The 70,547-nt window shown below is 38.8% G+C and overlaps 6 protein-coding genes across 9 annotated transcripts; 5 read left to right on the top strand and 1 right to left on the bottom strand.

Annotated features, from left to right (window-relative positions):
* Window positions 1-1,185: 1,185 nt before the first annotated feature.
* LOC140950856 (uncharacterized) lies at window positions 1,186-5,149 on the top strand. The gene is made up of 4 exons (XM_073400076.1): window positions 1,186-1,277; window positions 3,275-3,812; window positions 4,237-4,331; window positions 4,999-5,149. The coding sequence occupies exons 1-4, from the start codon at window positions 1,186-1,188 to the stop codon at window positions 5,147-5,149; spliced, it is 876 nt and encodes a 291-aa protein (XP_073256177.1).
* A 5,160-nt stretch (window positions 5,150-10,309) lies between these two features.
* Window positions 10,310-12,476, bottom strand: LOC140950857 (uncharacterized). The gene is made up of 4 exons (XM_073400077.1): window positions 12,247-12,476; window positions 11,584-11,764; window positions 10,822-11,045; window positions 10,310-10,487 (listed from the first exon to the last, which is right to left on the bottom strand). Exons 1-4 carry the CDS (start codon window positions 12,399-12,401, stop codon window positions 10,310-10,312), a joined length of 738 nt encoding a protein of 245 aa, XP_073256178.1. The 5' UTR covers window positions 12,402-12,476.
* A 5,379-nt stretch (window positions 12,477-17,855) lies between these two features.
* Window positions 17,856-36,411, top strand: LOC140950394 (uncharacterized). Of its 4 annotated transcripts, XM_073399612.1 has the most exons (13): window positions 17,856-17,955; window positions 18,700-18,741; window positions 19,385-19,503; window positions 28,484-28,578; window positions 28,972-29,051; window positions 29,290-29,388; window positions 30,138-30,216; window positions 30,860-31,007; window positions 31,492-31,617; window positions 32,240-32,368; window positions 32,732-32,767; window positions 34,192-34,249; window positions 35,070-36,411. In XM_073399612.1, exons 3-13 carry the CDS (start codon window positions 19,471-19,473, stop codon window positions 35,210-35,212), a joined length of 1,026 nt encoding a protein of 341 aa, XP_073255713.1. In that variant the 5' UTR covers window positions 17,856-17,955; window positions 18,700-18,741; window positions 19,385-19,470; the 3' UTR covers window positions 35,213-36,411. The 4 variants fall into 4 exon arrangements, with proteins under 4 accessions (XP_073255713.1, XP_073255711.1, XP_073255712.1 ...); XM_073399610.1 differs by lacking the exons at window positions 17,856-17,955; window positions 18,700-18,741 and having other exon boundaries at window positions 19,324-19,503; XM_073399611.1 differs by lacking the exons at window positions 17,856-17,955; window positions 18,700-18,741 and having other exon boundaries at window positions 19,324-19,503; window positions 31,495-31,617.
* Window positions 36,412-42,705: 6,294 nt separating this feature from the next.
* Window positions 42,706-48,761, top strand: LOC140951254 (uncharacterized). The gene is made up of 7 exons (XM_073400488.1): window positions 42,706-43,241; window positions 44,471-44,565; window positions 45,578-45,737; window positions 46,102-46,165; window positions 46,875-47,128; window positions 48,090-48,264; window positions 48,558-48,761. Exons 1-7 carry the CDS (start codon window positions 42,729-42,731, stop codon window positions 48,710-48,712), a joined length of 1,416 nt encoding a protein of 471 aa, XP_073256589.1. The 5' UTR covers window positions 42,706-42,728; the 3' UTR covers window positions 48,713-48,761.
* A 4,142-nt stretch (window positions 48,762-52,903) lies between these two features.
* On the top strand, window positions 52,904-58,360 carry LOC140949855 (uncharacterized). The gene is made up of 7 exons (XM_073399001.1): window positions 52,904-52,992; window positions 53,469-53,563; window positions 54,218-54,377; window positions 54,768-54,831; window positions 56,460-56,716; window positions 57,127-57,298; window positions 58,149-58,360. Exons 1-7 carry the CDS (start codon window positions 52,951-52,953, stop codon window positions 58,307-58,309), a joined length of 951 nt encoding a protein of 316 aa, XP_073255102.1. The 5' UTR covers window positions 52,904-52,950; the 3' UTR covers window positions 58,310-58,360.
* Window positions 58,361-64,406: 6,046 nt separating this feature from the next.
* Window positions 64,407-65,381, top strand: LOC140950860 (neuromedin-U receptor 2-like). The gene has a single exon (XM_073400079.1). The coding sequence runs from the start codon at window positions 64,407-64,409 to the stop codon at window positions 65,379-65,381; it is 975 nt and encodes a 324-aa protein (XP_073256180.1).
* The last annotated feature ends 5,166 nt before the right edge of the window (window positions 65,382-70,547 follow it).

Raw genomic sequence — 70,547 nt, forward strand, 5'->3', positions numbered from 1 at the left:
TTTTAACTATGGACCATAAAAGAAGATAATAAGATTTGTAAATAGATCTAAATATGCTGTATTATCACTTCCAAGCTCCTACAATGACAAGGGATACGTAAGAAAGGGCTTAAAAAACCAAACGGAAACTCCTCCAGTAACGTGAATGGTTAAAAATGTTAACTTGCTGTCAAATATAATGTTTTCTATTGTTCTTGGCAGATCTTTCTACTCATAACAGAAACCTGTCTAACGACTTTTACATTAGAGTGTTAAAAGAACGCAAAATGTTTGTAGCTCTACTGAATGGCAGTGTCTTTTCTCCCTAAAATGCTGTACAGCAGTCATTTGTTTACTGTTTTACAAAAAAGCGGCCGATAGTACCGCTTGTCTCATTTTTCCTTTATTGTAACGTTGCTTTATTCTTTATGTTATGTGAGTCAGGATTTTTGACGAAGTACTCAAGTGTCCGCTATAGCGAGAGAAAAAACAAGTGAGATGTCGCGCTTGGGGGCAGGAAAGTGTCCGCATTTCCGTAATAACGAGAGTCCATAATAGCGGGAATTTGTTTCAGTCATTTCGGGGTGTCCGTAATGGCGAGGTGCCCGCAAGGCGAGAGGCGACTGTATTTATATCGGGTTTTGTTTGTTGCACGCCTTGACTTCATCTAGAGTGACGTCAAAGTGCATTTTGGGTTTCCAGGCAACCGATTTGCGTGCGATAACAGTGGTTTTTTATGACTGAATGCAGGAGCCGATTGTGCAGCGGGTGGTAACAATAATAATAATCATAATCATAATCATAATCATAATAGTAATAATAATAATAATAATAATAATAATAACAATACTAAAATTATTCTCTCTTCTTGTCGGGCTTTTCAGGGATAATGACACAAAAAATATAAATGAAACGTAACAAGGTTAAGAATCCCAACTGGTAGGAGGCCAACCAGTTGGTTATTTACAAGCGTGGCCGAGAATTTGAACTCAGGGCTACCGAGAACAAATCCAGTTAGCGGTCAGGGCGGGACTTGAACTTGGGGCGTCCGAATTGCAAGTCCAGCGCTCTAACCACTCGGCTACGCTACCTCCACTATGGAGGTGCACTATCACAGTTTATTCGGGAAGCGTGACGTCTTTATTCATCGTCTGTGAAACAATGTCAACTATCGCTGAATCACGACCAATATAATATCTCAGGCAGATGAAAGAGAACAGCAAACACAACTATGGTGGATTCAACAAGTGGCTGGAAATCCTCGCCGGAGAAGATTTACCACAGCAAAAGCGAGAACGGTGAGTTATAATCGTCAGCGTCGCCTTCGGAAGACTCCGTGAGAATCTATTGGAGAGGAGAGGCATCAGCCTCGCCACTAAGCTGAGGTTCGACCGACTGACCTCTCTCCTCTACGTCGGCAAGACCTGGACTGTCTACAGCAGACACGCCAAGTACCACACTCATTTCCAGCTGCCTCCGTAGAGTTCTCCACATCAGATGGCAGGACAAAATTCCTGACACGGGGGTCTTTGAAAGAGCGGGCATCCTAGCGTTTACACCCTCCTACAGAAAGCCCAGGTTAAAGGGAAAGGCCATGTCACCAGACTACATGACAGCTGACTGCCAAAGTAGCTACTGTATGGTCACGGTTTCAAAGACTGCCTTAAAGACCTGGACATCAACTCCAGTACTTATGAGTAGCTTTCTCAGGATTTTCCAACTTGGCGCAACAAAGGCACCCCTGAGGCCTAAACCAACTCACCTCTGCTGTCCAGAGGAAACGTGCCGTGCGCAAAGCCAGAGAAACCTCCACTTGACTGTAGCACCTAGCAGCACCCACACACTCATCAGTGTTCCATCCTCGGATTGGCCTCACTAGCCATCTTCGGACCCACTGCCGCTAGTCGTCAGTTTGAAGTCATAGTCGTCTTCGCCTTTTTTCGAAGGACGAACAACAACAATCATTACCGACATTTCTCATAACGGCGTACCTTTTCCGCTTTCAGTCTGTATATGTGTGTCATGTCAATACACTATTATTCCAATTTAACAAATAAATAATGTCACTCAATCAAATAAAATTTATTCACATGAAGGGGTTCCTGGTAAATTATTTTCATGATTAACAATTATTGAGTCCCACGAGTGGCCAACATCAATTTTCTCCTAACAGTATCCAGACACTATTTTGTTACTTGTAAATTGAGGTTAAAAGTCTACCTACCTCATTCAGTTTCTTCATCGCGGTCAACGTGAAAAATTACGACTCTCTCTTTCCAACCCTGGAGTATCTTTGCCTATCTTGTTAATGTTTGCACATTCTTCATACGGCTAGCCTGTGCCAGGCTCTCAGATAGTATAGTGCGGACGTATTACAACGAGCAAAGCGAAAATAAGACGCGCGCGACTTTGGAGAGGGGGCAGTGGCCAGCCCCCGCGCGTCTTTCGCATTTCTTTTTACTGAACGACTTTTCACCACTATCTCGGAGCCTGGAACAGGCTACATCCGGCAGGCCAAGAATTTTTTCGTTTCTGGGATGTTCGGCCTGGTGCATTCTTGACTAGTCATTGTGAGTGTCAAGGCCCGAGTGGCCTCGGCTTTTACCTCCCCTTATTTTTTCGGCGTTTTCGTTCGGCCAGGCTTAGGCGCTGTTTTCATCGACAGTGGTGTGCAAATGGTATTATCGTTTCGGTTAATGATGATAGTCTTAATATCACCCTTCGTTAGGCCATATCAAATCTTTTCTTTTTCTTTTCTCTGTTTCCTATGTTCGCCTAAGTTTGTTGTACTGTGGTCCCTTCTTTGTGATTCTTTTGGTCGCCTTTGTTGGTTGCATTGGGGTACATGGTCCTTTTGATTGAGTGTGTATGCTTGTATGGTGAGTGCATGGGGTGTTTTTAAACTGTTTTCTTTTTGGACTGAGCGTGTTTGGTTTTTGTTTTCCTTCAGGGATTTTAGTGAGCGAGTGTGTTTTAAGTTTTAGCTCAGTTAGTCTAATGCCCGCGTCTTTTAACGTTGTCCTTCGTCCTGTATATGTTTGCAGTACAGATGTTTTGTCCTGTACTGTGTCCACAGGGGTGAGGGTTCGATTCCCCCGGCTAGTTTCTGTACTGGTGTACTGCCCCGTTTATGTGTGAACAGAACTAGAGTAAAAGTCTGGCGGCACTGCACCTCCCTACTGGGGGCCGGCCATTCAGCTAGTACCAGTGAATGCTGGAAAGTAATACGATTCAATTTTTTAAAAAAGAATTTTTGTTACCATTCTGTGAGTGATTTAGAATTTTAATTTTTCAGACCTACAAAAATGGGATCGTTGAAAGTGTTTTTAATCTTCATCTTTGGGACAGAGATTGGTAACCTTAGCTTCTGGTATAGCGCAGCTGAAAAAGAGCATATAGAAGTACCTTTGGTGTTTGGCTGGATTGAAAAGCCGCCGTATGCAGTACCACCAACCAATGAATCTATAGATAATGAAGCCCATGGATTAATCCGCGACGCCGTGTTACGGTATATTCTAGTGGAGTGCGGATATGCTTTCAAGCTGGAATATCAAGTGTCCACCAGGAAATTCGAAAGCGAATTTGAACTGTTGCAACAATTGCGGCAGAACATAGTACACATTGCCTTACCAATATTCAAGGATGCCAATAATCGTAAATACAGTGAATTTACCTTCTTCAAACTTGACGATTATCCAGGAACTGAATTTATCATTACCGAGGATGACACCACAGCTCTTACAGTTGTGATGGATTCTGTTTTGAAGTCTTGGCCATTGCTTGCTGTCACTCTTGTCCTCACAGCTATTGCTGGAATTATCATGTGGGCTCTGGTGAGTGACTGTGCAGGAAAGTAGACGCCTTGAACCTGCAGTAAACGCATTGTAATAATAAAAAAGAAAAACGTAAATCTTGCTCCTTAGGACTCCTTTAGTCTGCCTATTCCTGACGTATTTTTTCTTCATTAAAAAAAATATATTAAAATATATAAGCTACTGGATTGCATTGCAAAAAGACCATTTCCTAATTTATGAGCGCTGCAATCGTTTCCTTTAGTCTACAGCCAGCCTGTTTTAATAGGCGAAAGATGGATTTTTTGGAACAGTATTAAATTGTCAAAAGTTAAAATGCGCGCAAGGGTTTTATAAAATTGTCACTGCATCGTAAGAGACCTGCAGCTACTAAAAAGAAAGCGTCAATTCGAAGTACTTTTTACGTTTTTTCTATCTCTTTTCTTTTGTTTTTGTTTTTGTGCAGGACACTTACTGGAATAGTGAAGAGTTTCCTCGCTCATTTATCAAAGGATCAAGGGATGGATTCTGGTGGTCTTTTATTTCCATGACCACAGTAGGGTAGGAAAATGAGTAATCTTAAAAGACTCGAAGCAAAAATTTTATTTATGGTAACTGGTTTGTAATACAGCTATCTCTAGGAGATGCGATGAATCAGCCGAGGATACTACGAGTTACGGAAGCCAATCAAAACGGGCGAAAATTGCCATTTACTGATTTGTTTAAATACTAAACTGATTATTCGTTATTGATGAAAGGTTTTATTTGCGTTAGAGTAACAGAAACTCCATAAAAAACAAATGGAATTATACAGAGTATGTTAAAGAACTAAATAAACACAGTTCAGGAACAAACATTTGATACTTGTTTCAGTAATTTTAAAGCTAATTTGTAGCATAGTCTCCTTTAATTGGCCCATGAAACCATTAAATGTTTCAGGGATGTTATAATTAATTTATACCTAAAGAATTTAGACTGTCTTGTTGATATCATCCATTTTACAAGACGTACGTTGTGCTGATGTCACATTTTGGCCCATTGCGTCCTCATGGTTCACTGACATGGAAATTATTTAGGGCGGGGCGATAACGGCCTCCCTTTTTAGTCCTGTCGATCATGATCCAGAAGTTCAAAAACTCTAAGCTGATGATCATTCAAGGCAGGCCTTTCTGGGTAGCTGCACCATTCCACCTATTTAAACACATTGTTTTATCAATCCATGTAACAGCTATGGCGACAAATCTCCCAAGTCGATCGTTGGGCGGCTTTTTTCCATCATCTGGATCATGTTAGGACTTATTGCCATGGCAATATTCACGGCTAGTGTAACCTCAGCTTTGACCGCTGCTTCACTGGAAATGAAACCAAGTAGCATTTGAAGGGTACAAGGTATTTTAAGTGCATTATTTATTAGCATATCACGAAATTATATAGTCTACAAAGACTTGCCTAAGTCGCAAGTCACACAAAAGGTTTTCATATCATCTAGGACGATCGGCGATCGGTCTCAGCACATCACATTTATTTTACAATCGCTAACACGACAAGTTTGTATGACTCAAGTTTGGTGCAAAAATCGCTGTCAGTAGAAGGGGTGGGGTCAAGGTGTAGGGGTCGACTCCCACATGAAAGATACGAGTAAATTAAAACTAAATCGCAGATCTGACCTGGGTATGGCTCGCAAAACAGACTCCACTGAAACAAGTAAATGATTACCAGAACCAGTTAAGGGGTATGGAGATTTGAATTGTGCAGACGATGTTAAAAATGGAATGCTGTTTCTACCCAGTATGACGACGGTTAATTCAACCCTAAGACTGCTAAACCTAAGTACAAAGTCTGGGCGGGTTGTCGAGGATTGTCTAAATAATTCAGACGCAAACCGCTCCCGATATTGTTGCAGAAATTCGTAACTGAGATTTAATATAACCACTAACTGGCAAAACTGGCAGTAATGGAATTTAACATCGGACACAATGGCTATTGTTCTCGGGACAATGTACTTACAGTCGAGCTAGAAGCGTAGGTCTGTATTATTACAGTCGAAGCTTGAACTGAATGGCTCTCATTGGTCGAAGTCTGCGCGGTCTTTCCTATGTAGCGATTTAATACCGCCTTGCAAAGAAACAAAGGCCTTGTGAGCTTTTGTTTATTCTTTTGTTTCCAAATGTCACACCTTTAGAAGGGCGTGTTTATGAGCGTGACCGCGCAAACGTAGAAGTTTTTAAAGGCCAGTAAATATTTTTTCTATTAATTACAAGAAGACGCATGTCTTTTACAACTGGGGTCAAACAACAATCTCCTGTAAACTGCTTTGAGTTTTGTCGAAAAAGCTTGTCGCACGCGAGCTGTTAGAAGTTTGTCGCTGTTACGCTGTTAGTGGAAAACAGTTTGGAGCTAATATGTTATTGACTAAGTCATTTTTCACTGAAACTTAAATGAGACAGTTATGTTTGATATGCGACCCAAGGTACTAGATAGTGTATTTGCAGCCCGTCCCAAGCCCGTCCCAAGGTCCTTGGTACCAAGACCTTGACTCTCCCCACCCAGGACAATAGGTGACTTTCTGCGCCTCTCACTGGCCTCTGCAATTATCATGATAATCATTCTCAGCAGAGGCCTGGTTCAGCTGGCCTGGGCAAAGTAAGAACAAAGAGCTGTGTCAAATAGCCCCCTCCCTACCCCATTAATTTTGCCCCCAGGCTTGATCCACCCACCCACTGTTAGGGCAGTCCCTGGGCTATCCAGCTGTACCGGCCAAGACGGCAAGGCCCCTACTTTTTTGGACACAGCACTGGCCTGGAGTCGGGCTGCGTCGGGCGCCAGGCGAAAACCTAGAGGCCACGTTTCAACGAAATCAAACAGACATTTAATTATATATAAATGTGCATTTAGCGGCACTATTATCAGTAGTAGTTCTTTGTAGACTGAAGTGGATGTTCATCGGTACTCGAGGAACATACGGAAGTACAGACGTGCAGTTGGGGCGCCATCGTGAAAAATCTGTAATATCTTTGTCGAAATTATGAGCGACCGTGAGAGTACTTTTGGGTTTTGTGCGAGCAGCATCAGCAGCTTTAAACATAGACTATATTTCAGTTGAGTGAATAAATGTTTTAAGCAATTTGTCCGCGACACCATGACACAACTTGAAAAGTAATAAGCCTGACTGTTACAGTACTTTTTCAAGTTATAAAAATACTTTATGTTTCTGTGACTCTCTTCATGGCGGAAAACTACCGTGAATAATTTTACCTTGCGCTTACAAATAAGTACTTCTTAATTTTAACTTAACATGCATGAATAAACAATTTTTTAATTTCTAGCATACCGAAGAATAGAGGACATCCGACAAGCACTGGGTGCTAAAGAGGTCGATGGAATGATGTTGGACCACTACACAGCCGCCTATTATCAGAAAAGAGACAAACTTAAATCACTTACAATTGTAAAGAAGTTTGATCTTCCCAGGGAAGTAGGAGTGCTCTTTTCTAAGAAAAGAGAGTTAATTGCGGGCTGCTTATCGATGCACCGTTCAAACATTTGGAGACTGGTACAAACGATTACAGCAACTTTTCAGGTACTCAATATAATTCATTGTTACTCATAAGTAGCGAACTTAAATAGAACAAAGGTATTATACGTTTATAAACAAAACCCTCTTAAGCATGAATTCAGGCTACAATCCTTAGGATTTAGTGGAAGGAAAATAACTAGATTTAATTCTTAGTATTCAAACGACGCTTGGAGGACTAGTTGCGTTTCAAAGACCTTGAAACCATTTGGGATAATATCCGATAATGCCGACAAATTTATAGTCTGCTACACAGCCGTTTATAGTGTCGACACGCAACGCTCCTCCCCACTAACGGCTGCTGAAAGCCGAACTACATTCCCTTCCCGTGATTAGCCAATTATGATTCAGCTCCCATTTTCTGGAAGGTGTTCGCGCCACGTTTGCGGTACTGTGACTCCTCCACTCACAGCTTTGCTTTTATCGGTGCCCCATGAGTGAATGACAGAATAATCAAAACGTCGCGTGAAAACAAGCAATTAACTAGAGCAGTGTTGTCGTAGTCGAGTCCTATTTAAAATTTAGGAGATTTGCAGCAGCAGCAAGCAAGTCGAGCAAATTGCGATGCTCAACATGGATGTGCTCATAAAGTTGCCAGGTATAGTTCGGGAAATCGCTCATCGATAATTTAAAAGATTGCTTTTTGAATCGGTACCCTTGAGAGTTTAGTCTTCACCGGAACACAATAAGCACATCCGGCACATTTAAACCAACCGATCCTGGTAAAAGTCTTCTAGGCCTATCAAACCTTTTTTTCACTTGGAACTTTCTTGACCGCTTAAAACAAACTTTTTTTGCAAATTAACCTTTTCGTTGCTTGAAAACACAGAGCCCGTCTAAATTCAGCGACGATTGATTAATTTGTCGAAAACTGAGAAGCATGCTCGCTTCCTAGCGCCCCGCGGCTCACGTATTGTCAAAATTCTTGTACATGATTGGCTTGTTCGTTAGACCACAAACACAAAGGGAAAGGAATGTAGTTCGGTTTTCAGCAGCCGTTTGTGGGGAGGAGCATTGCGTGACGACACTAAAAACGGCTGTGTAGCAGAGTAACAAATTTACAAATCAAGTTAAATTTTGTTAAACACTTAAGAATAAAAAAAAGCGAAAAAAGTTTAGCACAACGTTTCGATGTCGCCATGACGTCATTATCAAGTGACAAACTAACATAAAACGAAAAAAACTAAAACTAAAAGTAAAACACTGACTAATATATACGAAACTAGAAGACCGTCTCAGGTCTAGTCGGATCAATTATAAAGAGAGCAAAATCCCTGACAATAAAAGCATTATATTTTACGCCGGTTATATATCGAGCAAACAAATTTGGATCACTCATCGTTTCTGGGCAACGCATCGTAAAGTACTGGATAAAAATCGTCTCGATTTTATGGCCTCTCGATTACGTTTCCGGCAGTCGAATCAAAAACGTGAAATCGAGGCTCGTTGCCACCTGTCTCGATGACTCGTTTCAGAAACGAGACACGTTCTCGAAAACGTAGGGCAAAAAACGAGACTCGATTTTTCTCCAAAACGTAGGCCCCAAAACGAGACTCGATTTTTCGTTTTCGTAGGGACTCGTTCAAAAACTACAAAAGGTATTTGCCTGGAGAAGGTTAAGTCCAAAAAAATCAGAAAAATATCCCCTCAAAAAAATAGCCATGCGCTGGCTTCAAAATATCAGAGAAGGGAAATAATGTGATGCGGTTTTTCACTTTTAAGGGCAATGGCAACGAACGGATTGAGCGTAGATAATTTCTGGGGTCGTCTGGGGTAAATACTTTATTTATAATTGGGTAAGCCGAAAATCAAATGGTTCGCACCATTCCGCTTGGGAATCGTCAGATTATAAACCATTGTGAGGTGATTCAAATTTTCAGAGAACTCTGCAGCAGCAGCAACAGGAGGTCGTTCTTTTTTATGTGAAAGTTAATAGTCATAATTATATTTGCAAGATTTTTTAAATTTTTTTTGTCTTTTGTAAAAGGTAGGCACCCCTAGAAAAGAAAACTCCGGCTTTGAATAGTCTTAACTTTGAAAAACTCAGATTAAGGACCATCAACTTCATATATTGTTTTTGCTGTATTTGTTGATGTCAATGTAGGCAGGGGGCAATGAATACTTCTTTCATTTGGTGTGGAATGATTTATTTCAAATGTTTTCTTTTTTTCAGCATCTAACTAACAAATTGATTGGCCAATTATTACTAACGTAAATAATAAATAGTATTGATGTCATTATTCTCGAGGTGTACCTTTTGTGTACTTAAAAATCAGTTTAATTTCTACCACCACTATCTGTTTCTTCCACAGAAATTTTTTTATCAACTATAACCAACAAATATGTTGCCCATAAGGTATAATAAAGTGCTTCTACCATTCCATCATTCTATCTAGAATACACAACACGATCTATAATTGATGAAGAACACGATGTCAATGATTAGAATAAATGCGAAAATTGCCAATCGAAATATTGAGTCTGAAAATAACACAAACGTCTAAAAGGTAGATAGCGCCACTGAAAACAACATTATTCACGGCTAGAAATGATACTATCTATTAACAATGATTTGTTCCACCATTTGCGCTCGACGGTATATATTTTGTCTATTCCAAAAATGCAGGGTTAAATTTTTTTAAAAAAAAATTATTCACAATACACTACAATCTGCGACAAAAATCGTTGAGTCGCTTCTTTCTGCTGCACTTAAAAATGAACTTAAAAAATCTACCACACCTCGAAACACAATACCACTATAACCCTATACCCTTTCCCGCATTCAGACTCATTTATCACGGGGGGGGGGGGGGGGGGCAGTTGGTCAAAGTAAGGGAATCGAGGCTAAAAATATTCAGAAATGTACTCTTAATGACAATGCTTTGGCTACTGTGTCGCAGAGTGTAGGCCGATTTTTAGTTCAGACAATATTCCGTTCTACGTTATCCTCAGGAAAATTCACTCGTTATTCTATTCTAACGCATAAATTATAAATGATTAAAAACTTGATTTCAATTTCCCCCTCCACATCGACCCAACGGTTTACTTGTGAAAGGTTACACCCCCACATAGATCCCTCTCTCATTCTTGTGGGTGGTAGCTTTCTGATGGTTTCGTTTTCCTTTCCTGGAGAAATCACCATCCTATGAAGATGAAAACCAAAAGGTTATGACTTGCCATTAATCTTCTATGTGTTATATCGCATGTAAACCTGTATACTTTATATCAGTAATCTCCGTTCTTGCAAAGTCGTGTCAAACGAGCTATTGCACTCGCGTCATTTTAAATGGATTTTAACTGATCATTAATGGTATAAGCTCATCATTAGAGCAAAACCCTCCCTCGACAATTTTCATTTAATTACCTGACTCCAATCGACTTTCTGACTTTTTGGGGGGGGCCTAAGAGGTCTGTCAGGTGCTGTCCATTCCCATGAAAAAAATTTACACGCCAATATTTCGCACCAGCTCCTCTCACCTTATCTCTACTGAAACGGGGAATGCGGCAGAAACCAGCTGTAAAAACAAATCCAAGTTTTTTGTGAATACTGCCCTCCAAGTGTATCCGTGGGATTTAATCTCGCCACTCGTGAGGGGTCGTTCTTCTGTCACAGTGGCGAGAGAGGCAGGGAGGTCGTGAATTCTCCAGGAGAATGACACAACCATATCTTCCTTTTCTTCCACTTGTTCCATCACAGTTTCCTGTAGGAGAATTTACAGTACAACTCAGTGTCTTCTCTCCTCTTTTGTTTTTGTTGTTGTTGTTGTTGTTGTTGTTGTCATTGCTTTAAACATTGCAGTGGAATCCCGCTCTACGGACGCCCGCTTAACACGGACACCCCGATATTAGAGACCATTTCGTTTGTCCCGTCGAAAAGTTCATGTGGTCTCCATAAAAGTAACCCTCTTATAAGTTACTGTAATTTTAGTCCGTGAACACTGAGTTATTAGATGAACGTACGATTTCCATAGATTCAACGCTTCAGTTGCAGTTACAATTAGATATAAAGTTATCCTAGAGTATGATAAATAGCCGTCAGGCTTCCATAGCCTAAAATTGTCACAGCCAAAGTACAGTTTTTAAACGATTTGTTGCCGTTAAAATGTCATCCCTACCCTTTTTCATTTGAGAGCCTTCTGACCACCCCGATATTACGGACACTTCGGTATGTCCCCTTGGTGTCAGTATTAACGGAGTTCCATTGTATTTTTTTTTATCGATATCAGTTGAGATACTTACCTTTCTTTGTATTAGGCCCAATAACCGCTGTATCTCACCATGCTGTAAGTCATGGTGTGATCTGGCCGCATCGTATACGTGAGCACCCATGTCCCTCCTGTGTTTTATTTGTTTACAGCCTCTCACTTTGCACCGTAAGGCCTTCAATGGGCAATTGTGCTGGTGCAAACACAGATGGGCTCTGAAAAACATTATCAACAGTCACTAATTATTTTGGGTTATACGAACTTTAAAACTATTTAATTAAACCATTCCGAGCTTCGCAGCCCGTATTACTTATTGTTACTGGTCCAAGAAAGTATGACCTTACTTCTCTCTCGCTTCAGCCGGTTCACTGCCTGCCAGTGTGCTGTATGTTGCATTATTGTACTTTTGTCCTTGTACGTCATGCCCGAAAAATCCCATCGGAGAGGTGTTAATGGGTTTGTTTCTCAGTATTGAGTCACAAATTCTATTACCTCAGACGTTGTAATCAATGTACAAAGATTCGAGTAACAGATGCATCTCATTCTCGCCAGGAAATTCTAAAAGGAATTCTTTGAATTTTTTTTGACTAGTTTTTTGAAAAAGACCACGGTGATGTGAATTGTCAAGATGTGCAGATCGTGCAAAAGTTAAGTTCAAGTTTTACCATGGTTATTTGGTTCATTGTAAGGGTCTTACCTCGGCAATTTCAGGCCACATCCGAGCGGGCAGTCTATTTTTGAATAGAAACACTCCTTCCTTTCGTGTTGGGCTAAACGACTTCTCGCAACTTCCTTCCTGCAGCCAGGGCAATCTACCAAAGCTTTTTCGCAGGTACTGCTGTGCTCGTCCATGTCCTCGCGCAAGGAAGAGTGGTGGCATCCAACGTTATGGCATTTTACGACAGCTTTGGGACAACCCTTGCCATGGTCCCTTGCATGTTCCAGAGTGCCTTTCCATATGCAACCAGTATTGCCACAATGCATACCCAGATTTCTTGTTAGTGCGTCAAGGCTGACGTTCAGGTGCAATCGATCGCGATGGAAAGTTTCGCGGCAAACGGGGCACGGAGCTGTGTTTGATGCGGCGTTGCCGGAGAGAGAGACGATAGAGTGCAAGCACTTCATGCACCCAGAATGTCCACATGCCAGACTAACTGGTTTTATCATCACTTCCAAGCTACAATTAATACAGATTGAGCGATTATTAGTATCCCGGCGGGTAGTGTATCCGTTTTACGATAAAATAAGACTTCTCGCCGAAATTATTATCTTTTACTGGCGTCCACGGCCATTTTTTCTTCGTTTCAGCTGCAGATTGTATTCCTATAATCGCAAAAACAAATTTTGTAATCAACTTGCGTCGGAAGATAAATTTGGTAAATGAACCTAATTGTTGGGTGGGCGGCGCGCAACGAACGACACAAAGAACGGCTGTGAAGCTGACTAAGTATTGCCGACGGAGCATGATTATTGTTCGGAGCATGAAAATGAAACGCTCTAGATAGTTGGAAAACACTTCCATGATGTGAAACCGTTTATTTCGTATGACATCTTGCTTTTGTCGGTCTTTTTTCGTCTTTGCAGTAATACTGTAACACGATAAGTCTACGCAGATTTATAATCAATGCCACTCACCCCCACCCCCTAACATTTAACAGCTCTGAAATCGATCAGATTAATTAGCATCCTACTATTTTCTCAATTATTTCTATATTTTACTTCATATATATATTTTTTTCTTTTAAAAAAAGTTCATTAAAAAAGGGGTAAAATTGCATCCACGACCCTCTACCTGAAACCCTCGCCCTCGACATGGAACCCTCGACCCTCGACGAAAAAGGATTCGTTCTTCGATTATTTAAGGCTTATTGTCAGGATCAAGCTCTCCTTGGTTTAGCATGAAAGTAGAGGCAATGAAAAGAATATGACAAAACACCTTCAGAGGGCGACTTTCGTTAATTTTTTTCCAGTGAACGGAAGGTCAGCAGAAAAAATCACTCATGTCTCCAAAAGTAAAAGCAAAATATTGGAACGGGCGCATGTTATTTTGTTGTTAGTTATTTTGTATAAAATTTTTCCCTTAATGAAAGTTGATTTGACAGTTACGTGTCATAATCCTCGCTGCGTATGTACTCCCCAGTAAACTATTCCCGAGAAAGGGACTCATCCGGAAGCTCTCATTCTGTCTTCCTCATTAGCATTTTTTTCTACATGTGATTTCGCTTCGACATCTCGTATCCTTGTTGTCGTGTGTCACTAGTCACGTTTAAATCACGAAACGCTTTCAAAAAGCAGAGAAACGTCCATAAACGGTAAAAACGTCATAGTCAGGGCCCAAGAAGAAGACCAAAGGCAACTTTTCTGATAACGAATATCGTACTGCTCGCTATGAGCGTTCGAGGTGCCGTCATTTCCTTGGCTGGCGGCATAGTACTTTTAAAGTGGCGGTTGCCTTTGATACCTGATTAATTCAGTGGAATATTGCTCGGTCTTTTTCTGTTTACCGACTTTTAAGATTTTTAAAACTTCTTAATCTTTCTATAGATATGTAGTTAGTGGTAGATAACTTTGAAACAACGCGTGCACGAATTTTGTTCGAAGGACAACCGCAACATTACGCAACATTACGCAAGCTTGATTGTTTCTGTCAGGCTAATAGCAGCGCTTACATTCACTCGATTAATTTCGTGAAGTCTCTCAAGGTTAAACGCGCACAGACTAATTGGCTTTAAGGCTCTTTTAATGCGAGCGTTTTACTTAAGTCAAACCTGTTACTAGAGAACAAATGACTGAGAGGTACTTGGTAATCGATGAAACCGATGCGCACTACAAGGATTTCAAAACGCGTGTCACTATATTGCTGTAGCTACCAGAAACAGTACTTACGTACCAGACAACGCATTCAAAGCCATCCTTGATTGATTCAGAGAAGACGCAGTTGTAGAAGTTGTTACCGTTTGTTTCTTGCGCCATACTCGCTGGCTAGTGTACTTCTTTCAACTTCGTGGAGATGGAATATCAAAGTATGATTGTTTCAGAACGCAAACGTCTCGTGCAAAAGCGTTTCCCAATTGTTAAAAATAATTTATTAATTTCAGTTATGATTTGTTGTCATTGTGACGTCAAACTTCCCGGGGATCGCTGGAATCAATCCTCTACCCAGGCTCCATCTCCTCTACCTATTTTTCGATTTTAATCAGCCTGAAGGCGTGCGCAGAAGAAAGAGAACCTAAGAATGCGGCTGTGAGTTGGTGGTATAAATTGACAGGCTCTTTAGGAGGAAAAAAACCGGAAAATTATTCGTTCACGGCTTTTGCACCATTCCGCTTGGGAATCGTCAGATTATAAACCATTGTGAGGTGATTCAAATTTTCAGAGAACTCTGCAGCAGCAGCAACAGCAGGTCGTTCTTTTTTGTGTGAAAGTTAATAGTCATAATTATATTTGCAAGATTTTTTAAATTTTTTTTGTCTTTTGTAAAAGGTAGGCACCCCTAGGAAAGACACCGGCAAATAATTACGACATCAACATTTTCGATAAGAAAGAGAAAAATTCTAGTTGCATTTCAACTGAGGATAACATTAAAGGCTCTCACAGAAATCAACTTAGCCAGCGGCCATACAAAAAGAGGATAAAAATAAGGAACAATTGATAATACTAACAAAAAAATCATTTGTTGAAGCTTTTTTCTTAACTATTGTATAGCGGCTCAGTCATTATGGGACGGTAAGATAAGCCCCTCCAAAAATAAGTCCCTTAAAAAGGGCCTTTAAAAAATATAAGCCCCGGGGCTTCTTTTCGGAATTTTACGGTACTCTGTAGCTATGCTTGGAACCAATTAACCTAATCATTTAGAATAAACAGAACCCTTGAAACTAAGTACTTCGTCTTAGAATTGATCCAGCTAGGAGAAGGTGTTGCTGTACGCATCGGGGAAGATTAAACCGATTTTTGTAACGAGGTTCTAGTTGTCTCTTAGCCTACAGCAAAAGTATTTACCGTTGAAGACACCCATGCCGCTTTGTTCTCTCTTTTGTATGATGAAATTCTGACGTGAATTTAATAAAACATTTGCAATTGTAATTTACAGTAGCCACTGTTTTAGAGTCTGAAAACAGTAGCTACAATTGAAAGTTAGACTTTTACAAGTTTAATTTAATCACCCCAGCATCAGATCAACTCGGAATATAAGAGCAGCCTGTGTTAATTTAGAAGTAGTTGACACAGGAACCGCAACCTTTTTGTTTAAGATATGCAGCGAACAGACACTTTAGAAGTGAAGAAATAGAACGGGTTTCCCTGACGTAATTCGTTCTAATGTTCTAAAAGCCGTCTTTCAGAAAAAAATAACACAACAATCGTTTTCAGTACAGATATTGAGAATAACTATTGCATGCAAATTTTATTTCAATGAGAGTCTTAAAAGCGTTCCAAACGGCTAGACACTTCTTTACACTCACAGATGGATAGCCTAAAAAAAAATAGAGGGTGTCTTAACAAGAGAGAATGAGATAATTCTCTCTTGCTCTTAAATAATGTACTACGTGCGCCCTTAAGTGAGCCCGAGTTATAAACGCCCCTCCCTCTACGCTTTTAAGTTTGTATTAACCGCCCTCCATGTCTGATAACCGCCCCCAGTCTAATAAACGCCCTTTGAAAATTGTTCCCAAAATATTAGGAAATAGCGAAATAGAGCAAAATCAATCATTTTCATAGCTTGCTTAGTATCGGTTTCTGTATTATGTCATGTACAATTTCTTGTTTAAAGTAAGGATAAACCGTCAGCCCGCAGTCGACACTCTGTTAACAAAAAAAACGTTTTCGACCGAAAGCATACTGTATACATTTTAGTTGAGTTCGTTAAAATAACGTCTCCTATCTAATAAACGCCCCCTCTTAGACCCTTAAAATTTAAAAAACGCCGCGGGTGTTTATTAGATCATTTACAGTGTGCAACCTCCTATCTTTTCTATAGCAAAGCAATCGAACGGATTATAGTATATAATGTATAAATTTATATAATGTACATTTGATGCATAAAAGGATGAAAACGGTGAAAATGGATCTATTATACCCGTATAGACCTTGTGGTAGCCTTTGTTTTGGAAAATACAGCTTCTGAAGACACAGTCTTTTAATTTAAAATCGTACGGGTTCCGGCCATTTTCCCATGTGCCCCTCAGCTTTGGAATGCCCTTCCACGGGAGCTAAGAGTAAGCGGTTCTGTAGGTAGTTTTAAGAAAGCCCTGAAGACTTTTCTTTTCAAAAAGGCTTCTTGTTGCGATAAATAAAGACAAACCTTTTTTATGAACTTATATAAGAGATTGGTCTTAAGATTTTGAGATTATTATTTTTATTTTTTAAGGCAAATTTTTTATCAATGTGAAGCGCTTGTGGACTCATAACAAAATAAGCGCTATAAATAAATAGAATAGATTATTATTATTATTATTATTATTATTATTATTATTATTATTACCAAAAGGTCTTGTGACATTTTTTAATGAAAATGAAAGTTAATTTGCCTTCAAAAAACCATTAGTGGGTCACACCTTAAACAAAATCATAGCGATTGGTTTTTCAAACCCATCATTTTCTTAAAATGAATAAGTTCATAGCCGGTCACGTATCAAACATTAAATATTTTAACATTTAACAAGATATAAGCTAAAAGTAGTTTTTGGCCACCATGTCATCCCATATGGTGGCCAATACAAATTATACTGTTTTGTTGAAAAATCAACATGCCTTAAAATATCTCAGTTGTATGCATTTCCTCTCCAATTTCGGGTGTAAGATAATTTTTATGTGCTCTATCAATTTTTAGCATCAGCAAGATTCCAACTCATTGTTTAAAGAAAGGATTGGTCACATCACCTCTTAGTACGAATTGTAGTGGCCTGTTAGATCACAATCACAACAGAAGGAGAATGAAGACTTTCATATGTACAACTGTAAACATGTAGTCAACAACTACAAGACACCACACCACCATTGTAGAATTCTAAATCCTATACTGAGGACGCTATCTATTAAAGCTCGAATAAGTACCTGCCCCCTCACTCGTGTATTTTTATTAAGTTCTCTTGGATTAATTTTTTTGCTGTGAAAGCTAGGCACTGGATATTTCAGTGCCATGAACTGTTATCAGCCTTTTAATGTCAAAATAAAATCTCGTTAAGATTTTAAAAAAGCTTCATTTCTCTTCATCACCCCATTAACCTAAGAAGGCATTAAACACCATTGTATTAGAAACAGGGTAACAGGGTTGTTCAAAAGCAAGTTTTGTATATAAACCCTCCCTTGATATGTAAACCTTATCAATAGGACTTTCCTTATTTAAGAATGTAACTGCTGCTCTCTTTAGGTATCTCTGGTACACCCTTCTATGGTGAAGGCACCAAAGGTAAAATAATATTACTATTTATCACAAAATGAACATCTAGTGCAATTGTTATGTTTTGATATTTTCTTGGCACAGGTAAAACACCAATTTTGTCTGTGTTGGACAATAACTATCATGCATTAATGTATCCATATAGTTACTATAAAACTTCACCAATACATAAGGTCTTCAAAGAAATTTTACCAGGACTTGTGATGTACAGGATACTACATGGCCATGCACAAAAAAAAAAAAATAAATAAAAACAATAATAATAAATAGAATAATACGAGTGAGCGCAACAATCTAGGGAAATATTTCTTCAACAAGAGAAGAGAAATTCCGTTTCTCCAAGGGGCCATGTAATGCCCACTTTTTTATATCTAAACACCAGAGATAACCAAACAAAAACGCTTAACAGTCTTTTGCCTCGAAAGGCGCCAATTTTTATGTAGCCATAGCAATGGTGATATCAATTCACATGAGAAGTTTTTTCATGTTTTTGTGCGAAGGCTCACCTGGTATTTTTAATTGGTGTTTATATAATAAAAATGAAATATGGACATGGTTAGTTAGACACCCATCATCCAAAACATGCTGATGTGTATAACGTCAGTTACATTAAAAGTTTATTGATCAGGGTAAACATGAGTATATATATAATCAAACAAGCATTGCTTGCAAAACAAGAAAAAAGTAAATGACTGCCAGTTAATGAGATTTTTACCTCGTATTCAAATTCTGTTTCATTATTTGTTTAATTAGTGGGCACAGTAGTTGAAGACCATTCCCCACATGGCCTGGGAGGTAAGTCTAACTATTACCAAATTATCACCAAAAAAATTTCAACCTATGTTCTTAAAAGTAAAAATATTTTGAGGAAACAAATAAAATATATCTTCAAGGTTTCAGCTGTACACATGGGTCCAAATATAATTATTATTCATTCAAAATAACCAGTTTCTGATTGGTTAAAACCACACACATAACATAAATTCACCATAACCAGCTACTGTGGACCAAATTTGGCAAGAATTTTGTCATATTGAAACAATGTTGTCAAATGATCTCAAAAGTGTAGCCAGGTTGCAGATTATTTAACTGTTGTCCAAGAAAACCTGAGGACAAGGTTCATTTGTTTAAGTCGTGAGAAAAAAATGACCGAACAGTCGATGGCTGAACAGTCGGCGGAACATTTTACTTATTTCATGGCGAAATAAAGACATCTGCCATTTAGAGTACCAGTATATCTGCAAACTTGGAATTTTTTTGGAATGAATAATATAACAATTATTGAATTTGGCTTTCACAGTAAAATGAAGAATTCTGCAGATCTCGGATGGTTTTATCGGACAAGGTGGATAACACCCTCCGAGATCTGCATATGTGGATTCTATTCATAGTGCTCCTAGGCAATACTTAATGTCCAAACGAAAATTTTCTTTTGCAGAGAAAACCAACGTGACCTCCAGAACCATTGAGTTGGTACGCTGTGAACAGCGTTTATTGGACGCCTGCCAAGGAGAGGACACCTCCATGCCATGCTTTCTTCTTCACTCATTTGAAGAGGTAATTCATAACTACAACAAAACCCCATTTACATGCACTAAAAAAATCGCCACGGCATGCCAAATTTTGGGCAGTGTGCCTCATTTACCCGTGCCGAGACAACCTCCAGGAGGTAGTCTCGGCACCCCTAAATTTTTGAGCACTGTTGCCACATTACATTTGAGACCGATACATTTACACGTTGAAAATTGGGAGTGCTGTGTCTTAAAAATCATCAGCACGGTGCCAAAAATTTGGCGTGCCGTGCCGATTTTTTTAGTGTGTGTAAATTGGGTTCAAGATATAGGTGGAGCATTTTTTAGCCTTGAAGCAAGTTATGAATCCAAGCTTTACGTGATAAAAATTCCAAACAATAATGTTGTGGATGCTCAGGCCTGCATTGCTGAACTCACTGAGTTAGAAAGCATGACAGAAGACCAGGTGAAGAGTTTAATCAACTCCTGCCTCCCCAAGACCTGTATTTGAGACCCTCGTCCAGCATCGATACTGGAAGAGTGCATGGACGTCTTGTTGCCTGTTTTAACTGAGATGACCAACATATCAATTGGAAACTGCTAATGTGCCGGTGCAACTTAAGGAAGCTATGATAAGGCCTAAGCTAAAGAAAGAGTCCCTTGACCATGAAGTGTATTCCAATTTTATACCCATCTCTAACTTAAAATTTATGTCCAGGATGATAGAGATCACAGATGACGTCAAAATATGGTAAAACAAAGAAGTGTACACGAGCCGCAAATGATGTACAGACCAACAGCAACATTGAATCTATTTGTTTTATATACTGTACACATACCTGCCTCGTACCGCTTCACTGTTCGAATTTGTGCTGGTTTAGGCCCAATCGCTACTTTTCGTCTCTGCTTCCTCTTTTTTCCTTATCTTACTTGTAAGCTTATACGGTTTCTTCGGAAAGTTTTTTGTTACTACAGCAGCGCTGTAGTAAGGAGTTTTCAGTATTTATGGTCAGCGGTTGTTACCATTTTGCTTAGGACTCGTGCTAGTTGCCGCCATGTTCTTGTTTATCACATGTGTGATTTAGGTTTACAATCCATGTAATCCTTCGCTCATCTGTATCGTGTAAGGCAGACTAAGTTGTTATCTGAAGAACTATTATCTGAAGAACTGAAGAGTTAAAGATTATTTGGAGATAAAGGAAAGATCTGACGATTCAAGTTTTTCTCTGTTTTCTTGTGAATAACAACGAAACTCCTTCGGATGCCAAGTACGACTTTCGAGGGCAGCCACAATAACAACTTAATGGTCCTTGGTGAAGCCTTTAACCACTGTAAAGTCATCGCTGTCACAACCAGAAGTTCATAACGAAAGCCGGACGACCTGTGGAGGATTTCAATGGATACCAAGTGGTGTAAGCCTTTGTAGAAAGCTAGTTCTGATCGCCTTTGGTTTGGACTTAGTACTCGTCATGTCTCGAGAGTTGAGTGATATTCCTGAGGATCCAATGTCGGATGTTTGTGGTGAGGTGGTAAGTTCCGCTTCAAATAATTGTTTGGATGATGTTTGCGAGAAGTCTTCGCCTTTAATTGTTGATCTATCGGAGAATGCCGAAAACAAAGGATTTTTCCATGTGGAAAATGAACAGCATTTGTCGGAAGTTCGTATCAGGAAGCTAACCGAAAAGGGTCAATCCTATCAAAACGATATAAAGTTGAACTCTTTCAAGAATAAAAGGTCAAGTTTTACGGGAACACTGAGAAAAACACTGTTGCTTCGGGGACATTGTAATGAATTATCAAAGTGGAAGCAAGAGCTTAGTAAGGCACAGGTTCTGTGGAATGAATTTGTGGATGCATATAATGACATTTTGGAAACTGTTCAAGACGATGAGTTAGCAAAGGTCAGGAACATCTGGGAGCAAGTTTGTGGTGAGTGGTCTGATTTTGAAAGAGATGTGAGGGATGAGATAAAGTATTTGGAACAAACAGTTTTGGAGTCTAATTCTGTCATTTCTAAGGGTTCAAAGAGGAGTAAAACAACCAAAAGTGTCAAGTCAAAGTCAAGTTCAGACAGTGTACTTTCAACTAAAGTAGATAAATATAAGCTTCTACAGGAAGAAGCTGCTTTGAAGGTGAAGCTAGCCTATGTGGAACAAGAAAAGGCCTTAGAAATAGAAAGGTTAAAACAGAAACAGAAACTGGAAGAATTCAAACTTAAGAGGGAACTTGAACTTAGTAGAGCCAAGTTAAGTGTATGCAAAGAGATTGATAATGAGCAAACACCCTCCCTTGAAGAAGATCTAGTCAATCTTCCTAGTGAGAGTAAAGGCGAAGGAGTGAAAAGATTCTTGCAATCTCTAACAGTAACTACCCATGCAAATGAGACTAATACATCAGTTCAGTCCCAAGTACATGTATCCCAAACACCTGTTTTGACAACAACATCCACACCAAAGACTACAACATGTGGTCTGCGGGCTTCTGCTCCATCATTCTCCCCGGGAGCCGTAACACAGTCAGTATTTGCTGTTCGTCATTTTGAACCTGAACTCGGTCTTCCCATTCAAACAGAAGCAGCTTGTACACAAGCTTTCTCGTCGGCAAAAACTGATCCTGTTGTAACTAACTCCATAAGTGGCCCATCACCAATTATGTCAACAGTTATGAATTCCCCTTCAAGTTACCAGTTTGTTCATCCTCAAGGTCAAGTTAACTCCTTCTGTGAAGGGTGGGAAAAGGTTGCTTCATCATTAGAAAGGTGTATGGACAAGTTAACAGAAGCTAACTTAGAACAAAGTACTGTGAGCAAAGAACTGTTTGTTTCTGGACAACTTCCAAAACTGACCATTCCAGTATTTGAAGGAGACCCCCTGCAATATCCTGTGTGGAAGAGTGCCTTTAATGCTCTAGTTGACTCTAGACCACTGGCAGCAGACATCAAGCTGAATATGTTGAATCAGTATGTAACTGGAAAGCCAAAGCAAGTTGTGGAACATTATCTTCTGATTGGGACAGAAGATGCTTATCAGAAAGCTAGGTCTGTATTGCAGGAAAGGTATGGAAACTGTAATGTTGTGAGTACAGCATTTATTAACAAGTTGGAGAAGTGGCCTAAGATAGGACCCAAGGATGCCAGTGCCTTAAGGGAGTTCTCAGACATGTTAGACAAGGTATTAGCAGCAAAGAACACCATTCCAGGTCTTTCTGTACTGGACTATGCAAAGGAGAATGTAAAATTACTATCAAAGTTACCCTACTACCTTGAAACCAAGTGGAGAGATGCAATTAAACAATGGAGACATACCCATGGTGAAGCCAGTTACCCTACCTTTGTTAAGTTTGCAGATTTCATCAGAGAAGCCGCAGAAAAGGCAAATATCCCAGAGTTAGAAGGTCTCGCCACATCAAGTAGTCCAAGATTTAACAGAAATCCGAAGCTGAAACCAGATAATGAGAAGGGTAGTTCTCTTTCTACATCAGCTAAGGGTGGTGGTAACAGTAAATCAGACCCCACTAATTCTAGTAAATCAAAGGATCCTGGTCCAAATGGTTTGACGAAGTGCCTCTTTTGTGGTGCAAAACACAAGTTAGATGACTGCGCTGATTTCTGTAGAAAGCCTTTCAGTGAAAGGAGAGACTTCTTCTTCCGCGAACGTTTGTGTATGGGTTGTGCAGCCAGTAAGAGTCATCAGGTAGCGAACTGCAAGGAGAGGTTGAAATGCAAAATGAAAACATGCTCAGGAACACATCCCACATGCCTTCACAAGGAACTAACACAAGACAATGCTGCCATCTCAAATTGTATGAGTGTATGTCTAATTCCTGAACAAAGCGGTGGATTTGATCACACCATGATAGTACCAGTGTGGGTCAGACCAGTGGGAGAGCCAGAGAAGGAAATCTTGCAGTATGCAGTCCTCGACGATCATTCAAATGTCAGTTTTGTGTCTGAGACTCTTTGTGAACGGTTTAACCTGCAAGGCCCATCAACCGAGCTTCTGTTGACAACAATGCAGCAGCAAAATGCCCGTGTTAAAACTAAAAAGATATCTGGGCTAGAGATTCTTGACTACCATAGAGAATGTGTAGTGAAGATGCCAGTGGCCTTCACCCGAGAACTTGTTTCAGCTAACCGGTCGCAGATTCCAAAACCTGCAGTGGCTAGGGAATGGCAACATCTGAAGCCCATCGCCGATAAGTTGACACCGTACCACCCAGATGCAGAAATTTCTATCCTGATTGGAAACAATTGCCCAAGAGCTATCCGACCCAGGGAAATAGTTGCCGGTGAAGATGACGAGCCGTACGCTCAGAGGACTATACTTGGTTGGGGAGTTATTGGAAGAGTCTGCAAGTCTAATGATGTTGAAAACACAGACAAGGGTGTGTGCAATAGAGTTGCAGCTTCAGAAATTCGTAGCCAGTTTGCATTCGCCACGAAGGCTAAAGAGATTATTGGCCCAGAGAAAGTTCTCCATGTGTTAGAAACTGACTTTGTTGAGACAAGTTCCAAGTACAAACCTTATTCTATGGAAGATGAAAGATTTCTAAGGATTCTTGAGGACGGAGTAAAGAAACAATCGGATGGACGTTACGTGATGCCACTTCCGTTGAAATCAGACAGTGTGTGTCTCCCAAATAACCGCCAACTCGCAGTAAAGAGATGGAACCAATTGAAGGCCAGATTCAAGAAGAATCCGAAATTCTTTACTGATTATCAGGCCTTTATGAAGGACATAATCTTACAATGTGCAGAGGAAGTTCCGGTAGATCGTCTTAAAGTTCAAGACGGTAAAGTCAATTACGTACCGCATACAGGTGTATACCATCCAAAGAAACCAGGACAGATAAGGGTGGTGTTTGACTGTTCGGCCCAGTTTAACGGAGTCAGCCTCAATGACTACTTGCTGCAAGGTCCTGACTTTATGAACGATCTGTTGGGTATCTTGTGTCGTTTTCGCAAGGAAAGCGTTGCATTTATGACGGACATCAAGAGCATGTTCCATCAGTACGTGGTTGCTGAAGAACACAGAGATCTGTTACGTTTTCTTTGGTGGTTGGATGGGGACCCATCAAAGGAAGTAATCGACTATCGTATGAAAGTTCACCTGTTTGGTGCCAGCAGTTCCCCAGGTTGCGCCAACTTTGGGCTTAGGCGAGCAGCTGACGATGGCGAAGAAGAGTTTGGTACAGATGCTGCGGCGTTCATACGCAAGGACTTCTACGTAGATGATGGACTAAAATCTGTATCAACGGTACCCGAAGCCATTCAGTTAATCAAGGCCAGTCAAGCAATTTGTAGCAAGGCTTGTCTCAGATTACATAAAATAGTCTCGAACAAGAAAGAAGTTCTTGAAGCCTTTCCGGTTGATGACCATTCAAAGGAAATAAAGGAACTGAACTTAGCTGTAGATCCATTACCTATTGAAAGAGCTCTAGGCGTGATGTGGTGCGCTGAAAGTGACAGTTTCCGGTTCCGGATTGAACTTCATGATCGCCCTTTAACTCGAAGAGGTGTATTGTCCACTATTGGCTCCATTTATGATCCTAATGGGTACCTGGCCCCTGTTACACTCAGAGGTAAACAGATTCTTCAGCAGATGTGCAAAGACAAGTTGGATTGGGATAGCCCTGTTCCAGAGTATCTACACCCACAGTGGGAAAAGTGGCGGCGAGAAATCGTACAGTTGGAGAAACTAGAGATACAGCGATGTTTCAAGCCAGACAACTTTGGCCCAGTGAAAGCAGTGGAGGTCCACTATTTTTCAGATGCTTCAGTGGAAGGTTATGGTCAATGCTGTTATCTAAGATTGATTAACGAACTCGATCAAGCTCATTGTTCCTTCATCGTCGGAAAAGCCAGGGTAACCCCCCTTAAACACAAGACTATTCCAAGGCTGGAGTTAGCCGCTGCTACGATCTCCGCAAGAATGAGTGAGTTCGTGAGAAATGAGTTGGAGTACCCGGAGATGAAAGAGTTCTTCTGGACGGATAGCCGAGTAGTTCTCGGATACATTAACAATGAAGCCAAGAGGTTTCACGTTTATGTTGCTAACAGAGTGCAGCAAATCCGAGACCTAACCGATCCCAACGCATGGTTTTACGTAGACACAAACAACAACCCCGCAGACGAAGCATCAAGAGGACTCACCGCAAGGCAGCTGGTTGAAGGATCTCTGTGGTTAACTGGTCCAGAATTCTTGTGGAGAAGCGGACCCTGTGAACCAGAAAACGTGGAGCTGCCTCGCCTTCAAGACTCTGACCCGGAGGTGAAGAAAGTGTCTGTTTTGACCACGAAGGTCAGAAGTGTTGCTCCATTTCCAGATCAATTTGAAACAAGCAGACTAGATGGTGTATCTAGCTGGTACCGTGCTATAAAGGTCATAGCTCTATGTTTACGTCTGAAGTCCAAGCTTCAAAGAAGGGAAATTAAGAAACCCGAGAGTCCAGTAACAAGGTCAAGTACAGAAGTTGAGAAGTCAATACTGAGAGTTACACTTCCAGAGCTTCAGGAGGCAGAGAAGACCATCATCAGATGTTTGCAGTACGAACATTTCTGTGAGGAACTTCAAATTCTCTGCGACTTAAATGTAACCAACGGAGAAACAAACAGAAACCAAGCCAGAAAGAGGAACCAAGCGTTACGAAAGACCAGTTCGCTGTACAAACTGGATCCGTTTGTGGACCATGATGGCATAATCCGTGTTGGTGGTCGTATCAGAAGAGCAGATACACCAGTTGATCTGAAGCATCCAGTCATTATTCCGCGAAAAGGACACTTGACTGAACTGTTGATTCAACATCACCATCTCAAAGTGAACCATATGGGTCGTGGTATGACGCATAACGAGTTGCGGCAAAGTGGCTATTGGTTGATCAATGGTTCATCAAAAGTAGCGAGGTTTATATCGAGTTGTGTGACATGTAGACGACTACGTAGGCCCACTGAGCAGCAGAAGATGGCCTGCCTTCCTGACGACAGACTTGAACCAGCTCCTCCCTTTTCGTTTTGTGCCGTTGATTACTTTGGACCGTTCATTGTCAAAGAGAGAAGAAGTGAAGTTAAACGCTATGGAGTATTGTTTACATGTATGGGGTCACGAAGTGTTCATCTAGAGACTGCCAATTCATTGGAGAGTTCTTCATTTATCAATGCATTGAGACGTTTCATGAATCGGAGAGGTGCTGTGAGACAACTGAGGTCCGACCAAGGGACAAATTTCATTGGTGCACGAAGTGAACTGAAAGCAGCATTATGTGAGATGAATCAAGATCATGTTCAAGACTATTTGCTAAGGAATGGATGCGAGTGGATTCCATTCAAGTTGAACGTACCCCATTCTAGTCACATGGGCGGGACATGGGAACGTATGATTCGTAGTGTACGCAACGCACTTGAACCACTACTGTTACAAACTGGCAGCCAACTTGATGATGAGACATTGCAAACACTCTTGACAGAAGTCGAGTGCATTATTAATTCAAGACCCCTCAGCGTCGATAATTTATGTGATGCAGAAGCGCCAGAGCCGTTGACTCCTAACCATCTTCTTACTATGAAACCTAAAAGAGTGCTACCGCCCCCAGGAAAATTTCAAAGAGCCGATATGTATTGTCGTAGACGTTGGAGAAGAGTACAGTATCTTGCAAATGAATTCTGGCTGAGATGGCGGGCAGAGTATCTTCAAATGTTACAAGTCAGGCAAAAGTGGGTCCAGCCTAAGAGAAACCTTGCTGTTGGTGATATAGTCATCTCTAAGGAAAGTGAAAGCACGCGCAACAAGTGGCCACTTGGCAAAGTAGTGCAGGTGTACCCAAGTGACGACGGATATGTCAGAAAGGTCAGGTTGCTGATGGCAGACGGGAATTTGGATGATAGTGGCAAACGCCAACGCCCACCATCATATTTAGACAGACCTATACACAAGCTCGTTCTATTGTTGACTGCAGATGAAGTGTTCCAGGAAGATGTCTTTCACGAGGAGACCAGGGAAGTCCCCATCGAGGAGCCAACGAAGAACAATTGAAAGACGTTGCAAAGGTTTCATTGTCAATGAACACTGTAGCGAACACTTGATTTTGATTAACTCATTTAACACTCATTCGCTGTTGCCGATCAATGACTTGAGCTTTCGAGATTCTACTGTTTGAGTATCGAACTGATAGTTTGTTGAACGTTTAGCCTTAGGGACTCATATAGGTTTATTGTTTTGTCTTAACTGCATGACATGCAGTTGAGGAGCCATGTTACTACAGCAGCGCTGTAGTAAGGAGTTTTCAGTATTTATGGTCAGCGGTTGTTACCATTTTGCTTAGGACTCGTGCTAGTTGCCGCCATGTTCTTGTTTATCACATGTGTGATTTAGGTTTACAATCCATGTAATCCTTCGCTCATCTGTATCGTGTAAGGCAGACTAAGTTGTTATCTGAAGAACTATTATCTGAAGAACTGAAGAGTTAAAGATTATTTGGAGATAAAGGAAAGATCTGACGATTCAAGTTTTTCTCTGTTTTCTTGTGAATAACAACGAAACTCCTTCGGATGCCAAGTACGACTTTCGAGGGCAGCCACATTTTTGAACGTCTTTTATTGCTCAAAGCAGAATAATGGCAACAGCGAGTCTCTCGTAGCGACGACACACGATGGCAACTGTTGTGAAGATTTCTTGTAGTTTAGAGATTCTCAAGTTGTCATGAGTTCTTTTTGTCTCCGTTGATCTATTTTTCTTCTTTGTAAATAGCTCCCGCTGGACTTTTTTCGAGGCATTAATCCGACAAAACCGCGCGCCACGTTGAACAAAAGAAGAACATGTATAAGAAAACAAATTTTGATGTACCTGTACGCTAATAGATCATGCGCAACGACCAATCACAGCCCGTAGCATAACATCATAATCATCGCGCATATATTATAGATATTAAGTTCTTTATGTCATACCAAGATTAAGCAAATCACTCGTGACAGTTTCCACTCTATACTGCCCGAGAGCAACACCTAACTGGTATATGTATTTTACCATACTTAGCTTTGCTGGCAAGCACGGGAAAATGCCGTCCCAATGGTGGTAGTGACCCTCAACCCCCAGAAGCAAAACGATTCTGGCCGGAAGGAGATTCTGAGGTGAGCATGTACAAAGGAACAACACATCTAACAAGAAATCTCAAATACTGTTCCCATTAGAAAGTACATTCAATTTTATAGAGTCAAGTAGAGGCTGTTTCTTTTTGGAACACAGCATTGGCGGATCCAAACCTCCAGAAAAGGGGGGCAGGGCGGTCATTCGGACCCTGACAAAAGTGAGGGGGGGGGGGGTTGGCCAGCCACCCGGGCGCCCTCTCATGGATCCGCCATTGCACAGTAGTAGTGCACTACATTCAAATGTACTTGAGCTATATCTTAAATAAAAGTTGATTATGTATACTCTCTCCTCGCTCTGGTAGTTTCTTCCTTTTAAGGAAGGGACAAAATGCTCACTATTATCTTTGACCATTAATTCATATCCTCATTTGACAGGGGTCTCCGATACCTAATGGGACAAACGACAGGCTCTTTTTATTGGGTGGCAGAGACATCCTCCATCGATGGCCGGAGAGGTAAACGATTTGTATTTGCATTATCGGTTATCAAAACTGATATTGAAAGTGCAATTGTCGGTGCAGACAGAATGAAAAAAAAGTCATGAAATAATTTTCCTACTCTTTCACCTCCTTAACTTTGTTCCAAAAAATGACCATTGATCAAAGGTTATACTGAACTGCGAGACAGAGGAATCAGTCTAGTGAAACTAAGTAATAAAAAACATCCAGTAACTTTCAGATTTGTGCCTTTCAGTTTGCACCACGTTTGGTGTGCGGTACATCGCCGACACACTGATGATATTGTCGCCATCATCAACTTCGGCCACACCCACCTTGATGAAGGAGTTCCAAGGTAGGTGAAATAATTAGCACCAAGACAATTAACTCTCGTATGGAATATGTATTCTTTCATTTGGATATTCAATATTTTCGTTTTTGGTTATCGCGTTCGTCAAAACGCATCCTAATCTGGTGTGCATGTGGCACTAAGGTAGAAATGTTCTAGCTATCACGGGCGACTGCAAATTAGCCGCCTCTATTAACTATATCAGGGGCATCTCGGCCGGGAAACTGGACTCATTTCGACTCTATTTCGGTTCCGTGATCTTTGCGTAAAATTTACGTTCGCAAATAAAATAGAGGCAATGTATGAAAAGGTCGCACATAAGTTTAAACTAAAACCCGGCTAACTTCACGTTTAATCTCAACACTTTATATATTGCCTCAATTTTTTTCACGATAACGTGATAATAGCGTTAACGCACGTAGCCAAAAACGCGTCAGTGGAAATCAAACTTAAAGTGAGGAACGCGTATCCTCTAGTTTAATACTAATCAGTAACCGTAACCCAGTACTAAGTAAACGTTCTGATTATTTGTGTTTTGTGGGGGTAATCACTCTAATAAATTGGTGTGTTTTTTGGCATGTAACTGTCAGTTTAAATACATGTACCCGGCTAAACTTTAATTTGTTCTCAAGACCAGTTAAACAGGGAACACTGCAAAATTTAGAGTCACCCCAACTGTTGGGCATAGTGTGTCGTTTAGCCTTTTTTTTTCAGAAAGGGAGGAAAAGTGAACCTTTTTTTATGTGTATTTTCAGACAGCAACATAGACACACAGAAGCTCCGGGAAGTGATCCGTGAAGCCATGGAAAAATGCCAGCAGTTATCTGCGGAGAGGTACGTTCCTTGTTTATTGAGACAAGATATCGCTAACAAAACAGGAAAGAAATCCCAATATTTCACTAAAGGCTAGATTTTTTTATTCCTAAAATCGGCGCTGAGCATGATGCTTTATCTAAAATATAATTTTAGCTAAGGATAAAATGAATTATTTAACCACAAGAAATCCATGACTAGACACACGCCTTTGTCGCATTCATTCCTCGAAAATGGTCCCATAAATAATTGACCTAAGGTGGTGGAAGGCAAAACCGTGTTCGTTAAAATGTTTATCAACGAAGGAAACGATTGAAAAATCTACATTTCTGGAATATTAATGAGTAACATAATAATAAATAAGTAAATCGACTTATCATGCCTGGTTGAGGCTGTGAAAAAAACTAAAGAAGCTGGTGCTTTGTTGTCTCAACAGAGGTTCCTTTTTTTTTTCTTCCGAAACAAAGATTTCCAAGCTGATAATAGATCGGGACCAATTTGTTTCTTTGGAAGTAAGCGAGGGCGTTATTTCACGCACACATGCAATACAGAAGGCTTCACATATGAACATAGTCTCACGCTCTGTCTGCTCCGATTCACTGGTAACAAAAAGAGAAGAAAAGAACTCGTGAGCTCTAGTAATGGAAGATTGTTTACTACGCAGGGAGAAAATTTCCGAATGGAGAGCGCAAAGAATTGCGCAGGATGAAGAATTGCGAGAAGTTGGTACAAGTGGGGGTAGTGCAAATTCCAGCCGAAAAAAAGGGGAAGAAGGCAAGGGTGACGATGGCGAGCGACAGATCATGGAAAAGGTAAAGATAAACAATTCTGCAGAGTTCCTACAGCTTTCACTGAGTAAAAGGCAAATGATAGTTCAGTGTTTGTTGGTATGGGTTATGACGCTGATCTCGTCCAATAGCTGATGAATAAGGTCTTTTGGCCCCTTTTATAAGAAGAAACGTTGTCCCGGGTAAGAGGGCCACCCTCCCAGCCGAGGCAACTTTGGCGAGCGTTTATATGAGAAACATATGTCGACCTCTTTACCCGAGCCGAGAGCTGCCTTCTCAGTTTTGCCAATGACAACAGCGCTCGGGCGTGCTCTGATTGTCTCGCTTTGTCAGAGTTGTAACAACAGGGCGAGATAAAGAGTTTATAAAATGGAGAAAAGTTGGCCCGGTTGTAAGGGTGACCCCACCATCGGAAAAGCGAGACCCAGCGAGGCAAGTCTTCCTTATAAATATGACTTGGGTTACACAATAAGAGTTGACAATGAACCCTCTTGTTGGTTATCATTAGCAGAGACGGATAAGAGAGGCGAGGAAGGTAAGAGTATCCGACGAGCCAGAAAGGGGCGTCCATATACGCCTGAGAACAAACTTGGGAACCAGGTCGAGGAAATTCAGAAATGGAGCTCAGTTCCAGGTAAGACGCAACGTTACGTTTCCAGGTTTTATTAGAACTGTAAGTTAATTTAAGGCTCGCTCCGTGATAATACGAGGATATCATTAATTCATGTTCTGTTCGGTTTCTGCTGTTCGTAAGATGGATTTGAGAAAAGGTTTATGTTTGCTTTTCATGATATAGATTTGAACGGTTTTGTTTGTTTAAAACGCGATGGAGTGACAGCAATATTGTTTGTTCGAAAACATGTTTAAAGCTACTTCTCGATGGCATTAAGGTAAGCACAAGCGCAAGCACGAACAAGCACGAGTGCTCTTATTTCACCGTGAAAACGGCTCTCCGCATTCCCATTTATGCTACCGTGTGCGTTTGTGTTCACTGACACAAGAGTCCTGTGGTTAACTGCGCTCTTATGTTTGCGCTTGTACTTGCATCGCCAGTGAATCCAGGGCCTAAGACTCCAGTTTGCAAAAGATTAGAAAACGGTTTCATTACGTCTTCTTAAACATTATGGCAAACTAAAATCCCAGAAATAAAGTCCTCAGCTCCACAGAATAACACCAACGTTCATTTAGTCTTCACAGTCTTTCGCCGCGTGTTTAATGTTTCCACAAATTATGGATTTCATATAATTTTATGACAGGAGGTATATGACTGGGCTGGTGCTATGCAAGACATGCCGTTATATTTTACGTTACACCGGGGTCAAACATTACTGACCCACGACGAGAGGGTTGGCCCTTTGGACGAGACTCTGGACCTCACGGAAAGAGTAAGTGGAGGCCGAAGTTTGTGTAGCCTCATCTCTAAACTGACGGAGTTATTTTATGATCAAATAACTGAGCCTCGATTTTGTGAAAAGCCGAATTGGTGATTTTTGCGATTATCAAGCACCTTATTCATGTGGAAAGCAATCTCAATCTCTCTCTCAGGAATAATATGAGGCGGATAAACGAACATAAAATATTTTTTAGGTCAAACATGGGAAACCACTGAAATGCAATGTCGAGACAGGCGGCTAAACAGCAAAACGTGCAATTCCAATATGACGCTGTAAGATTCAAAAGCATAAAAAATATAACTGTGACGTATACGAACTTTTTTTGGTGATTGTTCTCCCAATTTTTCCACACAGGACGAGGAGGAAGTGACTTCATCTTTTCCCTCTGAGGTAAGAAAGAACACAATAATGTATGGTTCGATTCTACCTGTAACCAATAGACCACCATGTTAGGGGAAAGCTGCAGAATCCGGCCCGGGAATGTGTCCGGAGGGGTGGTAACAGGTAGAATTGAACCATGCATAATCCGTGCATAATTCGTAAATTTAGAATGTATCGTGTTCTGTCGACAACAAAAGCACAGTTAATATAAAAAGCAATGAAAAGGATCTTTATAATACAAAGGTAGACAGAAGCAGATTTTACGCATTGTTGAACAGAGGTTTTGTCTACACCTATAGAGTAAAGACAGTTAGGAATACAAACGTAGTAGTGTCAATTTCCGAGATTAAGTAAGGGCCACCGATACAGGACCAGGGTAAAATTGTAATCGGTTCTATCTTAAAAATAAAGAAACGTCCATTTGAAATTGGAACAAGAAAACGGGAACTGTATCCCACAAAGAACAATTGACTGAAAACAAAGAACAACAAAAAAGGGACAAGGGAAAAAGAAAAGAAATCCCCCATGACAAACGAAATCTCTGTAACTGAGTCAGGACGCGTAGGACCCCAATGTTCTTAGAAACTTTTACCCAAATGACAGACTTGAAACAGACTTCTCCATCAAACCACGACACTTGGGACCAGGTTCTTGAGAAGTTCAACCCAGACAACAGACTTCTTAATTGAGCCAGGACACTTGGGACCAGGCTCTCCGTGAGCCAGGACACTTGGGACCAGGCTCTCCGTGAGCCAGGACACTTGGGACCAGGCTCTTGAGAAGTTCAACCCAGACAACAGACTTCTTAATTGAGCCAGGACACTTGGGACCAGGCTCTCCGTGAGCCAGGACACTTGGGACCAGGCTCTTGAGAAGTTCAACCCAGACAACAGACTTCTTAATTGAGCCAGGACACTTGGGACCAGGCTCTCCGTGAGCCAGGACACTTGGGACCAGGCTCTTGAGAAGTTCAACCCAGACAACAGACTTCTTAATTGAGCCAGGACACTTGGGACCAGGCTCTCCGTGAGCCAGGACACTTGGGACCAGGCTCTTGAGAAGTTTAACCCAGACAACAGACTTCTTAATTGAGCCAGGACACTTGGGACCAGGCTCTCCGTGAGCCAGGACACTTGGGACCAGGCTCTTGAGAAGTTCAACCCAGACAACAGAGTTCCAAATATAAAATGTAACAAGCCGTGGGAAGTGAATACGAATAGACCCTTGTCCTATTTTCGGTAATGAACTGTAACTATCTTAGTGTCAATACTTAGGTGGAATTTAAGCCACCGCTAGTAAGTTGTTTGGCCCACTATTTGGCATTTCTGGGAAGTATTCCACCCACGAACGACAACGGTTGTCCCACAGACGGACATGCTCGTTGTACTTTCGTGGGGAGAATACTTCCCTTTCTTTTTTTTCTTTTTTTTCAGGTGTCTTTCAAGGGAAGCTTTCCATACAGCACTAAAGACCTGTCAGATACTATAGAAGGTAAGGATACTTACTGTATTATCAACAATAAACTAACATTTGGCACAAGAAAACACAATTAGGACGTAACATACTTTACTTCTGGTGTCAGTTGAAGGCCTATGTTCATCCTAGATTTAATGTGGTAGTTCGTTTCATTTTTTTCTTTTTTTTTAAAATTAAATTATATTAAATCGAAAACAATTTCAACTATTCAAGAATAAGTTATGTCATCCTGAAATCATTCGCCTTTGACTGCATAGTATTCTAAAATTACAAAGAAATGGATACGGTGTCTTGGTGAAAAAAAAAAGCCAATTACAACTGAAGTTTAACACTAGAAATATGTGTCAATCGCAGTGCCTCCGCGAAACTCGGCACAGGTTAGCCTTGAACGCAGACGTCGTAAGGGCTGGTTCACTCGCTTCTCCCCCACTAATGAATACTCGTGCAAAAAACAACTGAACGCCAACTTGTTGCATCACACAGCTAATCACCAGCTGCAAAACACATGGATAGGCAAAGTGACTCAATTTGAAGTTTTTTGGTCAATTTTGTTTTTTAAATGTAAACGACAATGTCATCGTAAAAGTCCCATTGAAAAAAAAAATGGATACGGCCCGTGACTGGTCCGTTTCGGAGAACGGAAGCGGCTGCGCTAACGGATGAGATGTTCATGGCAGAAAAACGCGTGACAAAACCCTAAGTACGTTTTCGTGGGAGGGAGGCCAGGGGCAGGTGCACCGCAAATGATTCTAGTTTGAGATGCGCCACCTGATTTATCAAGAAGCAGATCATTTTAGGAAATTAAAGATTAAAGGGTGGTTATTTTCATTGACAGATGAAAGGGAGAACCCAGAAGAGGAGGCTGCGGAAGAGGAGACTGCGGAAGTGGCGCAAAAGAAAAAGAGAGAAAGAAAAGATAAAAGGACGACTGCTTCGCGGGAAAAGAAGAAAAAAAAAGAAAATGAAAAAAATCCTTAGTTATTAATTATTTTTCCTACAGTACAGATAACGTTATAATTAAACCAAGAAGTAAGACTGGGATGATCCCTGGGTATTTTCTTAAAATGTGAAAACAACGCTATAAGATTTACTATTTTTATTCTTACTTCTAGTACTCAAGATGCATGAGTAGAGTTAATATTGGCTACAAAAAAGGGGACTCTTTGATATTGTGTATTTGACAGATAAAAGTGGAATTAAATTTGCTTAAAATGTTCCGAGCCTCTAAGATGAAAAATAAAACCAAAAGCTCACATGAGCGTGTCCATGGTGAAACTGTTTGGATTGCTCAGAACAGAGTTGATTTTGCTTATCTTCGTTCATACATGTATGTAAAGGAGTAAACTATTTAGCTCTGAAATGCCCATGTTCACCAACGTGACTTTGTGAGCGGGTGTTCTTGTTTTGAAACCCTTCCTTTCTCAAATTCAGAAGGTGTTTTGATTGAGCAGAGTGTTCGTTTTTTTCACGCATGGCGGAAGCGTCACTCTACACACACTGAAGGGAGAAACTTTCAACTTCGCCAAATTATTTTTCTGTGGTATAGGGCAAGCAAAGCCACATGGGTGAACATGCGCCTTTTTTTAAAAGGCAACTGAATTAGCCCTTGGTTGCACGTGACTTTTTTGGCCTCTCTCGTTATAGCTTGAGTATCAGGCGTTTCTGAGTGAGAAGGGGGAAGAGAGAAGCGAACAAGGAGAGAGCTAAAATCTCCTCTCCGGTAGCCCATAAGGATGGCCTGATACTCAGGCTACCCTCGTTAGAGGTTTAAAAGTAGAATAGTAATATCAAATCATTATATTTTTCTGTTTCATTAGTCAAGTGCTTCGTTAAAGCCCGAATACAAAAATATATTTCCAAAAGAACACTGCATAGAAAATCAAAAACAGATTTGATGAGCGCTGTTAATATCATTAAGAATAATAACTGATTAGAGTCAGGTGTTAATAGAGCAGTGTGATTTTTTTTTTAATTATTAACTTTATTTATTGAGTGGTTACCATTAGTCGAAGTAACACCATCCCATAATGATTGAGCGGCTATACAATAGTTAAGATAAAAGCTTCAACAAATGATTTTTTTGTTAGTATTATCAATTGTTTTTTATTTTTCCCCTCTTTTGTATGGCCGCTGGCTAAGTTGGTTTGAGTGAGAACCTTTAATGTTATCCTCAGTTGAAATGCAAATAGAATTTTTCTCTTTCTTATCAAAAATGTTGTTGTCGTAATTATTTGCTGGTGTCTTTTCAATCTTATTTTCCATCTTTAACCTTTTCTATCTAGGGGTGCCTACCTTTTACAAAAAACAAAAAACTTTTCAAACATCTTGAAAATATAAATATGACTATTAACTTTCACATAGTAAAGAACGACCTGCTGAAATTTAAAAGAGTTCTCTGAAAATTTGAATCACCTCACAATGGTTAATCTGACGATTCCCCAGTGGAATTGCGCGAACCATGTAAAAGTTATGGGAATTACCCCAGAAGACCCCAGAAATCTTATCTACACTCAATCCTTTCGTTGCCATTGCCCTTACAAGTAAAAAAGGAATCACATTATTTCCCTTTTCTGATATTTTGAAGCCGGTGCATGGTTATTTTTTTTTAGAGGATATTTTTTGCACATACATTAATTTTTTTGGAATTTACCCTCTCCCGGCAAATACCTTTCTAATGGTGTAATCTCAGAGTTAGTTAACAAGTCTTTACGAACACGAAAAATCGAGTCTCGTTTTGGGCCCTACGTTTTGGAGAAAAATCGAGTCTCGTTTTTTGCCCTACGTTTTCGAGAACGTTTTAGGTCCCGTTTTAACGTGTCTCGTTTCTGAAACGAGTCATCGAGACAGGTGGCAACGAGTCTCGATTTCACGTTTTCGATTGGACTGCCGGAAACGTAATCGAGAGACCATTAAATCGAGACGATTTTTATCGAGTACTTTACGATGCGTTGCCCAGAAACGGTGAGTGATCCACAAATTTTAATTCGAAAGTGATTATCTGGAACTTAAACTGGTCAATTTGAGTACGAAGTAGCTGTCTGGTTATCATCAGGATGGGTAACTTGACGGTTAACAATCATCATATACATAACTTTCTTCTTCTCTTCATTTTTTTTTTTTTTTTTTTCATTTTCTGTTATCAACATAATTAGTAATGTCTCTATTTGCCATTAATTAGCTAAAGAAACAAGAGACTTCCAAACAAGTTAACCTCTTCGACAATACTTCTACCTTTGCGATACAGCTTTTGTATATATCTCTTGGAGTGCTGAGCGCTTTGCTTCTTATGGGAGCAATATGGGAATTATTTTTCAGAAGAAAAACTAAAATGGAGAAGTATACAGTAAAAGGTAACTTTGAAAATAAGATACTTGTAAATAGGTGAAATTTATATCCAAATTATTTCGCCAAATGATTGAGTCTCTGAGAAATGAACACGAAGGAGAAGGGTGCTTGCAACACGTACGTCTTTGAGGATTTTAGACACTGTTGGATGAGGATGAGTACATCATTAAGAATTAGCAGATCTAGGAGGGTTTTATGTCTGTTATAAGTCAAAAGCCGAATCCAACAATGTAACCGTTTCATAATCCATTCAAAGTATGTTTTCATACACTTAGAATGTACATGCTTACCTCGATCGATACATAAAATTCCCTTCTTGGAATGCATTTGCCTGTTTCTCGGAAAAATCAAGATACAAAGGAATTATTAGCCTAACAAAATATTATTCTCCAAAAAGCAGTTGTTACCATCGAGTATGCATGAATTGCGGTATGCAAAAAAGAGGCCGGGTTGAATAAGGGTATGCAAATCCGCTGATCCTTTATGGTTTATTAACCAAATCCGCCCTTAAAATTTCGCCCTGAATCCGAAATCCAGGCAAAAATATTTTTATTACACGCAAAGTCTAAAATCTGGGCCCAGAAAATGGATGAATCTGCAATCCGCTGCAATTGCAGGATCCGGAACTCCGGAATACGGGAAAACATATTTGCAAAATCCGCCGATTCGTTGGCCTGTCCACCCCCATCCAAAAATAACTACCGGAATTTAGGGGATTGAGAGACAATATGAGTGGGAGTGAAGGGATTGAACATGGATTGAAGAACCCTTTTGGTGACCGGCCTCCTTTTCAGCATGCAAAGTCAATGTACAACTTAAATTTCGTGCTTGAGTTCTAGCACATCATATCTATTGTTCTATGCTAATTTTTCCCTTGATGTAGTGTTATACCCCACATATATATTTTTTTCCACACAGAGGGTTTATGGAACAGTTCAGTTACGAAGCAACAGTCATCTGTTCTTTAAACAAATAAAGGGGCAAATTTTGGGTGATTCGCCTGGCTTAACGTGTCTAAGTATTGTGAAAAGGAAGGAATAATTCGTATACAGTTACTACAATACGCAGTGCTAAGTAATATTTTCCCTGCAAGTAAATATATCATGAATGTTTTTCATTCTGTTTAGTGGGAAAAGAAACTATTCATCGCGATGTGGAGGCAGCAAGGATACTTTTTAGGCAAATGGATGAACACTTGAGCAGACTGGAAACCAAGGTTTCATTAATGCTTTCATAGAAAAACCACGAACGCTATATAAGCTAGTGATTGTTTGTAAAGCCATCAGATATAACTAGCTATAGCTGTAAGTTGTCTCCACTATTGAGTACATAAGATGGGATATAAGTTTAGCGAAGATAACATATTACAGGCAGTATATTAATGTAAGAAACTGGAGGGACTGGTCACCAATTCTCCTGTGCAAAGCTTTTTTAGGGATCACATAATAGCAATTAACGTTCAAAAGTGCTTGACAGTAACAAAAAGATTAACATGCAAAAAAATAAAAAATAAAAAAATTGAATCGTACGCAATATCTATGATTATAAAATATCATGTTGTCGAACTCGTCTTAAGTGTCATTGGCCAATTTATATTTCACGCATTCAATCATGAGAAGCGCCCCTCTAACCGCCCTTTATATTTAATTTGACATTGCGTGGCTGAGGATCGCCCAGTGCGCAGTGAAACTATATAGAAAATCAGCTTCGCATCTTTCCCTTCTTTAATTTTTTTCCTAAATTTTAATATATATTTTGTGGTTCAATTTTATCCTTGGCTTAAATTTTCTTTTCTTTTGCTTCAAACTCATTATCATACATTAACATACCCAAAAATAAAAGAAGAGAAAATTTAAAGCAAGGATAAAATTGAACCTCAACATATACATAATTCAATACACATTTCAAGTATGATTTCTTATTACAAAAAGTTTTCGTTGACTAAGAAACACATGTACAGCTGCCACGCTTCCATTATAAATATAATATTTAAAGATTTTTCATTTTGTTAAATTAAGGCCCTCACATCACGTTTGAGAAACAAACCCTTTTTACAGTTTTAAAACACCTGAACTTAATTATTTATTTACCAACCAGGTTGGTAGTTGAAAGTCTGTATAAAAAAAGTAATTAAAACTATGCAAGCCCTCACTGTTGTTTATACTTGCATGCATGTACTTGCACAAGCTTACGAAACACACTACTTGCTGCATTTTAACCTAAACTGTATTGTTTCTTAACCCCAGGCGCCAAAATCTAAATTTTAAGATAGAAAAACCTTTATTTCCCCATAAACAACAAAATACACTGTACCTTATTATCACTAATTTTTGCGAGACTTGATTTTCGCGATTTTTAAAACAAATTTCGCGAAATTAAAGTCCCGCGAAAAAAAGGTGCCGCGAAATTTTATATGGTGACCTATACAAAAACCTGTATTCAAGTTTTCCGTCTGCTAGGAGTACACATACGAGATTCAGTTCAACGCATGTCCTTATTCCTCATCATCTGACTCCGACTAAGTCCTGTAACACTTCCTCAGTACAGTCTTCAAATTTGCCATCGTCATGCTTGCTGGCTTCCTATAGTTCTCTGTAATCAGCTGCTTGAGCCTCTTCATGATCCCTTCGTTATTTTCAGAAGCGTCGATTTCCGCAATCGATTTCACTGGAATTTCCAGCCCCCCACAATCTCGACGCCGAGAATTTCTCCCCTATATGTTTACAACTTGGTATTCGGCAGAAGTTCAGAAACAAATGGAGTCGGGAAACAGCACTGATGAGATTGAGGTCGATTTGAGGATATCTGTGCTGAAGCCCTTACATGGCTGGTGAGCCTTAAAGCAACAACTTGACAGGCAGTGTGGGAAAGCGGAATATTGTAAAAGGATGGAGCAAAGCGGGAATATCCGAACTTGTTCAAGGGAAGACAATCTTATCGCTTGAAGATCCATTTGAAAACATTGAGGCGATCCTTATCTAAAAACCAACTGGCAGCGCCATCGAGTTGAATAGTGCCTCGGTTGGTTTTTCCAGTGTACTTTTAAAAGATGTTATGTTGCTGACATTGTTGAACATTTCAGCCAGTTGCTTGGTTCGTTTCTATTCCGTTATAGTTATTAAAAATGCAGAAATGGAAGTTTAGAAAACGAGCGCTAGTGTACTTGATTCGCGAAATTTATTACTTTGAAAAACGCTGACCCTTCAAAATCGCGAAATTTAAGGCCGACGAAATATTTCTACTCCAAATTCGTGAAATTAAAAGTCACACGAAAGTAAGTGATAATAAGATGTAAAAATTTGTACATTTTTTCGAAGAGTTACACAAAAGAACAAGGGACAATAATTGACCCACAAAATAAACACCTCTGGTATATTACAACTGGGCTCGTCCCTCATTTTCTGATTTTTTATGCATGCCGGTATATTTCACTTGTTGTTTTTAACCCTGTTAAAATGCAGGGCTATACTCACTTGTAACCTCAATTGCCAGCCACCGACACTGAGGTGAATAATTGTTTTAGTATATACTAAAACAGTGAGATAATTGAGCACAAAAATGATAATTTTTAACTTATTTGCATTTGCATTTGACTCATTTAACTCATTTAACTCGTTTGCATTTGCCAACGATTACAATTTTGGCGCGCAATGACCGAACCGGCGGCCATCGCGTTTTCTCTCCGACAAATAAAACTTTTGGCGGCATTTGTTTAGCTCTTGTGGGGAAATTTCTTCAAAACAAATTGTGAATTCTTTTTTATATTTAAAACCATTCTCTAAAAATTACTATTAAATCTAGTTTTAAGCTTAGTTGTGAACATGTTTCAGCTCCTCCTGGTGGAATGAATCAATGATTTTAGGTATATTCCACCCTTTTGGAAAATGACCAATTATTGCAAATGGCATTTTTGCGAGCGTGCTTATAAAAATTGAGCAAATTTGAAGCGATCGATATACCGATAACGGTAATCTGACTTAACCCTGTGAAGTGGTTTCAAAAACCTTCCAGGTTCAGAAAAATCCAATTGTTCTTCCGTATGTTTATGATGACCTGACTAACATTTGGTCAACACAAAAAAAAAACTACACACATGCACCACTTCACGTTTTCAACTTACTACGTTTTGTTTTTAATTTGTTAATTGAAAAAATGCTCAGTTAAGTCCCCAAGTGCGCCGCATTCCTTTTGTAAGTTATTAATTGTTTTTCTGACTCTGAAATTGCAGCTGGCTATATTTGCTTATTGAGAAACGTATATTGAACAATCAAGGAAAACAGCAAAGCTTATAGGTAAAATATTTCTTACTACATACTCCATATATCTTTTTCTTTTTTTTTTCTGCACTAACTTATTTATTTATACTTAAAATAACGTCAAGTATTTTGTTGGGTACCGACCGTGTAACATTTAAAATTAGTATCATACGTATATAATTTAAGAGTTCTCATTAACAAATGAAAGAATGAGTTTACTCACGTTTTAAACTCAAAACCTATAGAAATTCGTTCAATGAGAGCTCTTAAGTAATAAGAAATGCATATCATACAACAAGACAATCTATATGTTGTAGCCGCTGCAAATTCGTGCCTCGTACCCCCTTTTTTGTGATTTCGCAAGTCATTAATTTACATTTTGATGACAAGAGGAAAATTTCAAGCGGCAAAGGGAATTCAAATGAGTCAAAAGCCGAAAAAAAAAGGAAAAGAAACAGGGGCGATTGAGCCAAAAGCCCTAATTTTAATCGATATCCTAAAACAGCTGAGACATATCTACTCAGCAGTCAAGTTAATTACCTAGAATTATCTAATTGGCGACAAGCCGGCAATCAGTATATATACGGCTTGTCAAGTATACGGCCGGCCATATTGAGCATTTCCGCAACCGATATTTTGTTGCCATCACCTAATGTATATATGCTAGACACGTTATCATGTGGGCTTTGGTGTTCATGCATTTGTAAAATCAAGTTTTACTTTACTACTGTTAACTTAGAGGTTCGAATACTATGATAAATCGCTTGATCATTTTTGCTTTAAATTATATTTTCAGCACCGCAGGTAAATTTTCAATTTCATGGTGTTCACTAATTAATACAAAGACGCAAGCATCAGTAATTGCTTAACTCCAAACAACGCGGAAAGAGAAGATGAAAATGTTTTCAGCGATGATTTTAGCGCTTGGTTTCACTTTCGTCTGTCCAGCCATCGGTGAAGACCATGAAAGGAACTATACCTCGAAGTCATTAAAAATAGCATGGACAGAAAAGCCTCCGTACGCATTTACATCACAAACTACAGAGGACAAATTTATCGGATTTATTAGAGAAGCAATATGGCAGTACCTAGTCGATTGTGGTGAGGCTAGAGGAATCAGTTACCAAATAAATACTTCCGAATTCGGAAGTGAGTTAAAAATGGTTGAATCACTGAAGAACAATCAAGTCCACATCGCTGCTCCAATATTTGAGCTCACAAATAATCGCACATACAGTAAATTTCCTTTTCTCGAACTGGATCATTACCCTGGAACCGAATATATCACTAATGAAGAACAAATTAATGCACTCAGTGTTGTGTTGGACGCTGTCAAGAGCTCGTGGCCTCTGTTCGCCGTTACTCTAGTTCTCACAGCCATAGCTGGCATTGTTATGTGGGCGCTGGTAGGTTTCTTCATCATATACCCCCAGAAGGAACTCCCACATAAAAGTGACTGGGATGCTCGTCGGAAAATTCAAATCAAACCCCTATTAGGGGGTGCATGGCTTAAGCTTAAACTGACCCCTAAAAGAGATTTCTATGTGGTCAGTGTCAGGGCATTTTTTGTAAAGTTCTTTGAACACAGTACTAAGCGATACTTGAATAGGCAAATACAGTGACTTTCCATCCCAAACACCCTAAGTGAGACCAAAATCTGCAATTTACACCCCAAAGCGAGACGACGAGCATCCCCGTCACTTTTACATGGGAGTCCTCCAGGGCATATACATCGATTCCCTAATACGAGATAAATAATGTTGCAAGTGTAATCTGGATTCAGCTCGAGCGGGAATGAATTATGGAATCCAAGTTCCACTGTTAAGCAATCCGGAATCCAGTTCCTGGACTCCAAAATCCACACCGTTGAATTCAGAATCCAATCAATACTGTCTTCAATTACCGAATACTCGTAGACGGTTAAGACAGCTGCTCATTAACTAGCGGAAATAATTCCTTCTTTACGAAACGCATTGCTCATTACCCTTCGGCTGGGCTGGGAGTAAAGTTTACAGCAAAAACATTCCCGGTTAACCCAAATGATTGTCTACATATGAAAAAGAGAGTTTCACGGTAATCAGTGCGAACCAAACGGTGTGAAAAAGAAGGAGAGAAAACACTTTTTTTGTTATTTTCTGAAGTTACAATATTCGATTAAGTATAAACCTTGTCATAAACAAACAAGCATTTTGATAACACTTTACAGTACGGTACGATTCTTCAATTTGACATCAACTGCCGGAGTTGAGATAGGGTACATTGGTCATTCTAAAATCGTTTTATGCTTCATCCTGTCGTCAGATCATATCCCCGAATGTAGTAATGTGCGTTTTTAATGTATTCGTTATTAGCCTTTTTCCAATTCCTTTTTTTTATTATCTATCTATTTTTTTTTTAATTCCTACGACAAAGTTGATGCAATTAAGTGATATGGAAGAGACGTCGCCTATATATTATATTTATTTCAAACCCGTAAGACAGTCATATTGATCTATAGTTGCTATAGTTAACTTGCCTAGTCTCTGTACGACGTTTCCCAGGCTTTCTCAGTCAATTCACTTCGATGATTGGCCACGCGGAATAATGAGGCCTGGGTACAAGGCAAATAGTTAACATACTTTTCCTCTTATGGCAGGACACTTACTGGAACAGTGAAGAATTTCCTCGCTCATTCATAAGGGGGTCATGGGATGGATTTTGGTGGTCTTTCATTTCTATGACAACAGTCGGGTAAGTTTTAATTTCCTCTTACATTGACCATTTATTCGTTTTCCACAGCATATTTAGTGTATGTTGACTGGTACGTACATGTATACTATTACTCCCCTAATTAGGAAGCTAGTCCCATATGTGTTAGGTCCGTCAGCATGTAAACGGCTCTTTAATTTCGGGGATCATAAAAGAAGATTTAAGAAAACGGTCCCGGAGTGCAGATTGAAAACGCGGGGTTGTCGTTTAATGTGGAAGGACAAAAACAGAGATTTTCGAATACGATGATGTCATTCATGATACATGCAGTTCATTCTTTGTAAGGGATGCTATCATGTTTGCATCGCTTGCGCGTTTTCTTTTTCGATGAACAAATCGAAAATAATTACCATGGTGTGTACTCTTATCCACCATAGAAATGTTCAAAATGCTCAAAACTCAAGTGGAACCACGAGCCGCAGGCGAGTGATTTCACTTTAAAGTTACAAGGAAAATTGCTGTCGATTTGTTCTTTACACTTTCACTCCTGAGTGATAATTTTGACATCCATCAGCGTTTAGATAACGCTTGCGAGAAGGAGAAAAACAAATTACGCCGCCATCACATCATTTTCATGGTCTGTAGTGCCGGATCCAGACCTTGAGATAGGGGGGGACGATCATCCAGACCCATAGATAAGGGGGAGGGCCGGTCTCCTCAAAAAATTTTTTCGGCCCTTCGGGCCTCAGTTTGGTCCAAAAATAAAGGGGGGCCGGGCCCCCGGGCCCCTCTCGTGGATCCGCTACTGGTCTGTACTCTTATCGAACAAAGTGCGCGAGAAATCGCTCGAAGTTATTGAAAAAAATGAGTGGAATACGGAAAGGAAGGATTGGTATTAAATAAACGCCTGGCTAGATATGAAGAGGGATTTGAGCCAATCAGAAACGGCGAAATATTTTAAATGAATAATAAATATATGTCATATTACCTCGAAGTAACCAATGAGAGCTCGCGTCTTGAGGGAAAATTCCATCAATACTGTATATCTTCACAGCTATGGCGACAAAACTCCAAAGTCAGTAGTTGGCCGCATTTTCTCCATCATTTGGATTCAGCTGGGTCTCGTCATTATGGCGATCTTCATGGCTCATATCACATCAGCTTTGACAGTTTTGAATCTGGAAATGGGACTCGGTAGTCTTGCTGGTAAAAAGGTTTGCGAAAAGTTTGTTGTCGATTATTCTATTTGGGTCAATATCATGATTATAAGTTAAAGATGAAAATTGAGAAAGACCACAATTATAGAACCATCATTTAATTTTGACTGTGATAATTATGTGACGTTTGGGCTATAAAAATTGAAAATGATGGTAATTATGTTAATCGTAATGATGGTGATGATGATGACGATGATGAGATATTAGCTATTATAGAGTCTATAGCAGGGAATATCAGGAATTAGGATGACATTAATATATATTGCTTCCTTTCTCCTTCTGACCATTTAAAGACATGCTGGATGGAAGAAAATTATACTCTGTAAGACAGTGGCTTCTCGAAAACTCTTTTATTTTGTAGGTTGCAGTTTTAGGAAATGGAACAGAATTCCAGCATGCCCGTTACCTAGATGCTCGCCCTGAAGGTAAATTTTTAAAATACTCATGCCTGCAACATATTGATTAAAGCAGTTTCCTTTCGAACTGCTGGTAATTTTACTTTAATCCATTGCGTTTATCTTTAATGACGCTTGCCGTCTTTATTGTTCATTGTTGACGCTATGTGCGTTTTAAATTGACCATAATCTTTATCAAAGTGACAATTTACTTACCCTATAATTTTTAAAGACTTATTATTAAGTTTTGAACCAACGTATATTAAACAATTTTTGGATGAGGTTTTTGTGATATCCGTAATATTCAAGGTGGAGGTAAGTGTTATCAGCCGAGCCGAAGGCCGGGGCTGATAACACTTATCCACACCTGGATTATTTAGGATATCACAAAAACCGAATCAAATAATTTTTGTATTATACATTGTTTTGAAGAAAATAACGACAAACACACCGTCGCAAGGAACCTGAATTGATATTGTTATTGGAAATCATGCATTGTGCCCGCAATCTACAGATTAGTCAGTTATCTGCTAGCAGCTAACTAACTAATTTGTAGGTTGCGCCGATTTCAAAAATAAGCTGTAGGTTCTTAGCCAATGAGAAGGCAGATAGTAAGTACAATGTATAATAAATATTGTTATTGTACAGTCAATACAGAGAAGACCTGGTCCAAAATGTCATTTACATCTAGAAAGGTATCGATTATATTCATCTTCAGTTCTCAGTATATTTGTTTTAGTATACTACAAAATTGAAGACATCATTGAAGCATTACAAGCAAAAAAGGTAGAGGGAATGTTGTTGGACAGTTACACAGCTTCTTTTTATCAGTCACGTGAAAAATTGGAATCACTTGTCACCGTTAAGAAGTTCGAACTCCGAAGATACGTTGGAATATTGATTTCTGAGGAAAAGAAAGACCTCGCAAATTGCCTGGAAAATCATCGGCCAAGCATTTTGAGACATGTTCAGACCGTAACTTCTACTTTTAAGGCAAGCTGAGTCTTCGTGACGTCATTGTTGCAAGTAATTTATTAGAAAAGAGTGTCTGTAAACTTAGGGCGCTTAACATTTGTCAATACCGGTTGACCAGACCATGCCACTCGACAGGAGAACTTTAATATCAATCAGAACTATCCAGGCAAATTAGTTCATTCCAAAATTGCATGCACCGCAAAAAAAAAAAAAAATGACCAGTCTGGTCGGCCAGTTCTGACTTTTGGAAAGTGTCCTTTGATTGACATTTGCTGGCGTCATGTGACCACAAAAAAATCCTTGATACCCACTGATTTCGTAGTCTGCTACACAGCCGTTTTTAGTGTCGTCACGCAACTCTCCCCCCCCCCCCCCCCCCCATTGTTAGTGCGGAGGAGCATTGCGTGACGACACTAAAAACGGCTGTGTAGCAGACTTCTGATTTCGCTGCACTTACCAAGGTTTTATGAACTATTCAGGCCGCAAAATTCTTAGGAAATTGAGAAACAATAATGTGGGAATTAAAGTTGCTTTATTTTTTTGTTTATCACCCTCATATATTTTGACAATGATCTAGAAGCAGGAGAAGATTTTGTCTAGTAAGCATGTGCCGTGCATGGTACTTTCTACCTTCTTTCTAATGTCTTCGATGCGATCATATTGATCAACAGCGGCAAAGTCGTAAAAGCGTATAAAATATAGTAAAGATGCTACTTGCTTCATGAGAGAAGTGTTTGTGTGTGAGAGACGGCATTTTGGGCACCCCAAGGTACAAAAAACAACAACATACATAAAAAATTGGTTTCAGGACTCGACATATCCGAAAGTCGATGCACTTGTATAGGATGATTAAAAAAATTCTATTGTTCATTTTTCGATTTTGGTAGTAAAATCTAGCACGCATTTTAAAATAACATTCAGCTCCCACTGCTAGAATGATGATTGATGAATAATTTAATTTCTTTGTGTTGTCCATTAGTTAACCCAACAGATGCCCATGAAACTCTTTGACCCCTTTGATGAGTCTTCAGTTAAAGGATACCTATTTAGTTCTCTTGGAGTGTTGGCAGGATTAATTGTTTTTGGAGCCGTATGGGATATCTTTAGCCGCATGACAACGAGACTTCGACAAAAGGTGGCTCGCGTCAATATTGGTAAGTGTCAGTTTTACCCTCCCTAACAATAGTATGTTCATTTACTCGCTCTTGGAATAGAAAATGATAAAAAAAAGTAAGGTTTTGGTCCGCAGGGCGAAGTATTCCCGTATTAAACGTTGTCGAGTAACTTTTACTCCCCTCTACCCCCCACGCCCCCCCCGCCCCCGCCCGCCTTGTGATTAAAAGATGAGTTTACAAATTATAGTAACATATTTCGCAGTTAGGCTGTCAACTTTGTTTTCCTTGTTCATTTAAGTAATTAAAAATTGATTTACATGCCTTTCCTATAGAGTTGACGAAACGCGAGATTTCAGAAGTGGAAAAAGATGGAGATGCTACTTCATGCGACGACCTGGAGATCGCACAATCACTTCTTCGACGATTACAAGAGCATTTCGATAAGATGGAGGAAAGCTTCAAAAAACAGCGAGAGAAAGGAAAATAATATACTAGGTGATTATATATTTACGGAAACATTCGAAACGACTGGGACTCAATTAGCTTCAATTAATGCAAGACAGCTTTTTAAAAACGTGTCGTCTCAATACGACATTGAAAACTGAATGGAACGATAAGGATTGTACGGTGACAAAAACATTTTAAGGCAAGCTAACAAATGTAAAAGGCTTCACACTTGCAATTCTCGTGATTGTTTGTGAAATTAATATTCTGATGCAAATCCCGCATTCTGACTGAATGACCAAACGTAGTCTTTCTATCAGAACATAGATAGCGTGTAGAAAAGTAGGATGTTTAGCAACAGCAAAACATAAACACCATAGACTCGAATCCTGTGAAACACGATGCCAAAAAGGCCTATATACTGAATTGGTTATATAATTATTAGACGCATCCGAGTCTTTCATACAGTCAAATCCTTGCGTTAGCGACAACCCAAAATGCGAGGATTTGCCGGTCGCTTACAGGGGGTGCTCTCTTACAAGAATCGAAACACAGGGCCGGTCTCCTCCGATAAGATGTCCCGACATATCTACTTCTTGGCAGAAAATTTATTGCATGGAATTCCTTACGTATACATGTACAGTGTAGTTGCATGTTATCACTGAAAAGTTATTGTATATTGTATACTCTGAGTGGCGTGGTACGTACAGCGTACAAACAGACCACGTACACCATACGTCAAGAGGTCGCTTACAAGAGGTTAAAAACGATGGGAAATTATAAAACCGTCAGCTCTGTGGTCGTGGTCGCTTACGAGAGATGGTTGTTTACGAGAGATATATCACATAAAATAACGCTCACGCCCAAGCGTACACGTTGTTTTGATAGTTACGTAGCTATAGTTCTAATCTGTCATTGAACTTGCTGAACTTGTGTCCCTTTTAGTTAGAGGCCTTTGTCATATAAACTGCTTTCCGAAGGTCAACTTTCCCTTCCCATTATCTTTATGTATTTGTAAATTATAAAGTTAAGTTCTGATTTTCTGTAACCCTAGTTAAAATTTCTTTCTCTTTGTAAGGCGAAATGAATAAATGTAGATATTATTCATTCGAAATATTTTGCCGTTTCTGCCTGCCCCGGCTGAGGTCTTCATAAACAGCTGGCGCTGACTACCGTATATTTGAAAGCTGGGAGCAATATACCTTAGCTGTTATGGCATGGCTTGAGTGAACTCAAGAAAAGGGCGAAAGAACTCTGGGCCATCCGAAAACAAAACAGCCCAATAGAGGTACTGGCTAAAAACGAACGGAATAAATGCAAGAATACGCAAAACCATTGTTTGATGGATTTCGTCTTTGCATATATTTAATACGACTGTTCACATTCTGACACTGTGTAGAGAAACAGGCAAATGTTTCAAATGAAAAAAGGAAGTGAGGATGTTAAGAGCTTAGAAATATGAATGAATGAATGAACGAACGAACGAACGAACGAATGAATGAATAAAATGTACCCGAGGTGATAACAACTACAACAACAACTTTATTGACTTTATCTTCGACATGAAGATTTCAGTACTAAAACAGTCAATACAATGACAAATGAAACAAGAAAGTAAAATAAAAGTTAAGTAAGAAAGAAAGGAACAACAACTATATATTGAATATTATCATAAAGGAAAAATTACTTGGCTATGTAAGGCTTGTACGCTACTCGTATGGTAATAAAGTTTAATAAATTAGAGTTCGGATTTATAACAATTTAGAATATTTTCAATATAAGAGGCACTAAGATTTATGATGTTTTCATCATACAAGATCCGCATAATTCTTCATATCACACTCGGCTTTATTCAATACCTGTTTATAACCACAATTTCTACGATCATACCATGTGAGCTCAAATTATTTTCATTCGATCAAAATGTCATATTTTTATGTTTTGCCCATATTTCATTACCTTTGTTGTAGGTTAAATTAATTCACAATGAAACACTCATTGACTATTTTCCAATTGCCCATAATACACTCTGTTTGCCCCCCAAATTTTGCATAACTTATTGTCTTAAAATGCTCTTGGGAAAATGCAATACTCCCAGGAGCATTTAAAAACAATGGTTTATGCAGAATTTGGGGGGCAAACAGAGTGTATTATGGGCAATTGGAAAATAGAGAATAGGGAGCTTCTACTGACAGCTGTTACCTTGGCAACAATATAGAGGCAGCATCAAATATTTATAACCTTATTCAAAACGTTTCCTTAACTTTTAATTGAAAAGCGTTAAATTGACCATAAATGTAAACAAGTTCTCGGTGTTATGTTATCAATAAATTATATCAGTTTTTCCGTTGATTTTCTTCTTTATTATGTTGAACTGCTTAAACTCGAGTTTAAACTCGAGCTAAAACTCGAGTCCTAAAATACATCCGAACATAATTTTTTGGTGTTGATAGATACGAAAAGTACTTTTCAAAAATAAGATTGCAACTGGAAAGATTGGATGGCCGAAGATAAGGCATAAACAACATTAATTAAAAGTTAGGCATTCTTGTTAAAGTTGAAAGCAGACGGGGAGCATAAACCGTATGGAGCAGGGACGTTCAGTTAAGTTGTGTTATAACGGTCACTACAGACCACGAATTCAGACTCTCTGTGCCCCAAAACTTTCAAATTATATTCGCGCTCCTTTTTTATCGATGATAGTTTAATCTTCCATGTAGATCTTTGGCCTTTTGTAAGCGTTAAGGCTTAGCAGATAATTATTTTTCACCTCACACAGAGCTCTCCTGAAAGCAGAGTTAACAGAATGACATCATTTATTCAAAAACGATCAATTCTTCGTTGACAGCATTACAGAAGTCATGTATTAGTTTTTCATTATTTCAATTTATTCGCACCTGACGTTTTCACGAAAGATCTACAGCTTTCGTCTCTGTCCTTGAGAACTCCCAAACTCCTTACATTGCTATCTCGTACCAAAGATACCGAGTAACTTTAACTTTGAATCCTTCATCTTCTCAAGAGAGAGAGAACCGGGAAGCAAGGTGGGAGCTTTTGAAGGTGTGTAATATTATTTGCAGTTTGATAAATAAGCAACATTAGCTAGTTTATAGCAAACAGTATTTTCACGTCTTTTCGGGAAACATATTACAAACAAAAATATCATTGATAATGAAGTTAACTGCACTGGCGTTTTGTTATATCAAAACACTAATAATAACAAAGCCTCAGAGCTCGAATCGTTGATGTGGTCTCCATCAGCAACTAGTTCACAGAGAATTAACCACCAAGGCGTTTACAAACTACTTGCCCAAAGAGAGCCTTGGCTGACTGTCTTTCAAAGGCAAACATTTCGAAAAATTCAGGTTGCCAAAGGACTTTCCATTATTGAAATTAAACAGTAAAAGATCATTCGTGAACGAAAAAACCGTCATTGAGGCGTGACACTTGTACTTATATAGCTAATGAGGTGATATCCCATGAAAAATATCAAAAAGTGTAAAATTAAGAAAAAAAAAGCCCCAGAATTTAATTTTCGGGCGTGAGCCCTCTTCGGCAATGTGAGGAAAACCGCACCCGAAACGTTCGTTTTTTAGAAACATTTGACACTTTTTGATTTTTTTTTTATGGGATATCACCTCATCAGCTAGTAAATAATCGGGTTTTAATACTTTTTTTCGAATAGAAAAATGAAAAGTAACAGTTTCTTAAGATCAGTGAATACGCCCGGATTATTATTCATTTCATGACTTGCATTTTTTATTTCTTTTTTCAGAAAAATAACATTATCATCACGTCATGTATTTCAAGACTTTTATACCATTGCTGAACCTCATCTACTTGGTATATTCTAGGCAAAACATTACAAGGCCAAAAGTAATAAGGAAAAATTTGAAAATTGCATGGATGGAAAAGCACCCATATATTTTTGGAACCGGCTCGTTTAGGGCTGGACGGGAGCCGAGAGGTCTACTAAGAAAAACTGTGTGGGAGTTTATAGAATTAGGATGCGTCGATAGTATTGATTACCATATTGAGTCTTTCCAAGTGTTCAGCATAAGTGATCTGATACGACTTGTCCAGGAAGGTAAAGCCCATGTCGGATTACCTGTTGTTCTGGATAATTTTGGTGAGAATAGTGCGAATACCAAGGGTACACACATCGTAAAAGTGTTGGATCATCCTGGAATTGAGTTTATCGCTTCAAGCAAAACAAACAAGCAAGCATTAAGTGTTACTTTAATCGCTGTATTTCAAGCTTGGCCTCTCCTCCTCATCACCATGCTCCTGACGGCCATTGCAGGAGTGATAGTCTGGGCACTGGTAAGATTTATGCGGTTTAATTTTTATTAGTAAGTTAGCCAACAAAAAATGGACGCAGGGGCGTGAAGTTTTTTGATAGCTTATGCCCGAGAGAGTTTGCCAAAACGGTCCATGGTCATGAACTGGGAATTTTTCTTTTGTATTTTTTAAAATGGGTCTTGAAATAATGAATAAATGATCGAGTTTCATATATTTGAACTGACAGGATGAAGAAATAAGTACTAAGATCATCACAGTTGAAGACACAACTTACGCAGTTGTAAAAGGAGATCCTGAAAAAAATTCAGGCTTGCCGCGATTCTAACCCTTACCTATGGCTCCTGCCTCTGCGATATACCTCTGCCTTGTTTCTCTAATTACCGTAGTAGAAAACGAAAGATGACACATTTCCCACGAGCCAATGAGAAATTATGGTTGATTTGAGATTAATGACATAACGTATCTAACGGAAGATTTTCACATTTTATATATTATAGGACTCGCGCGGGAATAGTGACGAGTTTTCACGATCGTTCCTTAAAGGATCCTGGGAAGGATTCTGGTGGTCATTTGTCTCCATGACAACGGTTGGGTACGTCAATTATAGGAGAGTTAAACCATTTGTTTCAAAAACTGTGTAAAGTTTATATTTAAAAACACCGAAGTCTCGATATTTATCGCGATAAGTAAGGACGTTTTTTAAAAGCGTCGCTTTTGGTCGTTTTCATGTTGACGCAAGGCCAAACTGCATAAAAATGTCATTTCATCGAGCAAAGACAGGGTCTATGACTTCTCTTACCTTTCTTTGATTCTGAAGTGTGTTGTGGTGGTTAGAAGTCTATATATTAGTAGCATTTTTTGGTGGTTAGAGGTCTATATATTAGTAGCATTTTTTCTTATAAAAAGACAGTGATATTTTTAGTGCTATAGCTGAAAACAATCAAATTATCTGATTATGCAGGTTTAGTGTTTTAACAACATAGCGCGCGCGCTTGCCCTGTCTAAGTCCTATTGGGTCCCTCTTACTGCGCTCAGGCAATTCTTACGCTTCCACCTCACGCGCTCTTCAAACTTCCCGCGTGCATAGTCTATAATTCGATATATGTGTATGAAAATAAAGTATAGTGTGTATACGCACGCAAAGCATGAACCAATTCTCAAATATATTGAGGGTGAATTTTATTATCAGTCTTGCATAGTCCGAGGAGATTTAAAGCATGCAATAAATTCTGATATTTTTCCACAGATACGGTGACAAAACCCCTAAGTCAAACATTGCACGTGTTGTGTCTGTGATGTGGATATTAACTGGAGTAATTTCCATGGCCGTTTTTGTAGCTCATGTCACCTCTGTGCTGACGTCGTACACCCTGGAGCAGGACGATGTGACTATAAAGGGAAAAAAGGTTGGGAGGCAAAGGGAAAGGTCCCCCCCCCGACTTGGCACGCTCCCCCCTATAAAAAAACGAAGCTGTTTCAGTCCTATGAACCGAAAAATTTTTTCATCTGTCCTTGCGCCGAAATCAATAACTAAAGGTTTTTATTCAGTACTACAATGCACGAACCACTTTTGAAATAAATTTTTTGTCTTGTCATTCCTTCTTCTATTTTCTTCTGATTTCAGGTGCGTTACTGTTCCTGTTTTTCGTGATTCTCCTTTTTACTTGTTTGTTCTTTATCTTTCTAGATAGTTTTTACTGCTTAAATTTTTGAACCTTCAATAGTCGTACCTTCTATTCCGGCTGATACTCTAGTGCTGATTACAACACAAAATGTCTTTCGTGTTAAATCATCAGGTGGCGCTTTTGCAAAATCAATCGGAATATTACTGGGCGGAACAGGAAGGAGCTATACCCATAGGTCAGTACACTGATATCATAATGATTTTCACCCTAAAAACAACTGTTTTAAATTCGTAAGACCCAGTGACATAAACATTTTATTTCAAAAGCCCATCGAAGCCCAAGTGAAGATTGTTGTTAAAATACCAAGAAGATATTACTGACATGTCTGGAGCTCCTGGCTCTTTTCGCGCTTGCCTTCGCTCGCGTGAAAAACGCGAATGGAATAACGCCTGTTCTGCAGGCTATTTTATATCTTTGGTGTATCCATTTCGAAATCACTGGCGATTCGGGAAATCTGCGAGTGGTTCTCAACAGTACAAGTGTGATTTATTCCCAAATTGTACCATTTTTTGCTCTAAATTGCATCTTTTTCCCAGCTAATGAAAAAGGAACACTAAACGGCACAACCAAACAGATTTCAAATCTCGTTTAAAGTAACAAATCAAATTGCAGGTAAGATGGATGTAATGAGGTTGTAATTGAACTTCGTGTCGTTCAGTTCTGGTCTGAAATCATACTTGTGATTTCAAATCGAACTCGCGCTGCGCGCTCCGTTCAATGTTGAAATCACGCGTATGATTTGAGAACAAATTGCACTCCACTCACTTCAATTACCATTATTTGTTATATCCATTTTAAAATCACTGGTGATCTCTGCAATCTGATTGGCTCTCAGTAGTAAAATTTATTTACGGATCACACCATTTTTTGTTCTAAATAACATCTGTTCTAAATCGCGTCATTCAAGTTTTAAATCACGATATTTCTGTTTTAAAACGCACCACTCTCGCTCTATTATCGCATCATTTCTGTTTTAAATACAGAGGTATAAAAGCTTTTTGTTCCTGCTTTTCAACGAACCGGCTAATAGATCAATTAAATATTGGTACTGACTGAATTCTGCGATTTCAAATTGGCTGTTAAGTAATAAAGTGGTAATTGCAATGAACTTCGTGTCGTGCAGTTTTGGTCTGAAATCATATACTTGTGATTTCCAATCGAACTCGGCGGGATTTTGAAATCTCGCGTATGATTTCAGACCACTCAGTGCACTCCACTCAGTTTAATTGCCATTATATATGGCTGTTTTTTAATGGTTACTTCACATTTTTTTATATAGATATTATCTTGTACTATTAGGTAGTTACTCGGATGTACCCAATAAGTGAATAGGACGACGTTTGTGTATTCTTTCACTGACACAACTATTTAACAATTATTCCTCGAGCCCGAATGAGCTCTGAGTCAATAGCCCATGAGGCCGAAGGCCGAATGGGCTATTGACTCAGAGCCCATGAGGGCGAGAGGAATAATTGATTTAGTAAAATGCAACTGTTGGTCAAAAATATCGAGAATAAGAAAAATTAGCTAGTTAAAGCTAGACTTTAATCCTTTTTTTGCCGCCAAAAAGCCCGCTTTTCGCTACTAGTGGGCTATAACATATAGCCTAGTAGTAGCTCAACCAATCAGAACGCAGCATTGATAATAGACCACCAGCTGGATTTTACTAAAGAACGTTATATACGATAGAAGGTTATATACAGGTGAAGATAAAAATGCCGGATAACAAGAAGACTTCGATTATTTTAAGGATGATTATCACGGATACTGATGATGATTTCTTAAAATTTTGTTACATTTTAGCTTATGAAACAGTTGACAAGACGGAAGCGGCCGTGAAAGCAAAGGAGGTTGAAGGAATCCTAATTGACCATTACACAGCATTTTATTACTTCACAGTGAACGGCACCTTTAAGACTTTATTCTCAAGAAAAAAGATAGAAGTTTCGCAAGGAGTTACCGTAATAGTTGCACGAGAACATGAAGAACTTGTAGACTGCTTGAGTTTAAACCGTCCAGCTATGATCTCTGCGGTTCAGGCCATCACTAATACATACAAGGTACTAATCAACTCATGTTTTTAAAAACTTGTTGTTAATGGCCTAAACCAAGTAAAAATAATAAAATTTCCAACATAATTTACGAAATATTTCATCGAGAAAAAAGAGGTTTTTTAGCACAGCCCAAAAGAGAAATATTTAAGTAAAATTTCGGTAGTAACAGCAGCGTCGGTGGCAGAATACGCTTTTATTACCGTCGCAGTGCGTTTGAGAGTTTAGTGAGAGTAGATTGTTTACTTACAAAATAAGAAACGCCTAAGCATATGATGATATAAAATCAATAAAAGACAAAAGTCTGTGAAAGAAGCCTTTGAAACGTTAATTGCCAAATAAAGGTGAGGCCAAAAACTACAGTAAATCCTACGTTTTTCTTTAGTTTTATGGACTTTTCTCTCTTTTTTTGATAACAGCTCAATCTGAAGACGGCGCCTCGTGGGGACACTTCTTTGCAGATAGACTCCCCGCAAGTCTACTTAGCGATTTATCTTCTTTCCGGCGTATTGGGCATTTTAGTGATCTTTGGGTTAGTCTGGGAAATACTCTACAACAAAAAGAAAGTAAAGCAAACGGAATCAGATCCAGGTTTGTTCACTTGCATTGGTTCCAGGGCACAGCGCCTGAGTACCTTACTCCTTGGGCAGATACCCTTAGAGAACTTGTACTCTCGGATGCTTAAACCAGGCACAGGGTCCCTCTGTACATACGTTTTCATTCAGTGCCGAGGCAGACCAAAGCCTTGCCTTTTTAATTTGTTATATGAATTTATATGGTTATGACTTTTGGGCTTGGTAATTAGGTGTTGGTTAGTGTTAATTTTTCGAACACATGTACGTAAGTGATTGATGTTCGTATGGTGTGTTGTGCGATGAAATGAAATAATGTAATAAATATTTCAAGAAAAAATTCACTGTCTCGCATAAACAAAGCTCCTGGCTACGCTCAGCGTTTCAAAATTGAATCTAACCGGGCGAAATGAAGCAACTGTATTCACATTTACCTATTGGGTACCCAGGATGTTAACACCAGTCATTTTGGGCCAGCAATCAGGCACAAGAGGTCATGCATCTCAGGTGTGAAAACTGTTACTACCGGCACTAAGTATACGCCTTGTAGAGCTACTCGCTTAACATAGGTGTTTCCCCTTATAGAGGTGCCCCCAACCCCCCTGGTATAGAAGTCCATCTCACAGACTATTGTGTCCGCCATTATAAAGACGTCCATATGATGAACTAGTGTCCTAGTTCCTTTCGGAGGTGTCCATTTAATGGACTTTTGTCCTCCTTAGCTTTATATTAGACAGTGTCCATCTGGCAGACTGGTGTCCACCCTTACAGAGTTGACCACCTTATTGAAGTGTCCGTTAAAATAAAGTATCGAAAAATATACTTTATTTAGCAATAAACAAAATTTTTGATTGTTTATTTTCAAATAGGTATTTTCACAGAAGCAACCAAAGCCTGCAAATTTACAAGAGAGACTAGCACTATTGGTCCGAACAGTACAACCGAGGGTGACCAGCTAATTGCATGGCTGAAGGATTACATCGATAGAATACAAAAAGGATCCAGGGAAAAGGCACAAGAAAGAGTCTAGGCCCCGAGAAACGTTAGATAGGCGGCACCCACCACTCCACTTTCTGTTACCTGCTGCACAAAAAAAGTATTTCACTGCAAATTAACGTGACTTTTTGTCTCCTGATATAATTTTTCAAGATGCACGCCGATATTCACATGTAGAGAAAGGAAAGAATGCTAGGCAACTAAGGAAATCTGTTTGTATAAACTTTCTAATTATAATTAGTTTTCAGGAAAGAAAAGCAACTAAGGAAATCTTAGCCTACGAGCAAGCTCTCCTATTTGGGCAATCGAAGTGAGCCTCGCGAGGACGGGCCTCGGCCCCTTGCGGCTTCGCCGCTCGCTCGCGCGTTCTCGCGAGACTCGCTTCACTCGCCCAAAATAGGAGAGCTTGCTCGCAGGCTAAGGAAACCTGTTTGCATAAACTTTCTAATTACAATTATTTTTCACTTAAATTAGGAGTGTTAATTATCCTCGTCAGGTCCTAGCAAAACAACACTTTGAAAAACAACGGTTCAGTGAGCGTAGTACTATCTTGTAGATAGTGGTCCTCGTGGGCCTCTGCAGTCGCAGGTAACGTTAAAATACTAATTACTAAAGGGGAAGAGTTACAGTAACTTTATTGCAAACAGTAAATTTAACTTCAAGAAGCACGACACTTTTGAGAGACGGGGGGTACTGCACTGTTATTGTCAAGGCAAAATGTCCTACTAAATAGGGAGTCGCCCGCGGAGAGCGTCTTGTAGTGACTGTCGTCATCCAGCCTTTTGATATCTTAACAATGAAATAATGTAAAATTTCCTTAACGTCAAAAGATAAAAGAAATTAATGTTTAATGAGTGTCGGTAAATTATAAAAAAAATTCCTTCATACAGGTATAACAGAGGTTTCCTTTCGTCTCACCAATAAGGGCTAAGAGATATATTAAACAATTTCGGATGTGGATAGTAGGAAGGAAGCAAAGAGCTCAAAAAGCTGTCCTTTACAAGAAAAATATGTCGAAATCGTATGAAGCTCGGCAACTTTGAGACAACCGTGCACGAACTCAAGTTTCCAAATCACTAGTACCTACAACATATTGATAAGCTTCGTCGTGCATTCTTGGCAACTAATGACTGAAGCGCTTTCATAGAGTCTCTGCATGATTGCGCGTAATATGACAGATTTACGAACTTTGTTGAACTGGACGTAAATGTCCTGAGAACAATAGGCATTCTGTGCGATGTCCTTCTCATACATTTTTACCATTTTAAAAAGCAAAACCATTATTATTATTATTACTGTTATTCAGGAAAGCTATGGGTTTAAGGACGTCGTGGACGGTAACGGACGGTCCAGGTTAACAAATCTTGTAGCCTAGAGTTATTTCCTTTACAAAATCGCCGTTGATTGGTGACTATGCGAATTTCCATATTGCGCATATTGCATGCCGTTTCACAAGGTTTCTCATGTGGTGAGGGGACGAACAATCACATGACAACTGACAATTTTTGGCTTGGTGGTTTACCAAAAATACAGGAGGCAAAGCTCGTTATCGTACGGTCCTTGGTTACGTGATCTAAAGAATGATAAAGTTACCGTCTCTCCCGCAAAGAGCAATGAGAGGCTCTATGGTGACCCGCTTTGAAAGAAACCATCTGTCTCTTTAACTATTCTATAGACATTAGAATTTTTAACTTTTCAAATGACAAGAGAGCCTGTTTATAAAGTTTGTATTTCCTTACACTGACTGGCTGGCAAACTAATTAAGGACCAGTTTAGCTCAACACTAAGTATGCTTGAGGAAACAACTGTTTAAAGTTCTAGAGTGCAGAAACACATGGGCTAGAAACCCTAAGTTTCTCAAAACTAACAATGAAGCTCAGTAATAACCTGCTTTGAAAATGATTTGCCTTTTTTTTTTTTCAAAGTAACAATTATCAACAATTATATTCATATTATTTTACGTGACAAAAGCCAAACCAAAAATGAATACGAACCAGTAGACAGAACAAGAAAAGCAATTAACTGGCTTCTGGCTGCGTTCACTGTGGGTGGCTATGAAGACCTCCGTATATTGAAGTTTGCCATGCCGTTGATCATTATAATAAACGGACAACACAGGCTAATTATGATGTATGGCGCCTGGCTTTTACAGATGTTTTCGGGAGCAACTAAGAGATTGATCTAGTATAAACCTTTAGAAGCTATTAATAGTTTTACAAAATTGTGAGACTTTTCGAGAGGGCAACATGGCTGAATACGTAGAATCCCTGGAATACACTCTTTATTATTCAAGCATTCCCTTTCTCGTCATTGGCTTTATCGGCAAAATGTTGCTTATTCGAATTGTGCACAAGACGCGAGAAATGCATACCCCAACAAATTTTCTTTTGGCGAGCATGGCTGCTAGCGATATCATCACCATTTTGCTCTGGTCCTTCTATTTCTTTGAATTTGCCAAATTCGTTTGCAAAGTTGTCGTTCTTATTGAAATCTCCATAAAGGTATCTTCTATCACTCTTACGGTGCTAGCAATAGAAAGATACAACGCTATATTGACGCCATTCAGAGCAGGTTTGTGGTTAACTCAAGACAAAATCAAGTACACCATCTGTTTCATTTGGTTCTCAAGCCTTGTAATTTGTTTCCCAGAATTTTTTCTTAAAGAATGGAGTGAGACAGAGGAAACATGCATCGGTCCATGGACCTTTTACATGAGTCAAGCAAGCAAAATTTATACGGTCATGAACATAACAATTGTTTTCATTGATTAAAGGTGAGCATATTTTACTGCTATGGATGCTTGATGAGGGAACTGTACTTTTCTAACAGAGTTTACTCGCAAACAGAAAGAGATGCATCGTCGGAGAAAAAGAAACTCGTTATCACTTTGATGATTTCAACAACACTATTCTCTATTGCCTTTGCACCAGTTGTAGTTTTTTACGCAATTGTAGCTACACGAAATGATGAACAGTTAGATCAAGACTATGAGTTATACGCTATTCTTGTGGGTGTATTCGATTTCATGTTTGTTTTCGCTGTGAGTTTCAACCCGATTATTTATGGTTTTCGCGCTACAAAATTCCGAGAAGAGTTTAAAAACTTAAATCTCTGCCGAAGAAAGACATAACCGCTGGAGATGAAACATTCACGGGATTCAAGAGCTGGGGCGGATCCATGGCTGGTTCGTGTGGTTCGGGTGGTTCGGGTGGTTCGTGTGGTTCGGGTGGTTCGTGTGGTTCGGGTGGTTCGAGTGGTTTGGGTGGTTCGTGTGGTTCGTGTGGTTCGTATGGTTCGGGTAGTTCGTGTGGTTCGGGTGGTTCGTTCGAACCCTCTAAACGTTTAAACACGAACGGTTTCTCACGAAAACCTTTGGTGGACATACATCGCTTACAAACACTATCTGACCATTGTTAAATTATGAAAAAAAATGACTCTGATGAAAAGAAAAAAAAACATTTTGATAGAGGAAAGTCCTTTCCTGGTTTTAAATGCCCTGTTGATTCCATTTTTGAAGAAAGCCAAGGGTGATTATTAGAGCATATGGCAAAGACAAATTTATAACGGTACCCTTATTTCGGATTTATATTCGTTATTGGTAACGTGACAAAACATAGCCTAAATAGAGCATGCGTTTTCCTGTTTTGAGAAGTAAAGCTGCTTCACGTTAGCCTGTGACAATCAACATCATCCTCCATTAGTAAACTATACTTCTACAACACGTCAATAGGAAATCCAAAATTCAATGTTTCGGACGCCAGTAGGCGGCTTTTTTCCCGACTTTTTAAGGGCTCAAAACATGGTTCAAGTTATCGAGAGTAAAATTATATAGAAAATGCCCTGAGGGGAAACGAAAATTGGTTCGAGTTAGCGGGAGTTCGAGTTATCGAGGGTTCGAGTTACCGAGGGTAAAATTGCAGTAAGTGTATGACGGAAATCCAGGGGAAATCGGTTTTGGTTCGAGTTAGCGCGAAGTTCGAGTTAGCGAGGGTTCGAGTTATCGGGAGTCGACTGTAGTAAGATTTTCTTACCAACACAATGGAAAAAAAAATTATGAGGACCTTTTACCTGTGAAAGGACTAACAGTTATATTTGTCTTACTCTTTCAAAAGCAAAAGAAGCAGACTAACGACCCACTCAATGTTGGAAAATTACTTAATCAGGAATGCATTATTTAGTGTCACAGTTCACAAGCCACTCACCGTAAGGGACGGACCGTTAGAAAAGTTAGGGGGGGGAGGGGAATTTTCGAGCCGCAGGAATTTTTTTTTGTTATCAAATTCCTTGTATGAATTTTTTTAGGCCATGGCAGAATATTTTTTAGGATTAATTGGCGTGCATGAATTTTTTTTCATTTAATTTTCTCTTAGGCGAATATTTTTTTTGTACTTAGCCCGCCCCCCTCCCCCCCCCCCCTCTCCATAAGTTTTCGAATGGCCCGTTCCTAATTGCCCGAACTATGCATTAGCGTTAATATATTAACAGGTCAATTTCTGTTGGTCGAGAGTTCTTCTTCTTGACAAGATGCACGTCTATATTCACATTTTTAAAAACAACGGTTCAGTATCTTGTGTAGTGGACCTCCTGGGCCTCTGCAGTCGCAGGTAACGTTAAAATACTAATAACTAAAGGGGAAGAGTTACAGTACCTTTGATTGCAACCAGTAATATTAACTTCAAGAAGCACAACACTTTTGAGAGACGGGGGGTACTGTACTGTTATTGTCAAGGCAAAATGTCCTACTAAGATTTCCCTATCTGAGTGAAATAAGTCTGCTGCAAGCGTTGCAGCAAATTTGCCAGTACTAAATAGCGGGGTCACTCGTAGAGAGCGTCTTGTAGTGACTGTCGTCATCCAGTCTTTTCATGTCTTAACAATGAAATAATGTAAAATTACCTTAATGACAAAATATGAAAGAAATTAATGTTTAATGAGTGTCGGTAAATGATCAAAAAAATTTCTTCATACAGGTAACAGAGGTTTCCTTTCGTCTCACCAATAAGGGCTAAGAAATATATTAAACAATGTCGGATGTGGATAGTAGGAAGGAAGCAAAAAGCTGTATTTTACTAGAAAAACATGTCGAAATCGTATGAAGCTCGGGAACTTTGAGACAACTGCAGCTACTCAAGTTTTTCTTCTCATACATTTTTACCATTTTAAAAAGCAAAACCATTATTATTATTCCTGCATTATTCAGGAAAGCTATGGGTTTAAGGACGTCGTGGACGGTAACGGGCGGTCCAGGTTAACATATCTCGTAGCCAAGAGTTATTTCCTTTTCAAAATCGCCGTTGATTGGTGACTACGCGAATTTCCATTTTGCGCATATTGCATGCCGTTTCACAAGGTTTCTCATGTGGTGAGGGGAAGAATAATCACATGACAACTGACAATTTTTGGCTTGGTGGTTTACCAAAAATACAGGAGGCAAAGCTCGTTATCGTAGGGTCCTTGGTTACGTGATCTAAAGAATGATAAAGTTACCGTCTCTCCCGCAGACAGCAATGATACGCTCTATGGTGACCTGCTTTGAAAGAAACCATCTGTCTCTTTCACTTTTCTATAGACATTAGAATTTTCAACTTTTTAAATGACAAGAGAGCCTGTTTATAAAGTTTGTATTCCTTACACTGACTAGCTGGCAAACTAATTAAGGACCAATTTAGCTCAACACTAAGTATGCTTGAGGAAACAACTGTTTAAAGTTCTGTGCAGAAACACATGGGCTAGAAACCCTAAGTTTCTCAAAACTAACAATGAAGCTCAGTAATAACCTGCTTTGAAAAAGATTTGCCCTTTTTTCAAAGTAACAATTATCAACAATTATATTCATGTTATTTTACGTGACAAAGGCCAAACCAAAAATGAATACAAACCAGTAGACAGAATAAGAAAGGCAATTAACTGGCTTCTGGCTGCGTTCACTGTGGGTGGCTATGAAGACCTCCGTATATTGAAGTTTGCCATGCCGTTGATCATTATAATAAACGGACAACACAGGCTAATTATGATGTATGGCGCCTGGCTTTTACAGATGTTTTCGGGAGCAACTAAGAGATTGATCTAGTATAAACCTTTAGAAGCTATTAATAGTTTTACAAAATTGTGAGACTTTTCGAGAGGGCAACATGGCTGAATACGTAGAATCCCTGGAATACGCTCTTTATTATTCAAGCATTCCATTTCTCGTCATTGGCTTTATCGGCAATGTGTTGCTTATTCGAATTGTGCACAAGACAGGAGAAATGCATACCCCGACAAATTTTCTTTTGGCGAGCATGGCTGCTAGCGATATCATCACCATTTTGCTCTGGTCGTTCTACTTCTTTGAATTTGCCAAATTCGTTTGCAAATTTGTCGTTCTTATTGAAATCTCCATAAAGGTATCTTCTATCACTCTTACGGTGCTAGCAATAGAAAGATACAACGCTATATTGACGCCATTCAGAGCAGGTTTGTGGTTAACTCAAGACAAAATCAAGTACACCATCTGTTTCATTTGGTTCTCAAGCCTTGTTATTTGTTTCCCAGAATTTTTTCTTAAAGAATGGAGTGAGACAGAGGAGACATGCATCGGTCCATGGACCTTTTACATGAGTCAAGCAAGCGAAATTTATACGGTCATAAATATAACAATTGTTTTCCTTGAAATGGTGACCATATGTTACTGCTATGGATGCTTGATGAGGGAACTGTACTTTTCTAACAGAGTTTACCCGCAAACAGAAAGAGATGCATCGTCGGAGAAAAAGAAACTCGTCATCACTTTGATGATTTCAACAACACTATTCTCTATTGCCTTTGCACCAGTTGTAGTTTTTTACGCAATTGTAGCTACACGAAATAATGAACAGTTAGATCAAGACTATGAGTTATACGCTATTCTTGTGGGTGTATTCGATTTCATGTTTGTTTTCGCTGTGAGTTTCAACCCGATTATTTACGGTTTTCGCGTTACAAAATTCCGAGAAGAGTTTAAAAACATAATTCTCTGCCGGAGAATGACATCACCGCTGGATGTGAATCATTCACGGGATTCAATGAGCTTGGGCGAAGCCAGGGCTGGTTCGGGTAGTTCGTTCGAACCCCCTAAACGTTTTTAAACACGAGCGGTTTCTGACGAAAACCTTTGGTGGAAATACATCGCTTACAAACACTATATGACCATTGTTATCTTATGAAAAATGACTGTGATGAAAAGAGAAAAACATATTGACAGAGGAAAGTCCTTTCCTGGTTTTAAATGCCCTGTTAAGTCCATGTTTGAAGAAAGCCAAGGGTGATTATTAGAGCATATGGCAAAGACAAATTTATAACGGTACCGTTATTTCAGATTTATATTCGTTATTGGTCTCGATTATTGTGAATTTTTAAGAGTAGTTGATGCCAAAAAAAGAGCTCATTTCAAAGGCATAAGACAACCTACAATTATCCTTTAAAACGCAGGAAATCACTTTTCCGAGGACCTAAATTTCAACATTTTTCCGGGGAAAGGTACGCCTTCGGCAAACATTTATCCAAACCCCCAATGATTTAGTTTGCTTCGGCTCGTACTTTCAGCAAGTCGGAACTCGATAACCATTTTCAAAAATCGATAAACTCCTTCTGTTTTAAAAACAAAACAGACCCATTTTCTGCTAGAGCAGGGACACCCAACGAGAATATAGTTCAAAACCACTTAAACATAGCATTGATAAACGTATTTCAGTATTTAAACGGTAGATATAGGAATATTTTTATCCCCTGAAATATTTTTCATCTATTCGGATTTCCTAGCTGAAAGTCTAGTGATCCGAAAATTATAGGGATCAAAACTTACCTTTTCGAAAATTTCAGCCCGAAAAAAGGCTCCCGAAAATTCTAAGTGACCTTTTTGAGGGTAAAAATCCGTTACAAATGGGCAATTATGCCATTTTTTAGATTTTCGAAAATCCTAGGAGAGGCATGCAAGAAAGAAATTTTACAAGAAATGTTCCGAAAATTCTAGATCTCCAATCGTCTTCCCAACAGATATTTTCCGAAAAGTGACGTTGGGTGCGCCCTGCGAGAGATCCGTTAGTCAAATACGGCCTGCGAACAAAGACAATTCATATCGAGAAAAAGTAATCTATGCAAAGATAAGTTAAGTGGGTAAGTGGCTCTGTTAAGGCCCTCTTACCCAGACACGTTTTGCAATTATTCGCGACTTTTACTGCATTAATTTTAAAGAAAAAGTTTTAACGGCTCATGTAGCGGCGATTGTAGGCGCAATTTGTTTTGCAATTTTATTGTATTTTTTGTAATCTACATTCACGTTCCGTAAGCTTATGTAATAAACGCGCTTATCGTCTTGGCTCTGTGTTTGTTGAGCTCTTGCGCAAAGAGTCTTTATGAAATCGCAGCTGGTTTACAGGCGCAAAAGTCGCATCTGGAAACGGATTAATCGGGCCTTTACAGTGCGCCTCTGCCGTATCAATCAAAATAATTATTGTATCTTCTTCTTAAGGGATAACAAGACCCACCAACCACCCTCGCCCCCGCCGCATAACAGGGCCTCTTCAATGGCTAACCAATTTTGGAGATTAACGTTGGCTTGCTAAAGTCAGTCACCAGAACAAGCTAAAAGTCGAATTGTTCTCATAAAAGTTAACTGCATCATAAACCCTTTTTGATGACTCTTTATTTTAAACAGCAATGAAAAAGCTACACTGATAACTTTGAACTTAAGTTCTGGATAAATTTGCAAAACGTTTTCACTTCTTTAACAAACAGTGTAAAATTAACTAATACTTTATGATTATGACGAAACATCAAAGAGATTAATGTTTCATGAGTCGGTCGGTATAAGTCAATAAAGAACTCATTTCCTTTTAACAGCCAACAAAGTTTTCACTCGTTTTCACCAATAAAGATGTGAGAAAATTCAACAATTTTGGATTTGTTTTGCGTTATTACCTTATGCGGACATTGAAGGGCAAAAACGCAATAGCCGTATTCAAGAGATACGAACTCTCGCCGTATTATAATACTGATAGATGCATGTAGAAATCGTTAGTATGAAGCTCGGCATCTTTGGAGCTACTGCAGCAGTAGTTAGTAAATGTTGTCATCTCCCTCACTCCCTTTTATTTCTAACTCACCCCACTCACTCACTCACTTTTATTTCTAACTCATCTCACAAAATCGCTCCTCTTGTTAAATAACTTTTTTCTAACTCATCTCACAAAATCGCTCCTCTTGTTCTCTCATTCCATTCCATTCTTTCACAAGTAGTTAGAAATAAGAGAGTGAGTGAGTGGGTTGTTATCATTTTTATACTACACTGTAATAAAATAGTGTATTATGATGATTTTTATTTATTGAAGCAGAAAAAATAAATTTGATTTAATACTTAAAAATAAAATAATAATTATATAAGATATGTCTCACCAACATTTTACCAATAATCAACTTATGAGTTTGTCTTTGGACGAATTAAAAAAAATTTTATCACAAGACAAACAAGAGGTTAAGAAAAATTATAAGGAATTGGAAGAAAAGATGAAAGTGATTGAAAAAATAAAAAAAGTGAGAGAAATTGGAAATAAAATTAAACAAGGTAAAGTTAAACCAAAAGTTATTTCAAAAAAGATTAAAACCAAAGTTAAACCAAAAAAGATTAAGTCTAAAGTGGTTACCAAAAAGATAAAATCATTTGAGGAGTATTTTGAGGAATGTATAAAAAATAGAAAAATTCCTAAAGATACTCCACCTTATTTACGAAAAGCTCTTGAGAGAGCTATAAAAGAATATGAACAAGGAATTGAACTTGAGAAATCAGCTCTAAACGAATTTGCTCAAAAACATATTATAAAAGGGAAACCAGGTATTTTACCTTATCAGTTTTTTGAAAATAAATATAATACTATTAAAAAATTTATTAGAAATCATCGTAATACTAAAATATCGTTTGTTTTAATTTGTCTTATGGAAAAGAAAGAAAATTTATCGAAAGTTTCTACCAAATTTTTTTATACTCAGGATAAAGCATATTTTAATTCTAGTACTTTTAGTAATTTTACTTCAACTGATGAAGAAGATAAATTATCAAATAGTATTAAAGAGATTAATGAAAAAATAGCTATTTATCAACAAAATGGTAGTGGGTGGTATTTTAAAGAAATTGTACAACTAGATATTCATACAACTCAATTAAAACCAATGAGAGGTTCTTCTTATATTCCTCTTCCAGATTGGATTATGAGAAAAAAAGCAATTGTTAGTATTCGAAATAAAGATGATAAATGTTTTATTTGGTCAGTACTTCGTTATCTTCATCCAAGAGAAAAGAATGATTGTCGTTTTTCAGATTTGAAAAAGTATGAGAATGATCTTAACACTAAAGGAATTACATTTCCAATGAAAGTAAAAGACATTAACAAATTTGAAAAACTTAATCCAAATCTTCCAGGAATAAATGTTTTTTCAAATGATGGAGAGACTATTTATCCTTTGAGAGAGGTAAAGAAAGATTGTAAAAATACCATTGATTTATTTTTGTATGAAGAAGATGGTAAATTTCATTATTCACTAATTAAAAACTTTTCTCGTCTTGTACGTAGTCAAATTACTTCAAGAACATATGAATCAATTAATATTTGTAAGAGATGTTTTTGTCATTTTACAAAACCAGAATTATTAGATAAGCACATCAAATATTGTTCTAGTAATAAATCAGCATTTGTAAAAATGCCAGAAAAAAACAAAACTTTACATTTTACTAATTATGATAAACAACTACCTATTCCTTTTGTTGTATATGCAGATTTTGAATGTTTTACTAAACCAATGAATAGCTGTTCTCCCGATCCTAAAGATTCTTATAATTATAACTATCAAAAACATGAACCATCAGGATTTTGTTTTTATGCAAAGGGTATTGTGAATAAAAAAATTAAACCAATCATTTATACAAAAAAATCAGATGATGAAGATATTGCTAAAATATTTGTAGAAAAACTTACAGAAATGACTAAAGGTATATATGAAGATTTTTATCGTAAACCAAAACCTTTAGTAATGAGTGAAAAATCAAATAAAGATTTTAATAATGCGGTTAATTGTCATATTTGTGGTGGTGAATTAGATAAAGATAGAGTTAGAGATCATTGTCATTTTACAGGTAAGTACCGTGGTGCAGCACATAACAAATGTAATCTTATGTGTAAAAAACCAAGAATATTACCAGTTATATTTCACAATCTTCAGGGTTATGATGCACATCTATTTATTAAACAACTTGCTAAAATAGATGGTGATCTTAGTTGTATTCCATCTACTGAAGAAAAATATCTTTCATTTTCTAAACACATTAAAGTTGGAGAGTACAAACATATTAATGGTGATATTATTCCAATAAAATTTGAAATCAGATTTGTTGACTCATTTAAGTTTCTTCAAACATCACTAGCCAATCTTGTTTCAAATTTAAACCAAGATGACTTTTATATTACAAAACATACTTTTAAGAATAATACTTCATTGTTAACTCGTAAAGGAGTTTATCCTTATGATTATGTATCATCAATTGATAAATTATCTGAAAAACAATTACCACCAAAACAGGAGTTCTATTCAAAACTAAATGATGAAGATTTAAGTGATGAAGATTATCAACATGCTATTAAAGTCTGGAATACATTTGGGTGTAAAACAATAAGAGACTATCACGATCTTTACCTAAAATCTGATGTAATGCTTTTGGCGGATGTGTTTGAAAACTTTAGGAAAACTTGTCTTAAACATTACAAGTTAGATCCAGCTCATTACTTTACATCTCCTGGTTTAGCTTGGGATGCATGTCTAAAAACAACAGGACAACGTTTAGAATTATTACATGATTACGATATGTTAATGATGTTTGAAAAAGGAATTCGTGGTGGAATAACACATATATCAAAAAGATATGCAGAAGCAAATAATAAGTATATGAAAAATTACGATCCTGAAAAGAAATCATCATTTATTCAATATTTGGACGCAAACAATCTTTACGGTTGGGCTATGTCTCAAAATTTACCAACGAATAAGTTTAATTGGATGACTAATATTACAGTGGAAAAAGTAATGAAAATTTTAGAAAAAACAAATGATAGTATGTTAAATACTGGTAAGAAGGGATATATTTTTGAAGTTGATTTGGAGTATCCATCAGACTTATGGGAACTTCATAATGACTATCCACTTGCACCTGAATTAATGGAGTTGAAAAACTAATATGTCATTTTAAACCAAGAAAAAATTATGTTATT

The sequence above is a fragment of the Porites lutea genome, chromosome 10 (assembly GCF_958299795.1).
Source record: "Porites lutea chromosome 10, jaPorLute2.1, whole genome shotgun sequence".
NCBI lineage: Eukaryota > Metazoa > Cnidaria > Anthozoa > Scleractinia > Poritidae > Porites > Porites lutea.

What these genes read in the sequence shown, in the direction of transcription:
- LOC140950856 (XM_073400076.1), top strand. Translation starts at nt 1,186, where the DNA reads ATGAAAGAGAACAGCAAACACAACTATGGTGGATTCAACAAGTGGCTG. An exon ending in CCACAGCAAAAGCGAGAACG is followed by an intron (nt 1,278 to 3,274) that starts GTGAGTTATAAT and finishes TTAATTTTTCAG; the next exon opens with ACCTACAAAAATGGGATCGT. An exon ending in ATTTCCATGACCACAGTAGG is followed by an intron (nt 4,332 to 4,998) that starts GTAGGAAAATGA and finishes TCCATGTAACAG; the next exon opens with CTATGGCGACAAATCTCCCA.
- LOC140950857 (XM_073400077.1), bottom strand. Translation starts at nt 12,401, where the DNA reads ATGGACGAGCACAGCAGTACCTGCGAAAAAGCTTTGGTAGATTGCCCT. An exon ending in TGTGGCCTGAAATTGCCGAG is followed by an intron (nt 11,765 to 12,246) that starts GTAAGACCCTTA and finishes AATGTTTTTCAG; the next exon opens with AGCCCATCTGTGTTTGCACC. An exon ending in CCCGTTTCAGTAGAGATAAG is followed by an intron (nt 10,488 to 10,821) that starts GTGAGAGGAGCT and finishes TCATCTTCATAG; the next exon opens with GATGGTGATTTCTCCAGGAA.
- LOC140950394 (XM_073399610.1), top strand. Translation starts at nt 19,357, where the DNA reads ATGTCCAAACGAAAATTTTCTTTTGCAGAGAAAACCAACGTGACCTCC. An exon ending in GGCCGGAAGGAGATTCTGAG is followed by an intron (nt 28,579 to 28,971) that starts GTGAGCATGTAC and finishes CTCATTTGACAG; the next exon opens with GGGTCTCCGATACCTAATGG. An exon ending in CTCTGGACCTCACGGAAAGA is followed by an intron (nt 32,369 to 32,731) that starts GTAAGTGGAGGC and finishes TTTTCCACACAG; the next exon opens with GACGAGGAGGAAGTGACTTC.
- LOC140951254 (XM_073400488.1), top strand. Translation starts at nt 42,729, where the DNA reads ATGAAAATGTTTTCAGCGATGATTTTAGCGCTTGGTTTCACTTTCGTC. An exon ending in GCATTGTTATGTGGGCGCTG is followed by an intron (nt 43,242 to 44,470) that starts GTAGGTTTCTTC and finishes CTCTTATGGCAG; the next exon opens with GACACTTACTGGAACAGTGA. An exon ending in CCGTAACTTCTACTTTTAAG is followed by an intron (nt 47,129 to 48,089) that starts GCAAGCTGAGTC and finishes GTTGTCCATTAG; the next exon opens with TTAACCCAACAGATGCCCAT.
- LOC140949855 (XM_073399001.1), top strand. Translation starts at nt 52,951, where the DNA reads ATGCTCCTGACGGCCATTGCAGGAGTGATAGTCTGGGCACTG. An exon ending in GAGTGATAGTCTGGGCACTG is followed by an intron (nt 52,993 to 53,468) that starts GTAAGATTTATG and finishes TATATATTATAG; the next exon opens with GACTCGCGCGGGAATAGTGA. An exon ending in GGAAGGAGCTATACCCATAG is followed by an intron (nt 54,832 to 56,459) that starts GTCAGTACACTG and finishes GTTACATTTTAG; the next exon opens with CTTATGAAACAGTTGACAAG.
- LOC140950860 (XM_073400079.1), top strand. Translation starts at nt 64,407, where the DNA reads ATGGCTGAATACGTAGAATCCCTGGAATACGCTCTTTATTATTCAAGC.